The sequence below is a fragment of the Accipiter gentilis genome, chromosome 5 (genome assembly GCF_929443795.1).
Source record: "Accipiter gentilis chromosome 5, bAccGen1.1, whole genome shotgun sequence".
Taxonomy (NCBI): Eukaryota; Metazoa; Chordata; class Aves; order Accipitriformes; family Accipitridae; genus Astur; species Astur gentilis.
This window is the reverse complement of record NC_064884.1, coordinates 44,534,473-44,603,530: the sequence shown is the minus strand read 5'-3', so window position 1 is coordinate 44,603,530 and position 69,058 is coordinate 44,534,473. Positions and strand designations below refer to the sequence as shown.

The following is a 69,058-nucleotide window of genomic DNA, read 5'->3' as shown; positions in this document are numbered from 1 at the left end:
CGGGCAGGATCTGCGCTGGGTGTTTCATCATGCTCCAAGTTTCACTTTGTGAGCGGTAACATTTAACCACAAACTCTTTGCCTGCAACTTTTGAGTGCGAGGATTTAGAGACATTTAAAAAAAAAAAAAAATCAGGGGAAGGTGCGAGAGGGAAAGGGCTGTGGGGAGGAGGATGCTCGGGAAAAAAAATCAGGCACTCGGGGGAAAAAGATAAAAGAAATCTAAGGCAGAGGTATTCTCCTGTAAAGCCATCCCCTCCATGTTGGAAATCCTAAATTCACAACCTGACTGTGTTTATGAAGAAGAGCAGCGCCTTTCCCCTCCCCCCGCCCCCTCCTAAGGTATATTTCCCAGAGCCAGCGAAAACAGGCATAGCCCCGCTTTTAATTTAAATTATTATTAATAATAAATATTCTAAACATGCCCTTAACAATAGGTCGGCTGCTCAGAAAGAGCTCAAATCCCAGCGACTGCCTTGCCGTGGATATGCCTGGAAAATAGAGACACATTCCTAAAATTTCCCTCTTCCCTCCCCCCACAACCGAGCTTCACCCCAACCAGAACTCCCCAGTTGTAAAGCAGGGGGGAAAAAAAGGGCCCTGGATGAGGGCTGCAAAAGAGTCTCTGCGTGGAAGGAAGCTTAAAGCTTGTGAACTCTTCTTGAACCGAGATTGGAGTCATATGGTCATAAATCATTGGGACATATACTCCGCCATTCACAAAGTGATAGCCTATTTGAGTCCGGCTTACCTTAGTCTCTGACGAGCAAAGCACAGGCAGACATAATATATTTTCACATCCAGCATCCACGCAATCAATAAGCAAGGAATGACCCCCTTCCTTTAAAAACGTTAAAGGAATATACGAGAGAGAGGAAAAAAATCCAGCATATGCATGTATATATGTATAAAAAAAAAGCCAAAACAGAGGGGGAGGGGGCTCAGCCAGTGGAGCTTTCGGTTACGGCAGCTCAAATTGTCTCTCTGTCTCCGTTTGGGAAGAGGAAAAAAAAAAAAAAAAATCAAGATGCTTTCCAGCTTCCAAGATGTGCAGAAAAGCTGAGGGCTTTGAATGGACAAACCCTGAGATTCTAGTTGCCCTATAGACTGGTACGCGCTGCTCACTGATAACAATGGCCTCTGCTTTACCACAGCAAAGGGGAAGAAGGGAAAGGAGAAGGGAAAAAAAAAAAAGAAAGAAAGAAAAGCTGAACACAACACCCCCCCCCCCCCTTTTAACTATGCAATGCTTGGCTGGGATTAAAATAATAACGAAAAGAATCCAGGCTACGGGGGGGTGGGGGGGTAGGCGAGAGGGGGAATAAAGCGGAGGGGATATTTAAAAATAAAGATTTGGTTTGGATTGCCGGGCAAAGCCAACGAGCCTCCCAAACAGCGTCACTAGTGAAAAATTATGCTAATTGCAGACGTGGTGGACAGAGGCCTAGGCAGAAAGATAGCAAAGCTTGCCTTTGATTCACGTGTTTAACAATTAGGTGTCAATTTATGCTAATAAACCGTTTCAACATAGTCATAGTCTCCCCCCCTCCCCTTCCGCGGCGGCAATCACGGCTCTTTCAATAGCTGATGCTTTTCCTTCCCCCGGCCCTTCGGCTGCGTTTGGCTCCTCGCAGACCCCCCCCTCATAGGAAACCCACTTTTCTGGGGCCCGGGGGGGGTACGGGAGCCGCCGACCCCCGTGTTTGCAAGGCTGGAGGGGAGGAGGTGGGGGGGAGGAATCTCTTGTGTTGGTGGAACTCCGCAGCCCCGCGTAACTTCGGCGTTAAGTTTGTGCGTCCCAACGTCTGGGGGCTCCTCTGGCTCCTCGGCCTCCGCCGGGGAGTAGGTGAGGGGTTTTTTTTGGGGGGGGGGGATCCAGGGAGCAAATCACCCCCGGGGGAGGCCAAGGCAGCGAGGTGTTGAACAATAAAGATGATTATTATTGCTATTATTAATAACGCCGTTATTGCTATGCAAGGCGCTGCTGCTGTCGCCACGGGAGATTTATGCCTTTCCCCGCTCCCACACGGCTGCCGAAAGCAGAAACTCGCCAAGATGCGTTTTAGGGAAAGTCCGTGACGAGGAGGGGCTGGCGAGTGGGAGGAAGGCAGGGCAAGGAATTTAGGTGTCTGCACTTTTTTTTTTTTTTTTAAAGTGCTACTTTTGTTTCACATCGCAATTATCTTCCCTCCTTTAATTCTGGCGCTCTCTCCTTTGGGTTAAGTGCTGACGGGGGGGAATTTACGTTTAGCAAAGCAAGGAAAAGAGGGACCACAAAGGCTCTTTGGACTTCGCTGGGAAGGTATGACCCGTCGGGGGGTTTGCATCGCCCTTTTTTTTTTTTTTTTTTCCTGTGTGCACCTTTAGGCTGATAACTCTGGAAAGAAAAAGAAGGGTTTCCGAGTAAACATTTGACTTTTGAGAGGACTTACTCTGGGTTGGACAGCCAAGGTTTTCTAGGTGATGGATAAACTCTTATCCCAAGGACTACGGTGTTTCCAGCTATTGTTCTGGCTGCAGCGTTCAGATCCCAGACGTGAGGGTTTCGACCAGGGGATACCATTATTGCCATTATTTCCCCCCCCCCCCCCCATCTGACTTTTTATGAACTGCTCCAACATAAATCTTCTGCTACAAGATAGTTCCTATTTTGGAGCCCCGGCGTTGAAATTCCAGGGAAGGAAAGAGGAAAACCAGTCGTGGACTATTTAAAGACTTCTCTGTAGGTGAAGTACTCTATAGGTTTCTCAATGTGGATCTCCACTGACTTATTTGGAGTACCTAGGCAATCAGAAGTACCTCGGATTCTGCAAGTAACTCCTCTGAAGTACAAAATTTTGTTTTAACCTTAACTGGCAGCCGAAAAAAACCCTGTTAAGAAGGTCATTGCACGTTTATGTTGAGCTCCTGTAAGTAGTTTTTTTAGGCTCCCTGTCTATTGCCATCTTTGCTTTGGTTGCAGCTTATTTTTCTTTAAAATATAACTCCCGCGCACTCGTCACGAAATCAGCAGCAAATGTTGCAATCTGACTGGATTTCCCTTCAAAGGGAGTACAGGAAATATCTTCCATTTAAAACACTCCCTCAAAGTTACGGCCATAAATCACAAAGTTTAAAGACAAGCCAGTAGCAAAATGAAAATACTCAGCTGAAATCTAGGGCAGCCGTGCTTATTCTGGGGTTGGGGGGGGCTGGGGGGAAGTCACGTTGGGTGACTTTAGAGAAGGAATGGCTTCCAAGCCTGATGCAGAGGGAGATACGGAGACACAGACAGACAGGGGACCAGGTAGGATATTCAGCAAAACTCACCAATTCTCGGATGTCTGGTCCAGCAAATACGAGGCAGCAGTGGACTTTGAGAAAGGAGAAGAACTGGGGGGGGAAAAAAGGGGGGGAAAAGTATGAAACTTCGGTTAGAAAAGCGTGGGCAAGGGGATTCATCATAGGGAGAAACCTTTGGGTGGAAACGGGGAGAAGACAGGCTCTAATGAACAAAAGCCCCAGCATTTCCTCTGAGATTATCTCCCACCCAAGCGACCACAGCATTTCCAGGGATTGCACTGGTCTCCATCCATTGATAACCCAATATTCTCATCAGAGACGGTGGACACCAGGTTTATTTCTGTAACTCTGATGCGATCCCCTGTCTCCCCAGTGTTTCTTTCCACTTTCCCCCGTGGAAACCCCACGGAGAGGGAAATGCTTCGCCCATTCTGGGGTTCTCGTTAGTGATGGCAACGGTTTGGCGTGGACCGGGGGCGGTTTGTCCACGGCTGCTAGTGAACTCGGAATGTAATTTAAAATATATATACATATCGGGAAGGGTTTTGGCTAAATTCTGGCCGTAATTTCGAGATAAATGAGTTTAAGTTGTTAAATATATGTAGATAATTAGCTCTGGGTTCAACGACAGGATAACAGTAGGGAAAATACGAGGCCGTTTTCCTGCAAGGCAGAAAAGCCTTAAGGGTTCAGAATATGTTTTTTTCGTGTTTCTCCAATGTGGTCGGAAGATCGCCACGAAGAGGGGGAGGACGGAGATGCTTTACACCGTTCACACAGGAGTGATTTGGTATCAGAATTAACGGTTTCGAGCCGTAAACATTTTTAAAGCCACGCCGAGATTTATCACCGCAACTTTGGCACGAAGGACTCAGAAAGGGAGAAAGAAGGGGAGAAAGAAAAAGCAATCTCATTTAAAAATATTTTCGTTTTGGGAAACATTCAGTCGCTTTAATAATCCTGTTTCCGTTCTGTATGTTGATGTTATTAATCTCAAATAAAAATGTTCCCCTCACACCCCTACTCTGCTTGTGACAACATCCCCGAGTCCATAAATCACCCGCGGATGCTTCGTGACCTTCTCTAGTCGGCGGCCTATAGCTGTATTTTTTATTAGTATTATTATTACATGCGTGCACACTTTAATACACAGCTTTGGCAATATTCCACTTACATCACAGCCTTCCTCGGTTAACTAGGGCTTTTCAGTTCCCTCTGTAGAGTACACACAGAGACTTGTAAAGAGGGAAAGAGAAGAAAAAAAAAAAAAAGAAAAAAAAAGAAACCACCCTTTCTGCGCTGTGAGCTCAGCAAACGCAGGCTGAGTCTCGGCAAGTTCCTCCCACGCCGGGCCCGGGGAGGAAGGGGAGAAGTGGGCAGCCCGAGAGGTGGTGGAGAAAAGAGGGAAAATCGCATTTATTTGGAGTGGATGCAGGAGGGAGGAGGAGAAAAAAAAAAAAGAAACAAACAAACAAGCAAAAAGAAGCTGGCATAAATAACTGCTCCAGCAAGGAGGGTGAGGGGGGGTGGTGTTTGTTTTTCTTTGTTTTTAATTTATTCCCTCGCAGTACAGGCAGAAGAGGGATGAAGCAAGGTTTTCCCCCCCCTCGCCCCCCTCCCCGTTCTTTGTTTTGATTTGGGGTTGTGGGTTTTTTTGCTGTATTTGACTTGTATTAATTTTTCTCCTAGAGGCGGTGCGGGGCCAGCCCGGCCCCTGCTCGTCCCGCACCCTCCAGTGGGCTCATGCCCCCCCCGGGGCAGGGCAGGGAGCCGCGCAGCACCCACGGCGTCTTCCCGCGGGGCTGCTCACCCTCCCTTGGCTCAGTTTTGGGGTTTTTTTTTGTCTAAAGGGAAGGAGTTTAGGTTTTCCCACTCCGCAAACAGAGAGCTCGAGGGAGGGGAGAGCTCGGAGGAGGAGGGGAGAGTTATGGAGGGTCCAGGACCTCCTGAAACCCCAAACAGAAGCCAGCTCGGATAAGAAATCAAAATGAAACTGAGTGAGCAGTGGGTTTGCCTTGACAGATTAGACCTTTTTCTCCCCCTGACCTTTGCTTAGAAGAGCAATAACTCACCAGGTTAATGATCAATCAGCGGAAGTGCTTTGGAATTGTCTCCAAAAAAAAAAAAAAAAAAAAAAAACCCAAAAAAAAAAAAACCACCGGGTGGACACACAACTCCCAGGCTACTGCCGGGTCTGGGTCCTCCCGACCCCCGCAGAACCCCTCTCCCATGGGTCCCACTGTCGCCAAAATCTTCTCCTCGCCCCAGTGGGGGGTGAGGTGCGACTGGGGGGGGGAGGAGGATGGGGGGGGCATGGGGGGTGCGTGGCTGTGAGAGGAGACGGAGGTTTGCGATATCAGCGTGCTACAAATAGCTATTTTGGGAGCAGCTCACCAGAGACGGGCTGGGAATCACCATTCCCACTTTTCTTCTCTCCCCCCCCGCCCCCCCTTCCAAATGCCAAAATAATAGCTTGAATTATGCGCTCACGTGACTGGGACACGTCAACCTTTTGCCCATTTTATACAGAATTGGTAAATGACCGCCCCCCCCCCCTCCCGCCCCGCTCCAGTCCCACTAATTCCCCCATCAGCAAATTCCCCAAACTTCGCGGGCAGCCGGGCAGGCGATGCCCCTCACTCCCTCCTACTGCAGCTGCGGCTGCCCTGGCCTTTTGGGCGTTGTGGGCTGCTTTTTTTTTTTTTTTTTCTTTTTTTTCTTTTTTTTAATTTTCCTTTTTTTATCTTTTAACCTGAACGCGAAGGAAGCGAACAAACACTAACGAGGAAAGCGACCGCAGCAACCACCGTTCCCAAAGCCTCAGCATCCAGCCAAACGACGGAAACGGAGGGAAATAATAACGGGTTTGGGGGACGGGAAAAAAAAGGAGAGGGGCTTCTCTGCCTCCCCGGCGGTGGGGCAGCGCCCGGAGGCCCTGGGGACGGGCTCCTCGCCCCCCCCCGGAGCCGCACCGGGGCTGCCACCGCTGGCCCCGACACCGAGGACACGGCTCCTACGCTCACGTCCAGGCTCCCCGTTTCTTCCCATTTTAACCCCCACCCTCCTCCTCCTAAAAAAAAAAAAAAAGAGAGAGAGGGAGGGAGAAAATGAGGATTCAGAGCTTTTTTCCCACTGCCCTTCCTTCGCCTCCCGGGAGGACCAGGCACCCACGCTACCGCCGTGGCCGTTTCTGTGAGAAAAAGAAGGAATTCGGTTATTTTTTGCAGTGATACTCGCCTGAATCCGGGACCTGGCTGGCGCTGGAGAACGAGCTGGGCATGGGGGAGAAGGGACCTGGGAGAAGAAATGAGTTCCATTTTACCTGCTTCCTTCTGATAATTCATAAAGACTAACAATTTCTGAGGAGGGAGTCTCAGGAGAGGGAGAAAGAAGTGGTGTCAAGGAATTCTATTTCTCTGGTTTGGGATGTTTACACTGAATATTTTATCGTCTCTAGGGAACCGTGCGGTTACCACTGAGTCCTGCATCCTCCCCGCACAGTGCATCTCTGCAACACCCCACAAACATAGGCACACACCCGAGCCACTGCCCTTTGCTAAAATCCTCTATTACTGTCAGAGTATTCGGTCTGGCATCCTCATCACCATATCAAAGGGCTCTCATCCATCCCGGGCTCTTAGTTAATTTTTAATTAGGAGGGAAAACTTTGGGAACGGCAATGTTTAACGCAGCAGAGGACACGTAGATGGAAGCGGGAGTTTTAAATCCTATTTGGATTTTTAACACGGATGGAGCAAGGCGGGTGCTGGCGCTGGCCGAGCCGGGACGCACTTCGCTGCAACACGCGTGTTTTTGACAGAAATATCCCATCCCTACGCCCACCAGACCCCTGGACAGGGAGGATAACCTACCTAGGGGAATAACCCGAAGAAACTCAACTGTTCGGTGCTTATCCCTCACCCCCCCCGCAAAAAAAAGCCTCATCTTGGTGCTCCTGGATTTATCCACTGCTGCGGTGCCACAAAGGGGAGCCGAGCTCTCAGATCCCCACCACCACCCGGGATCAGACTCCCCACGCTGGAAAAAAAAAAAAAAAAAGTACTTTTTTTAGAGAGGGTGGGAGAAGCGAAAACTAGAAGAGTGGAAATATACCTCCCTCCCCCCTAAAATCTCCTGTCCCAAAAGAGCAGAAGACTGGGAGCACCAACATCATATAGATCTATACGGTTAAATTTCAGAAAGTGTCCATTAATATCAATTTACTTCAATGAAAACTTTGGTTCTTCATGAAGTTGATGATTTATGATAAAATCAATTAAATTACGGCCACTTAGGGCCTGCGGTTTCTTCTCAGATTTCATTCGCCAACAGATCAAGCGCTTGGTAAAAAATTTCAAGTTTAGCTGGAGGCGAGTAAAGATAATTCTGAAGCTGAGGAAATTTAATGCAAAGCAATTTTCAGGAAAAAAAAAATCCCAAACCCAGACGCTTGTGTATCCAAGCTCCTGCTCTCTGCCAATATACCAGTTCGCCTCGGGAAATATTAGACACTGAGTCAAAACTTTTCCAGTTTCACAATGTATGAGGACGTTTTTAGAACTGGCAACTTGTCCCGGGGACTGAGTTATTATCTCTCTCTAAAGGGCAAGGAACCAAAGGAGGATAGAGAGCACAAATATATGTATCTTTAGAAAAACTTTCCAGGTTTAATTCGATTTCTAGGAGGGTTTTTTCCTCCATACAAACGATTTTCCTGTCTCGCTCTTAAAATACACATCGGGCATTCACGGGGGAGGATGGGGGGGTGGGGGGGTGGATTTTTTGAGCCAGAAATGAATAGCACAAGTCCATAAAAAATAACGCATCCAATATTCCCACGCGAAATCTTGCCCTCCCGGCCGTTTCCCTTTCAATCCCAGAAACTCTATTTGAGCGAAATGACCCATTTTCGAGGACATATCCCTGCCCCCTCCCCAAACCAAACAAACCTTGAACCTTTTTAAAAGGCTGATATTTTCAGGCTCGGACTCCCCCAATAGCCACCGCTTTTATGCCAAATGTTTAAGAGTCCCAGTCTTACCCATTTCGGTCAAATGCACTGGCCGGCTAAAAGGAAAAGCAGCTCAACTAACCAGATGTTTGTTAGTCACATCTGGCCACTACACCCAGACCTGGGGAGGGAAAACCCGCTATGGACGTACACAAAGCTTGGGAATTTTTTTTTTTTTTTTTAAAGAAGCCCTTGTAATTAGGGTCTGCTTCAAGTAAACAAAAAACTTTGTAGGGCCATAAATCACCATCACATACATTCTTCAGTTTAACACCCCGCTTTTCCAATGGGCTTTTGTAGTTTCTTTTTCAAACAAGAGAGAGGTGCTAAACCTTTAACAAATGTGTCCCAGACAAACTTCGCGGGGAAACACGCACTTGGAAAGAAGCGGTTTGCGGCCGGTCTCGGTTATGGACCCTGCGAGATAATTTTTGCTCATCTTCAACTTCCCCAATCCTGCTCCCGAGGCATCAGTCTTAATTTGTTACCAGGAGAAAGTCAGCTATAGCTCACGGTGACCGGTGGAGAAGCCTGTCAAAGCTTTCAGAGCAATTAATTATATCTCACAGAGTCGGAGCTGAGAAGGTAGGAAAGGCAGAGCTGCATCATTCTTTTATTTATTTTTTTTAACTTCTTACCTGTGATACTGTCCGACCCAGGACTTCGAGAAGAAGGAGCGAAGCCGGATCGGGGTGGTGCGAGTTCGCAACTGGAGCAGGCAAATTAAGGAGAAGAAACTACTTTATTGCACCCCGGTGGATCTTGCTGACAGCTTTCGCGGACGGTTTGGATATTTTTTTTCCCCCAAAGATGCTTTGATTTTTTTGGACTTGCTCGATTCAAACGGAACTGACTTGACGTGGAGAAAAATAGAAACTCTTCCAAAACGGCTTAAAGTATTGCAGGGATGCGGCCCCCTTTGCAGAGAGACACCGAGCGGAGGGGGACGAGATGGGGGTGTCGGGAGGGGGGGGGGTGTTGCGCACACGTTCCCCTTAAAAAAAAAAAAAAAAAAAAAAAGCAAGCCTCAAAAAACCTCCCCCACTCCCGAATCCTTGGTATCTATCTGGAAAGCTGTTTCTCTTTATAAAGACTTAAAATGTTGCAAGACGGTTATAATACTGAGTGACAAGGGGTGCTGGAGAGAAGGGAACCAAATGGATTCTGTTTTTTAGAGCCAGTAGGAATTGGCCAGCCTTCAATGTCAGGATTCAAAATTGATTCCATATGTCTCGTCCGGGGAAAGGGGAAAAAACGAAGGAAAGAAAGAAAGAAGGAAAGAGAGGGAAAGAAAAGGGGGGGGGGAGGAATAGAAGTTATGCAAAACCCACCCGGTTTCTTACTTTTCTTTCACACACACCCCCACCCTTCCCAGTAGCCCCGGATAAATACCCTGTCATTAAATCTTGCCCCCTTTCAGGGAATATTTTGGACTCTCGCGTTTGAAGCACAGAGAGGGAGAGGTACCAGTAGCAACAAACCAGATCCTGAAGGTTATTTTTAGACTCGGCTTTGCTGGAGCTGACCTCAGCGCGGGGAGAGGAAATATGGATCTGGATGCTGGTGAAAGGGTGAAGCGTGCCATGGCGCGGTGTCGGCTCCCAAAAACCGGGAGGGAAGGAAGGGGGGACACACGCAAACCCTTCCTACCAAAAAAAAAACCCCCACCCACCCACCCTGAGCTGGGCAGAGGCGAACGGCTGGAGCGCTGGACCCGGAGGCAGGTGATGGGCTGGGGGAGAGGGGCTTGGGGGGGACGGTCGGTCCCTTTCCCTGTCCCCCCCAGTTTCCCCCCAGCCCAGAGGCTGCGGATTGCCATTCCCTATTGATTTCACCGCGACATGCTCGGAGAGAATTTGACCCGAAGTTTTTCAGGCTTCTCTCCTGACCTCTAGATACCGCTGCCAATAAAGCACTGATATATTTCGCATTGAGTCCGACATCAAAAGGAGACGAAATAGCAACGAGTGGGGATTTCTCCTTAACCCCTCCCCTCATATCTACGCTTAAAAAAAAAAAAAAAAATTAAGGAGTCAAATCTCCACCATCGCCTCTGATTTATAGCCTTCCTTTTCAACTGGGACGGTTACGCGCAGGGAAGTGTTGAAATGTGGTTGTTGCCTTTTATTTCTTTCGTCTCCCCCCTCCTCCCCACCAACAAAAAAAAAAAAAAAAAAAGGAGAAAACTTCAAAGAAAACCGTCACCGTTTCCAAACTTTTGCCTATTTCACTGAAAAGCGACCGAGCTCTTCCCTTTTGTCTTGTCTGCCTGTGACTCGTGTTCGCCTCCCTTTTTAAATATGAAAATGAGGAGGCATAATTGGCATCGGCTCCCGGCCCTCCCCTGCGGCTCCTCGGGCCTGCAGCGGGGCGGATTTGGGGTGATGCCGGGTTTGCTCCGGCCTGAGCCCCTTGGCTTAAACAGCAGAAGCGGCCCGGGGGAGGGATGCTGGGGGCCAAGCAGGCAAAGACTGCCTGAAACCCCCTTCCAGAGGGAAAAAAAAAGAGGTGTGTGGGAGGGAAGATGCCACCGCGTCCTTTCCGCGCCTCTCCGCGCCTAAGCCACAGGTTTCCGCGTTATCCTCCTTTATTGCTCCGCTCCGCTCCGCTCCCTGGTCTCCACGCCTTGCAGCTCTCGCTCTCCGCGATGCTTTGATCTTAAATAACTCTCTCCTACCGCCTGCAATAAATTATGAATTAAGGTGCTGTTGACTCATATTTACAACGTTAATAGCTTCCTCTTTGGGAAAAGATAGGGTATGTCTGGCCGAGAGGGGAAGGGAGGGAGATTTCTTTGAGGATGAGATGCGATAAACACGGATTCGCAGCGCTGATAGACCAGGAACTTCTGAGGAAGATGACAGGCAAGGAGAAAGGCTTATTGCACAGAAATTAATGAAATAGCACTTGCTCGAGCTACTTGAAATAGCTTATTATCTCCTCCCGCCTCTTGAACGCTCCTTCTGCCATCTGTAACTAGAAGGCACAATAGCTGGTTTCTCGAAAAACTCGGTTTCAACGAGTTAATAAAGAAATACAGCTTAAACGTGGTAAGGAACTATCTGCTCGTTACTTTTAGCGGGTCTGAGAGAGCAGCGAAGCTGTCGGGCGGCTGAGCTGCGAGAGCCGGTGGTGAGCGGCGGCAGCGGGGCTGCGCGGAGGATGCGCGGGGGATGCGCGGGGGATGCGCGGGGCAAGGGGCTTCTGCTCCGCATTTCCCTTCCCAGCTCTGGCCGAAAACCAAGCTCCTTTCCCTCGGGTCACCGCTAACCGCAGAGGGGAGAAACTTGGTTTTTGGGGAGGATGGAGCTGACACGGATTGGGGAGGGGAGCAGAGCCCTGAGGATCTGGGGCAGAAACAAGGACCCAGGCGGTGCTCCGAGGGTACCAGCCCGGATCCTGCACGAAGGGAAGTTTTGCATCACCCAAGAGCCTCTTTGCCCCGGCTCCCTCCCACAGCCCCCGGCCAGGGACGGAGCGGGACGGGGAGAGCTCTGCCTTCCACCGCCCGGCCCGGCTCCCAGCCCGGGTCTAGGGTCCCCTCTCGGATCTGGGTCCCAGCCTGGGTCTGGGGTCCCCTCTCGGATCTGTGTCCCAGCCTGGGTCTGGGGTCCCCTCTCGGATCTGTGTCCCAGCCTGGGTCTGGGGTCCCCTCTCGGATCTGGGTCCCAGCCTGGGTCTGGGGTGCCCTCCAAGCTTTGAGGCCCTTCTCACGAGTTTTGGGGTCCTATCCTTGTTATGGGGTGCCCTCCTGGGTCTGGGTCTCCTAATGGGGGTGTGAGGCTCTTATCTAGGATCTGAGATCTTGTCCTGGCTCTGAGTCTCTTAATCGGGGTCTGAGGCTTTTATCCAGGGTCAGATTTCGGGTCCGGAGCCCCAGCTCGGGTCCGGGCTCCCCTCCCGGGCCGGCAAAGCAGTGTCCCGGGGTCGGGGCAGTGTCCCCAGCACGAAAGCTCGGCCAGAGCGACCCGGCAGCCTTCGGCCACCTCATCTCTTCCTGACATCTGATTATTAAAGGGCGACAGTCGCACAAAAGCGTCTGGACCGGGGATAAATAAAGCTCCGATATTGATTTAAAGGGGGCTGCCGCCCAGGGCGGGGGCTGCGGGGTGGCTTCCCCCGCACCGAGCCCGCAGCCGCCCCCCCGCCAAGGGCCAATTTCTCACGCTCAACATCCCAAGCCGACAGGGGAAAAAAAAAAAAAAAAAAAAGAATGCAACAAAATAAAACAAAATACCACCGAATAAAATAAGAGGGGGGGGAGTGGGGAGGGGGTCTGCATCCATTTGAAGCCGACAACTTAAATTAATACGGGGCTTGACAGAGAATGATGCTGTATTTCTGGCTCAGTCACCGTCCCTGGATCTCCCTTAATATTTAATGAAAGTCGCTGAGTTGCTCTAATTTTGCTACATAAAGGTTTACACTAGCAGACAGAGTTAAATATCCCCGCTCGGGCGGTGTGAGACTTGGCTGGCGAGCAGAGGGGAGGGAAGGGAAAGGAAGGGGGAAAAAGCGGTGAATTCTCATCCGAGAATCCGGTGCGAACATTTAATCTTTGCTCCTGTTGTCAGTTTTATTGACTCCTCGCATGTTGGAGCTTGTAAAATATTTAAAAACGCGATCTCCCACTTCCTCCTTCCCTTTCAACACTCCCGGTTAGGACCAATTTGGTCCAGTTTGGAGACGGGAGGGGAGGGCAGCGCCTGACCCCCCATTCTCCGCGGAGGATGCGCTCCCCGCGCTGACACTAAAGCAGGTAGCGGTGCCCCCCGTTTGGGCCACACACCCCTCGTCCCCAAAGCTTCAGCTTCGCTACCCTACCTCAGTGGCTTGGAAGAGATTTCCTAATACAGCTCAGCTATATCGTACATAGGAATCCCTAAAAAGGTTAACAGCTGCCGGCCAGGTTCTCCTACTATTTAAGCCTCTTTTCGGTGCTTTTTCTCCTCGGAGCTCTGCTTTTCCCAAGGTAAAGAACAGGCCCGGGCTCCTAAATAGAAAGACATTCCTTAGAGCACCTTCTCCAACTTTCATCCTAAGAACATTATCCTCTACCTCTCCATCCATCACCACAGCAGCCTTAGCGAGATCCGGGCGCTAGAAAGCCACGCAAAGTTCTCCTCCTGCTAGAAAAGCACAACGAATTACCCGCAACGAGGGTTTTTTAACCCCTTTCTGTTGTTGTCAGTGGTTATAAGGACAACACGCCTCTGCTGGGGTCCCTCGGCAGCGCCCCAGTTCCCGCAGATGCCCATTGTTCTGGTTTTGATGGGCAAACTCCCCTTCCTGCAAGGGACCAGATTCTTGCCTCTCTCAGAGGCAGCTACCTTGCAGCTCTCCTGTTGCAATCTCCTTTTTTCTTTTTTCTTTTTTTTTTTTTCCATTTTCATTTTAAGTCCGATTTCTGTGTCTGGTTTAAAATAGGACATCTCTAGAAATTGCTTTGCTAAAGCAACCTGTGCCTGTTCTCCAGCGAGGAGTCCTGCCGGGGGATGGGGAGAGGGAACTGGGGAGAAAATGAGTTATCGTCGATAAAGGGATGCTGCAACGCAGGACTCCGAGCTGTAATTTTTATATTAAGGTCGTGCTCTTTTACTAGGTTTATATGCCAATGAGGCGTTCCCGGTTTACCAAATTTATACAAATCTCTCCTTAATTGGTAATCACAGATGCTGTAATTTAAGACCCCCAGCTACAGAGCTTTCATATTAGCTGCTGATCTATTACTGTAAATCGTCTGAAATAATCAACTCCAGGGAGTGGGGTAGAGAGAGATCCTCGCTCTAAAATATCATCGCTTGCACATCATTTTCACTCGAGAAATGATTTATCTTGGACACCACTATAAACAACACAACTCTCTCACAAACACACACACAATGGCAGCCGCACTGCTGCTGACATGTTTATTGTAATAAATCAAGAAAGGGGGAAGAAAAAAAAAAAGGTTGCGAGGAGAGAGAGGGAGAGGGAGAGAGAGGAATATTCCTAAAAATATCAATGAAATGCCTCGATGGGTATAAACACACATACCACCATGTGAAGAGAAATGGGAGGAAATGAAGACGGCTATTTGTCACATTTTACGACAATAACATTAATAACAAACAATAAATTTACATGGACATATAGACACGCTAGGAATTGGGAAGCCCCTGCTACTTACAATAATCCAGCCCTCGGCGTGGCTTCGTGGTTCCTGAGAATTGTTTTATTGCAGACTCCTCTCCCTCTCCCTCTCTCCTCCTCTCCCCCTCTTTCTCTCTCTCCCTCTCGCTCTTTCTCTCTTTTTTTTCCTCAGCTATAGGCTTGTTTTTTAAAGGACAGTTGAATTTCACGTCAGACACAAGGAGACCATGTCTGCGATTTTCCTGACGAATACATATCTATTCTGCAACCTCTGCATTAATTATTTAATGAATCACGTGATGGGGAAGGGGGAAGGGGGTCTCTCAGTTTCATACTCAAAGGACCACTGTGACCTTCCACCGGAACAGTATTTTTTTAAAGAAGTTTCGAACTGAACGAAGCTTTTCTAGATGGACAGAGATCCCCCCCCCCCTCCCCAGGGCTGGGCTCACGGCTGCCTGGCACGGCCGTGCCAGCGTGGGATGAAGATGTGCAGAGGGCACCCACCTCTGATCCACTTCTCTCTTAAAGGGCAGGATTTTAGGTTTATTTCCCCATCCTCTCTCCTGCCGGGAGCTGAGAGCATTTAAACCCTTTTTCTAAACCTTTCCTGGAGGTTGGTTTTGCTGGATCTTAGTTCAGCTAAGCCACATCGTGCCTTTTTCTTTTCTTTTTTTTTTTTTTTTCTCTCCACACTGAGATTTTTATAACAGCCTTGTCCTGAATAGCACAACTGTTATAGAGTCTAAACCAGCTGAGGATATTTATACTCCTGGTTTGAAGGAGCTCAGCACTCCCTTCCAGGCCTTTTCTCCCCGCTGCTGTTATTGTTTGGCCAGCCTTTATTGCATTAAACAAAACAAAACAAAACAAAACAAAAAAAATCAAATTTTGACTCTGAAGAGAGCTGCCAAGTACAAGGATCCTGGGGGAGGGGGAAAAAAAAAAAAAAAAGAGGAAAAAAAAAAAAAAGAATCAGCAACAAAGGGAGCCGCTGGGAAAGGCCGCGGAGCAGCCGCTGGAACCGGGACCCGCCTGCACCGCGGCCCCCCCGGCTCCCCACCTCCACGGGGAGGGGGGGGGGAAGACTGTTACCCCAAAAAAGGCAGCAAGTAGTAGAGCCTGAAAGCCTCAGGACTGTGTCCCAACGCTCCCGGGTCTGCCAGAGCCGGGGGGGGGAACACCCCAGGGCAGAGCCTCTCCCTCCCCCCCCCCAGCACCCCAGTATCCCTACAACCCCAGCGGGGTGGCCACACTGGGAACCGAAATCCCCCCCTACTCTGTGAGTAAAGCCTGGAGGGAGCTTGTATTAAACGTCAAAATTCATCAAAAAATGCTAAAAGAGGGGTTTTCCCCCCCCTTTAAGCCGACGCTGGAGGGTGGGGCGGTCTGGGCTCCCCCCGGCTATTAAGGAGCGAGCGAGGGCTTCGTTTTCAAAGCCCTCGATTATTTCTGAATCGATTTTAGGAATCAAAGTGGTTGTCGGAAGAGAGACGTTTGGTCAAGGTGTGGGAGGAAGCGGGGGGGGGGGGGGAAATCCGATTAAAAGGGGCTCCCGTCGCTGGGTGGGGGGGTGTCCCACGAGGGAGGAAACTTCGGGGGGGGCTTTTATGGGAACTTCAGGTCAATTCAGAAGCCGCAACTTTCGCTTCCTACAACCACTTTTTTTTTTTTTTTTTTTCCTTAGTCATAAAACGAAGTGTCCCTGTGAATGGAGCCGGGTAAATAAATAGCAAAAAAAGAGAGAAGGGAATAAAAAAAGAAAAAAATAAGGAACAGAGTCATTCCAGGCAGCAAAAGGGGCAGACACCTCCCTCGCCACCTCTGCTGGCATTTTTGGGTTTGTTTCATGCAAAAGAAGCATCCATTTCGGGGTTTTTGGTTTTTTTTTTTCTTTTTTTTTTTTAAAGCCCCCAGTTCAAAGGGTCGGAAACGCGGCCATAAACAGCGGCTTCGCCCTCCGAGGTGCCGTGATCAAAGCCGTTTTCTTTCTAAAGATAAAATGAACGTTTATATAGTGAGAAAGCGAGATTGATTTACGGATTTAAACACGCCGTTCTTATTGCGGATCATAAATCTGTCACCGGGGCTGAGAAACTCCCAACCCGCTAACCGAGCCGAGCCGCCTTTAAAGCGACCCAGCGCTATACCGGGGCTGCAAGACCCCCCCAGACCCACCTATACGGGGCAGAAACACCCCCCCTCCGCCTCACAGCCATGCATATATACATAGATATACTTATATCTATTTATTTTTACCCCCTCTATACCCCTTCTCTCTAATAACTACATCTCAGTGGGGATGGGTTGCATGATTTTTCTCACACACACGCACAAAAAAAACCCATCTTTTGTCCAATTTTGGGACCAAGAGGTAACAAAGGGCTTCAGCATCCCAACCGGGACCGGTGTTTACGAGGGGGGGGGCTGTCCCGGGGAGAGACCGCCCGAACATCACTCGACCCGGTGGAATCCCCCCTCCGTGCCTCTCCGCGCCTCTCCGCGCAGCTCCGCGCAGCTCCGCGCCGGCAGCAGGCAGCTGGGCATAGAGAGGCTTTTGAGAGCGTCGTGGGCAGGGGAGAAGTGGGAGGGGGGGGGGGGGGGGAGAGGGAAAAAGGGGGGGGGGGAAGAGGATGGAGAGGGACTCTTGGAAACAAAGGAATTTCTGAAAATAAGAGGCGAGAAGAGACGCGGGCTGAGGGAAGCGGCGGCGGGTCGGGGGCTTTGCTCCTTTGGGTTGGTTTTGGGGTTTTTGGTTTGTTTTTTTTTTTTTTTCCCAAATTATTTTTGCTCTGCAAAGGCAAACCGCTGCGGATTCCCCCGCGCCTCTCTCTCTCTTCTTTTTTTTTTTAAATTTTCTTGCAAAGCAGCAAACAAACAAGCAAACACCGAGGGCTTTTGAAGTGAAATCAGAGGGACAAGCCTCTGCCGGGCCCGGGCTCGGCAACAGAACGCTTAAACCGTGCTAAACCAGAAATAAACCCACTCCTAAGCCCCTTCTCCACTTCTTTCTTCCCCACCTTTTCCTCCCGGTGCTGGTTCCCCGCTTCCACGGCCCCAAAACCCACGGTGAGGGCCGGGACCCCGCACACGGAAAGTTTTTGCTGAACTGCGGGCTGAGCTGCTGCCCAGCACAATGTCCAGCCTCGGAGAGGTCAAGGGGTTTGCGAGGTCAGTCCCGGGCTGGAATACACAGCTAATCGCCTAGAAAACGTGTCCTCTGCGTGAACTCTATCCCCCGATCGGGGTTTGCCAGTCCTGGATTTTGTCGTCCCTAAATTTCACCCCTTTCCTTCACCGCGGCTATTCCCGCACCGCTCCTGGGATGAGGCAGCAACATCCCCGGACAGCCAGCCCCCCCAAGGACACCGATATTCGTGGGACACAGACACCCCCGGGACACCCGCACCGCTCGGGACACCCGTACTGCGGGATACCCGCACCCCGGGACATCTTCATCCCGGGATATCTTCATCCCGGGACACCCGCACCTCCCGGGACACCCGCACCCCGGGATACCCGCACCCCCGGTGCTCTGTCCCCTTTGGGGACACTGCCAAACCCTTCCCAAACCGGCCCGTGACAAGAGCAGGGAGATCTTGCTCGGAAAAAAAAAAAAAAAAAAAAAAAAAAAAAAGAGAGAAAAAATAACAATAAAAAAGGAACCAAGAGGGGGGGAACCCCTCCAACCCTCCCCGTCGAGGGGCCCCGCCGCCTCCCCGCAGCCCTGCCCGGGGTCCCGCAGCAAAAACTCCGCAGGGCCAAGCCCCAAACCCGCACAGCCCCAAATCGAGGAGGGGGGAAAAAAAAAAAAAAAAAAAAAAAAAAAAAAAAAGAAACCCCCTCTCGCCACAAGTAACCCGCCTGCAAACTTTCTCTACCCGCTCCCCTCGGTCAAAATAAAACGAGAAAACAGAAGGAAAACCCCGCACAAGAATTCACGTGTTGTTTTTTCTTTCTGCCCCCCCTTTTTTTTTTCTTTTTAGCTCCTTTTTTCTCTTGCTTTCCCCCAGCTTTCTCGTGAAAGGAGGCAATAAACCGATCAGAAATGCATGCCAAGAGAGCAGCTCTGTTACCTGGTTCGCTCCCACATCCTTTTTCCAACGCCCCAGAGACGGCCCTCATGGTTTGGGTGGTTTCTTCCAAAGTGAGAGGTCTGGGGGAGGGGGTGGCTTGGGGGGGGGGGGTGTTGGTTTTGTTTTTCTCCCCCAAAAATAAAGCTTTCACCTTTACGATCCAGATTTTATTATTAATATTATTATTTCCCCTGAAGATTCTTGTAGGACTCCGGGTGCTTTTTTCCCAACAGACGGTCTGCGGAGATTTGCTGTTGAATAACAATGGGAAAAGGATAAGTATTTAAAGAAAAGAAGTGATTAATGATTTTCTGTATAATTCTCGCATTTTTCTTGGCTTCTGTCTGCTTATAATGGCTGTGAACTTTTAAGTCCTATAGAAATCTTCTTTTCTCCCCCTTCTATTCTATTCATACTTTCCAGCTTTGATTTGCTTCTATAGACCCCGCATTCCTGGAAGCATATGCTTTTTTTAAAAAAAAAAAAAAAAGAACGATTTTTTGCCATTCTTAGAAGCACTATCTTGAAAATAACACCCTCTTTACAACTCCAGCAGATCAAAGAGAGAAACAGTAAAATAAAATGCAACAACAACAACAAAACACCCCAACGTCAGGCATTACAATAAAATACAGCCCTTGCCACCCTCCCTGGGAAAAAAAAAAAAAAAAAAAAAAAAAAAAGAAACTTTAAAGGTTGGCAGTTGCTACCTCTACAAACGCGATAGTTAAGCAAAAATACATCCATAAATCCATTTCTTCTACATCAGAGCGTACCATGTGACTACATTAATATTATTTTAAAGTATTAAAATGTCAATAGAAAGACAAATCTAACGGCCCTTTGTTTGAGCTGGGGGGCAGGGAGACTTTTGGGGACACTTTATTTGCAAGGTGGTCGTGCAGTGACTTACTACGACTAAAGGAATAACCCATAAACACACTCTGGCTTGAAATATTCCAAGCCCTGCCTTTGTTTCTGAATAATGTGGCGGAATATTTCGGTCCTGATGGGGGGTCTCGGAGAATTCCGTGAACATGGAACAAATAAGCAAAAGCCATTTTATTTTAGAGGCAAGTATGAGAAAACGATTATTTTCTTCAGCTGATGTAGAGGCTTCCTCCCCCTGCGGACCCCCCTGCGCACAACAGTCTTTTTTTTTTTTTTTTTTTTTTTTTTTCTATTTGTAACTTAGAACTGGAATGTTATTTCGTCCTGAACAGTATTTTCGATACTTTCTATGAGAAAGAAAATGAAAATTAATACAAGAGCTGCGGCTCACAAAAGAAGCCATTTGTCTTCTTGATTATCTATTTGCTTGTCAGGCTATGAGCTATCGCAGGAGCCAGCTCCTTTGTAATATAAAAATACACAGAAAACCTGCAAACACCGAGAAACATCTGTGCAAAAATTAGACTCATTAATGCATTAACTACCTTGGAGAAGGAGATTTTTTTTTTTTTTTTTTTTTTTAAATCGAGAGGTCTCTCTAGAGAAATACAACGCTACATCCATTCCTTACAGCAAAGCAAAGCGCTAATGACTACCTCTGTTTTGTCTGAGACCAGTTTAGGAAGAGCATATTAATATATGCTTAGAACAAATAAATCATAATATGTAAGGCTTAGCAGTACTTAAGGCTGATATACCCTAGTCAAACATCTTTTGTTTTCATTAGGGACTTGAGGCTTTGCCATTGACAACAGAAAGCCCTGTAAAAAAAGAAACGTGCTGTTTAATTAATTTCTTTAAAATAGATATTTTTGTCTCACCAGAACAAAAAGACAACCACCCCACCCCCAAAAAAATAAAAAAACACACAGGGTCAGATTCACAATGAAAAAATTTATTTCCAATTGCTTTTTGTTGTTGTTGGTGGTGGGTTTGTTCCTTTTCTCTGCTATTTACAGGTAATCCTGGTCATCCCGAAGGACAAAGGGAGGGGATGGAGGTGGCCGGGCCGGGCGGGGTGTCGGGGGGAGCCTCGCCAAACCCCTGCCTCACCCCCTGCTCCCCCCCCGAGGGGCGAGCCCTCACCCCCCCGTCCGTAATTCACATTTTCAGTACAAAACTGGGCTAGACAGCGGGAGAAGAGCTCTCCCCCCCCCCCCCCCCAGGTGCCATTCTTTATCACCCAGTTTCTAACCTAAACCCCTGCTTTTCCCCTCTCCCCTCCCACCCCCCCTTTCCCAGATTCACAATTAACCTGCTGGACTCAAAAAAAAAAAAAAAAATGGCGCGGGGGGGGGTGTCCTACATCACTCTCCATCCTCTTGCTTTCTTTGTCCACCACCCACTTGACCTAATTTTCCTTTTTTTTATTTTTTTCCACGGGGTTCCCCCACTCCCACGCACGACCAGCGCAGTGTCCGACACCCCCCCGCTCCCCACGGTCCGTGCCCGGCGGAGATTTTGGTTGGGTTTTGGGGTTTTTTTTGTGTTGGGTTTTTTTTTTTTTCTCCATCACACGGCTGTGCTAGAACCTCCGCGTCTTTGGGATGGCGGGACAGAAACTTTCCGTTTGTGGCTGGTAGGCGAGAAAAGAAAAAGAGGAGGGGGGGGGAAAGGGGGGGGGGGGAGAAAATCCAGTTCGTCTTGAAGAAACTGAGCCTCATTTATTAAAGTGAGCGCTGGTTGTCGAGGTAATAGCAGACATAAGGTCCATCCTTTGTACGGGAGAGTAAACATGACAAATGGGGCAGAGCTTGGCGTGATTAAAGATGAAACAAGGATCCATCTTAGCCAAATCTGAAAACTACTATCTACAGCCTTCTTTTAATGGAAGAGAGGCACAACAGCACAGCTCTGCTTTGTTGCAGCTGAGTCTCCCTCTGTTCCCCCTATAAATAAAGAGTACCCCTCCTTCCCTCGCTTCTTGGAGCATTTAAAAAAAAAAAAAAAAATCATGTGTTCCCTACACACACACAAACTCACACCCACAACCACGCACACTCCATCCATCCAAGGAATAGTTATAGGCTGGCGGTTGGTCCATGGGATCGGTTTTGAGATCCTCCTTGTGGGATCTGCAGGCTGGCAGAGGAGCTGGAAGAATTAGACCTGATCTTGGTATTTGGTAACTTGTGATCTTTTTTCCATTTCATCCTCCTGTTCTGGAACCAGATTTTGATCTGGCGCTCGGAGAGGCAGAGGGAATGGGCGATCTCGACCCTGCGCCTCCGGGTGAGATAGCGGTTATAGTGAAATTCCTTCTCCAGCTCCAGGACTTGCTGCCTGGTGTAGGCTGTGCGGGAGCGTTTCGGTTCCCCTCCTGAGTAATTGGGGTTTACTGAACAAACACAAAGGAGGAAAAAGAAAAAGGGTGGGGAAAAAAAAGAAAGGGGGGGGGGAGGGAAAAAAAAAAAAAGAGCAGAAGAAGAATTACTGAGCTGTTCCTTTAATGGGTCCTTACCCCCCCCAAAAAAAAGCATCACACATTCTTTTGGTGGGGGGATATAGTAAAAAAAAATACACCGCAAACCTTCTAAAAATATACCCAGAACCTATCTCCAAATCTCCACCTCCATCCTCATTGCTTGACGTGTATTCCTGTCTAAACGCTTTTATAAGGTCCCCTAGACACATTTTCCATGCCCTCTATGTGTGTATATACACACATATATACACACCTCGCCTCGAGCATCACTCTATTATCCCCAAATCTTTAAAGTTCCCCCTACACACATGCAAACAGGCAAACACAGACACTCCTTTTTATTAAATATCACCCTAAGAAAAAAAGGGGGGGGGGGGAAATAGTAAAAGTTTACTCAACCCGCCACTTAAATACAAATTACGAAAACATAAAACTTAACTTATGAAGATTCAACAGCCATAAAAAAAGTAGCCTGCAAGAAATTGGAGGAGGATGGTAACAGAGACTTCAAAGGCACATGGCCAAGCAGAGCAATAAAAATTTATGGAGGATGTAATTATACCGCTCTGCAAACAGGCGATCGTAAATCTCCACGAATGGTTATTTTACAACTGGTGCAATAAGATTTCTACAAGACTTTGAGGTGCTACTTAGTATAAAGCAAAGCCACTTTAGTTCACTTACCCGTGCTTACATGGACTTTTTTCATCCAGGGGTAAACTACCGGCTCTTTGCAAGAGGAATTGGAAGGGCTTTGGTTCAGAGAGTTTTGGCTGCAGGAGGGTGGTGGGCTGGGGGTGACCGGCTCGCAGGGATGGTTTGGCTCAGAGAGGTGGCTCTGCAGTCCGGCCGGAGGATGGACATGACCCCGGGGGGATAACACCGCTGCTTGGTGGCCGGAGCTCGGACAGGACGAGTAGAGCTGCTCCTTGCAGGCTGACCGCGGCTGGTACATCGCTTCATGTTGGAAAGTGCTCTCTCGCCTCTGGCTGCTGTAATATTCCGGCGAGTGATTGGGAAGGTAATCGCTGTGGGAATACTCTTCACAGGGTGGGAACTTGGGGTCCACATAGTTGGAGTTGATCAAAAACGAGCTCATGGCCATTAATTTCTTAGGATTGCACACACGGAAAAAAAATATATATATATCTCTCTCCTAAAATTTATTCCTGTCCCCCCCCCCCCCCTTTACTCGGTTTTCCTGTTTCGTGAAACCCTCCTACTTACTGTCAAGTGAACAAAGTTGGAATCCATGTGACAGCGCGGGCCAATGGCGAGGTGCCCTGCGATCCCCGGATAAGGAAATCTGCCCAGCCCGGGTTCTCCCGGGGCCCCCCGAGCATCCCCGGGGAGGCGGCCGGGGGCGCCCGCTCCCCTCCGGCCGCCCTCGGGGCCGGCGCCTCCGGGTTCCGCCGGTCCCGGGCTCCGCAGCGCCCCGTGGGTGAGAACCGGCCCCCACCCCAGTCACCCCCACACCCCCCCCCCTCCCCCCAACAAGGCACCCCCCCCCACACACACCCCGGCCCACACCCCTCGGGGGTGTGTCCTGGGGCGGGGGGGGGGCGTCGGGGGGAAAGGGGTGGGGGGGGAATAAAAATCCCACACACCCCTCCCGAAGCAAAAAAATAAAATAAAATAGAGGGTCAAAGTGATTTTTTCGGGGGGGGGGGGGGGGTTGCGGCTCACAGCCGCTGCCCCAGCACATGATCCATGGCGGTCCCTGCGGGTGGTGGTCGCATCTCATTCCGTGCTAAGGTGATACGGGAAGGGACATTGCGCCCCGAGCCTGGCAGAGATGAATAGGGCTTGTTTGGGATCGATAAGAAATTCATCAGCTAATTCGGGGTACCCGGTCTCCTAAATCACATTTAGCTGGGCTCTGAGATTGACTGTTTTCCCACGCACCGATGGAAAAAAAAAAGGAGCCCGTCCTCCAAGCAAGAAATCAAGGACTTGATGAACAATTACAAAAGCGAATTTGCCCAAGTCCTAATGCATCTTCGCCTCGCCCTTCTCCTCATAAAGGCGTTTTAAAAGCCCGAGCGGAGCAGCAGCCTCGCAAAAAGCCACCCCCAATTCCTCAAATTCGTGTTTAAACCTGAAACGCGCAATAAGCTCCTCGCAAGCGGCAGGAAAGCAAGCAATATTTTTTTCCGGTGTCAGTGCTGAGAATACACGAACTAAAGCACTAGTGGGATCCTGGCTCGCAAATCGCGGTAATAACGCCCCTGACCTTCCCCCCCCCCGCCTTCGCAGCTCAGATTTTATCTCGAAGTGATGATAAAGTTTATCGCAGGAGCGCTGGAGTTGAGCTAAGGTCAAATCCAAAGTATTTCTTTTCAGTTATCAAACGGTTTTCTGGTTAAGATCTTGATTTCACCCTTTTCTTTAGGGTTTTGGGGGTGTGGGTGGCTTTTTTTTTTTTTTTTTTTTTTTTTAAAATGCCTTCTGGGTTTGTGACCTGTAGTGTTTGTGTCAACTACATATTCCCCTAGATACGAATTTGTGACCCAACTTCCTTTACACAAATTCGGATCTACAGGGTACATATAGAAGACAGATGCATCCTCCTTGGTCAGAGATCTTCGCCTACCGCCATAATTCTCTTCTGGGGAAGGGGGGCAGGGGGTAAAGTTTTGTAACTCGAGAGATCAAGAATGAATCTATAGGTAAAGACGGTAAAAACATTCACTCTTCAGAGGAAAGACGATTAATTCAAGCATCAACTCAGTATCCGACTAGCTGATGCTAGATCAGAAAAACTAGAACTTTTCTGCCTTCTCCCTCATACCTTATACATTAGTTTACCGCTGTGCTGAAAAAAAAAATAAAAATCAGCTCCTGGACTGAATATATAAGTATAGACGCACAACGAGACTCGAATCCAAATAATCGTCGTTTAAAAGCAAAATGCCATAGCTCCGTCCCCCTCCACCCTGAAACCCTCCTAATTATTCACTGGTACGCAGCGCAAAGATTTCATCCATTTTTTCGTTCTCGGAGGTCAACCAGGGTTTGGGTTTATACGTGCGTGTGCGGATAAATTATAAAAAAAAAAAAAAAAAAAAAAAAAAGGAAAGAAAGAAACAGATGAAAAGAAATACAGAATGTAAAGGCAGATGGGACGACAGGTTTTTTTTTTAATGACAGGCAATTCTTTTTACAACCCGAGAAAAAGATCAAAGGCGTTTCATTTCCGAAAAAGGGATATAAAGCAATAAAATATTCATACTGTCTAGGTAATGAACCTTCATTCGGAACTAATGAGGGTAGCATCATGTTGAGATTTCGTTTAAAATTACAGTTGCCCAAGAGATTAAAAGTATAGCATCCTCTCCCCCCCCCCCCTTCTTTTTTTTCTTTGTATTTCAAAAGGCAGAACATTTTTTGGTCAAGTATCTCCCGAATTAATTGCATTTAAATGCCACTGCAGAGACGCTATCAGAGAAAAGCTGCGTTTCCCCTACATTAAAATTCCTGAGGAATATCTTAAATATATTTCACGAACTCCTGCATTTTTCCTAACAAAAAATAGTTACGGCCAAGAAGGAACGTCCCGCAGTTTTCCCGGACACACGATGCCCCGAGATTTTTCAGGTACTTTAAGGTGACTGGTCGGTTTTTCTGAGAAAACGTATAATTCCCAGATAAACAGAAAAACGAAGGCATATCTTAAGAAATAAGCCCAAATGCACCTAGGACAACCCCAAAACCATTTTACACGCCTAAACAAAACCCAGGTTTCCAGCAAAAGAAGCAGAGGGAAGCGAAGACGCCCCTTGCACAGAGCAGAGATTTTTTCCCACCTCCACAAACCAGCACCTACACTTTGCTGGGGAGCAGGCAGCAACTCTAAAATTTACCTTCCCCTCTAAAACCTGCCATAAAAGTAAGAAGCCAAGTCAAATCTGCTTGTACAACGTGTAGATGGATGCCATAAAATAATTCTACAGAACCAATCCCATTAGAGCTTTTTTTTTTTTCCCCCTCCTTAAATTTTATTCCTCTTTTCCATTCCCTTCTCTGATTTATTTTATTGTATTTCCTCGCAGCCGGTACCGTAGCGATCTCCTAACGGAGGAGAGAAGCCTGAATAGAAATAACTAGGCCTATTCCGTATTTTTAACCCCCTCCCACATCCTTAAAAAAAAAAAAAAAAAAAAAAATCGGTTTTAATTTTCCTCCCCAATGACACAAGGGGTTTGGTGCCAGCAAACCAGCACCCCTAGCGTTTACCAGAAATCTTCCCCCCACCACACCTCCAAGAAATCTCCCCCTCGCTCCTTCTGATCCCAAATTAAAGGCAGCCCCTCGCTGCCCCCCCCCCCGACCCCCCCCTCTCCGCACACCTTTCTCCCTTTCGCTGGGAAACCGCCCCACGTCGCGGAAGTTTCTCACAGCAAATTTCACCCGGGCTTTTTTCCCCATTTCAAAGCAACCTCAGTTTGGACGGGGGGGGGGGGGGTCTTCCCTCGGGCCCCCCGGCTTTTTCCCACCCCCCCCCCCAAAAGGAGAGGACAGGGGGAGCCCCAAATCCTCCCCAAAACCTTCCTCAAAGCACCTGCCAGCGCAGGGGGGGGGGGGTATTAAACCGCTCCTGCTGCTGAGCGTCTCTTTGGTCTCCCCAAAAGAGAGGGCACCAAGCAGGGGGGGCCCCCCCCGGCTCCCCCCACCGCCCAGGTGTAACTCCGACAGCGGTACCTACCTTGACAAAACGTGGGTCCTTTCCTCCGAGTAACCCCCCGGGGGGGGGGGGGCGTTAGGACGCTCCCTTAAAACTTGGGAAGGTTTTGCAGGCGGAATCCTATAGAACCTCCCTGCGCACCCCCCCCGCCCCCCCCAAATCCAGCCTGGGCTATTCTGCTCTCTCTCCCCCGTGTTGCTTTTTCAAGGAGATTATTTCTCGAGAAGAACACTAATTTCTCTCTCTCCTTCTTCTTCTTCTTCCTTTTTTTTTTTTTTTTTTTTTTTTTGTGGTGGGGTTTGTTGGTGCCCCCTCCCCCCTCTCCCCCCAGTATAAACCACTATTGTCCTTAAAGGCGAGCGGAACTGCTCCTGGCAGAGCCAGGAGGCCCTCTGAGCATTTTGGGGTGGGAAACCCGCAAGTTTTGGTATTAATCTCATAGTTTGTCAGTCTTTGTTAAACAGCGAGGCGTGTCCGCAGCGCGGCGGCCGCCGAGAGCCGCGCTGACCCGCGGTTCACCCCGCGCCGCGCTCCCTGCGCGCCGCTCCGCGCTGTCACTTTTAGGGCTTTTTTTTTTTTTTTTTTTCCCTTAATTTTCCCCGCGTATATTCCTCCCCCCCCCCCTCTTCCCCCGGAGATCTCGCTCTCGAGTCTGGCAGCAATGAGAATGGGGATTATTTATCTATTTATTATTTTTCTTTTTGTTTTCTTTTAATGTTTTCTTTTAATTTTTTTAAAATTATTTTAAATTTTTTTTTTCCGCCCCTTTCGGAAGCTCAAACCTTTCGGGTTTGGGTATTAAACTGGGATTTTCCTCCCTCCCCGCCCAGCAAACGGAGGTCTGAGGTGCTTCTTTAGGGCAGAACTTTTAATAAGGAGCAACCGGCGCCTCGACCGCATCTGAGCTGTATAAATGGGCTGCAGGATTAGGTGGAAATGAGCCCACACCTGCTTTGCAACGGGGAAACGAAGATTTAAGCCTTGAGTGGTTTCCCAGCCAGCCTGGTGTATCCTTTTCATTTCTAATGAAAAAAAAAAAAAAAAAATTTAAATCATATTTTCACCTAAAGCCCGGGAAGCAGCATTGAGGAGCGCTGGCAGGGACGGGGGGAGCGGAGCATCCCTGCGAGGATTCACCATTTATCTCCGCGTTTACACCACCAGCTCCAACCCCGCGTTTCTTCCCGCGATAAAGAGGTCATTTGGAAAGTAAATCGGGATTAAAAAGCGCATTCAATTGATTGTCCGGTAGGGAAAAAAAAAAAAAAAAAAAAAAAAGAAAAAAAATAGAAGGAAAACCCACCCTGAATTGTGTTTGCAGCGCTGGCCGGTGCTCAGAGACCCTCACCCCCGGGCCAAGCCAGTCCGTCCCGAGCAAGGGAGATAAATTAGAAATATCCTTGAAAATGCTACCTTTAATTTCCTCCCTCTCTCCTCGCCCCCCCCCCCTTGCATCTCTCCAAATGAACCCACTTCCAACGAACACGCAGCCTCGCGTCCCTAAATTGAAAGTTAAACGTTATGATGGAGGAGTGAATATTATAAGGAAAGTTGGGAGGTGGTTTTTTTTTTTTTTTTTTATTGCCGTGAAATTATACCTGCTTGTTTTAATATCCCGAAAACAAATGGCCTTTATTATCCATTACCTGTTCTATAAACCTGGAGTAGAAATGACTGTTCTAGAGAGATAAGTACAGTAATTACAAGGGCGAAGAGATGGATCACCCAAGTTACAACTAAACGGTAGCCCTTATATAGTGATATTTTATAAATACCAAGCAAATTCATGGCAATTAATTAAACCCGAGCCTTATCACGCGAAACAAAACGCTTTACGTTCTCTTGAATTTCACCTACTCCATGAATATATCCGCATCGGGAAAGCAAATGGATTTTCCAGAATGCCTTTCCCAGGGCTCTAATATTCTCTCTTTCTCTTCCAAGAAAAATGACCCCTGTTATAAGTATTTAGTCACTGAAAATATTTAAAAGCCGAGGGGGGAAAAAAAGCAAATTTGCAGGGCGCTTTTTTTTTTTTTCTTTTTTTTTTTTTTTTTTCCAGGAGAGTTTGCCTTGCTACGACTGTTTGCTTAAGAAGCTATTGAAAAGATCTTCCCCAGTCCCAGTGCAAATAATATTTAGAGTTTGGAGGGTTCAAAGTCTGGCAGTGTAGAAATAACTTTGAAATGCCAAGGGAAATATTTATTATATCAGTTCATTAAACTGTTGCAATGACCAGAGTGGAGTCACATTTCAAGCAAGAAATATAAAACATTTCATTCAAATTCCGACGGAAAACGTGCTGCAAAACAAAATTAGCTACTTTAACCGGACCGAGCGACAAAACGGGCACTTAAAAGCGCCTTTAAATACCTACATTGAATTTTGTAAAGCCACCAGTCCATTGATTTTGCCTATATATCATTATTCTCGATTTCTTACGATTAAGGCAGAAAAAAATGCAAGTAGTAAATCAGGGGCGTTATTTCGTGTAATTCTTTTATTATTTTGGATGAGTATTTGCTCCGGCACCCGGGGGAGGCGGGAGACAGGCACCTCTCCAAGGCTTTGGGAAGTGTTTCCAAGTAAAGATGTTAGAACACATTTTCACCAACCGTGTCAGACTTTTTTTTTTTTTTTCTTTTTTTTCTTTCGGTATAATTTAAGCCCTATCCAAACAAAATCGACGCTGGAATGAAAATTATTTTTTAACAGCTCGCGTTAATATCCTAGAGGGACCTCCACGTAATTGGATTTAATAAATGCATTTCCCCCCTATATTCTGTTAATTCGACTCCAAATAGCGTTTCAGGGGTTATCTTGGAAAAATACTAAGAAGTCGCTCAGCGTTTCCTCACGAGAGACCCAAATCAATCTACCTTATTTTCTACCGACATCCCACCCCAAATCCTGCAGCCCTCTTTCCCCCCCCCGCATCTCTCCAGCTTGCGGCTGAAGGTCGCTCCCACCTCGCTATCATCCTCTCCCATCTCTGCCCATAAGCAGAGACTCTTCCTCCCACCTCGCCCCCCTCCCCGCTTTCTTTTTTCTCCCTTTTTTTTTTTTTTTTCTCACCCTGACATCAGTCTATCAGGGTTATACACAAGACTGAGTCACGCACAGCGTAAACTTTTGACCCTCAACTTTTTGACCCCTCGAGCTATAATGCTGTACTAACAAGCCCCCCAAGACCAGAGTTACCGTCTACGTCTCTAGAAACTAATGCGGCGCTGATTTCCCTATTTTATTTATTTTACTTTTAAAAAGAAAGGGGAAAAAAAAAAACAAAAACAAAAAACCAACCAAACCCTGGACATTCCTTCTTGAATTCCCCCCCCCCCCCCCAGGGGAGAACAACAACAACAAAAAATCAGAGCTTTGCAAACTTTAGGTGTTTATCTCCAGCTTGCCCATCGCTAAGACCGCTGTATTTTTTTTTCCCCCCTTTTGCTCCCCCCCTTTTATATTGAAAAGAACAGGAGGGATGGGGGGAAAAAATCCTTTAGACCACAGCTGCATTGCATTATTTCTCTTTTATTTGGCATTTCACCTAGGTGAGCTGTTGACTGCGGTAATTAGCCTGCTCTGATTTTTTTATTATTATTATTTATTTTACACCACCACCCCCCCCCTCTTTTTGGAGGGAGGGATAACGAGGAAGCAATTCCTATCATTATTTTTGGACAACCAGAGTTCGACGAGCAGCAGCTCCGTACCCGTCCGGATGGAACCGGAGCCCCGGGGGGGGGCGGCGGGGCGGGGGGCCGGTCCCGTTCCAGCCCGGCCCGGCTCGGCTCGGCCCGTCCCGTCCCCGCTGGCAGTGAACTTGGTCTGAAGCGAGCTCTGCTGGCTGCTCGGGGATGTTACAGCCGAGGAAAATGCACCGAATCCCCCTGCCCGGGGTCGTCTGATCCTCCCCCCCCCCCCCCCCCCCATCCCAAATCCTTCCCCTTGTCCCGGTTTTGCAAAGTCTCCCTATATAAACAGAGCCCTGATTTGCCACCTTGACGCAAAATCCCAACGCTGTAATTTGTTTTGACTTGAAGGGTATACATATATATGTGTATATACACATGCACATACATACACATGTTAAAAAGAGATAAATCAAAGAGGGGGAAAAAAAAACACACCCCACCTCGTACTAGTCTTATTCTTTCAACGCTCGCTGTCAAAATAGTTTCTTTTTAAAGCTATTTAGGGTAACAGAACACGGGAAAACTACGCCGGGTGGACACCTCTCGAGTTAAGTTATCAACCTCCTTCCAGATACCATTTATTTAACATTAGGAGAGGGAAGAATGGGAAAAAATCAGCTCAGGCACCGAAATAGCCACGCTCTGAAAGAAAATTTCATTCTTAAATCCATTCTAGGGCTGGAAAGAGACCCCCAGAGGAGGAGCCAAACCCCATAAAAGTCCTTTTCGGGTTCCCTAATTGAGGAGAGACCTTTATCAAGAGGATTTTAAATAATCCCGTCAGGTCCTTCCCTTCAGGTCGGACGTGTAATAAAAAAAAAAAAAAAAAAAAAAAAAAAAAAAGAAATAGTTTGGGGGGGGGGGGAAGAAAGAGCAATTTCTCAGCCTGAAATTCAGCTGTGGGGGAGGGCGAGGGGCTTGGGGAGGGGAGCTGGAGGGAAGGGGCTGGTTTCCTTCGAAAGCTTTCCCTTCTTGGGGAGGTCACGGTGTGCGTGTGGAGGCTGGAGTAATTTACAGGACTATTGCAAATAAATAGGTGAATAATCGGAGCCCTCTTCTAAATAGAATGAAAGGCGAATAATTACAGCCCGAGCAGTGCAATTTCTAGTCCCTGCTGCCAGCCCATCCCCGCCAAGGCAGATAAGGACCCACAGCCTCCCAACCTTCATTTTTGTGGCCAGAAAAAAACCCCAACAACAACAAAAAAAGGAGATCCCTTTGGCTTCTCAAAAAACATAATTACCACATTGTTGGTATGTGTCTGTACTGGAGCAATATGAACCACATCCAGACCTTCTCCAGCCCTCCCCCTCTCTTACTACCAGTCACCAACACAGCCGGGCAGTGGGAGTTGGTAAATTTAAAAAAAAAAAAAAAAAAAAAAAAAAAAGGAAAAAAAAAAAAAACCCCAACCCTGGAGCTTATGTTTTCCTTAAAAAGGTGACCCGGCAGCCCCCGGGGTCCGTGTTGGGTTGTGATACGATGCTCACCCTCTCCTCCGAGAGAGGAGCCGGGGCTGTACAAGTCTGCTGACCTCGGAATGATCCCTCTTGCCTATGAATTATTGATGAGATATGAGCTCTGATTTCTCTTTTCAGTATGCAAACCCCATTATACTGTTAAAATGGCGATTTAATCGTTTAGAATAGCTTCGCTTTTTTCCAACTCATTTGTGCCCCTTCCTTTTCATTTAATTCTCTTAATTAAATCCTTTAACAGATTTTAATCACTTTTTGTTGAATAAAATAAGACATCATACACATCTGTAACTAGGTTACCTTGGCGAAGTTTGTTTTTGGTGGGGTTTCTTTGTTTTGCTTTTGTTTTTAGTTTGGTCTGCTTGCTTGCTTGGTTGAATTTTTTAAACCTGGGTGGAAGGAAATTTTATTTTGCGTTACGCCATACCCGGTGAGCAGAGGTGGTCTAAAATGCACAAACGCTTTCAAAAAAAAAAAAATAAAAAAAAAATCCTAAAAAACCGAAATAAATACAGCCGTGACATTCAAGATGGCCTGACAACTGCATTGCAACACCGCGCTGCCTTTCGCATGGAAGCACTCCCCAAACCTCTCTGTGCCACTCACAAACCCATTCACCCCCCCATTTATTGCTGACCAAACCTGGGAACCAAATGGATATTTTAGGGGTGAAATCTCTTTTTTTTTCACCCTTCAGCAGCAGCCTGGGCATGGGGGGTCCTGCACCCACCCTGGCACAGGGCCCTGGGGAGATGCCCCAAAAAAGCAGCTTGAAGGGGGCTCTAATTAATACAGATGCTCAGCTCCGCTCTTCCAGGCTGTGGAGCCTGGGCTGGCTCTTGGGTAAGAAATAACTGCTTTTGGGCTCAGGTTTTTTTCCCTTCAAAGTGCCAGGGGAGGTTTCTATACTGTTTACTAAATGAAATAAGAAACCTTCAGGCATGGGAAGAGGCTAAAGAGACAGGACAGGGGGGCAAAAAAAGGCAAAAGTGGATATGGTTGCACCCATTTTTAGTAAGTGAGAGATGCCGTGAGCCAGGTGAGCGCACGGGGAGGCTCCTCTAGGCTGTGGGAGACTTTGCACATTTGGGACAAACAGCCCCCGTCTACCCAGGTCACCACCGGACTCCGTTTTGGAGAGTCCTTAAATAAGAGTTTTTTCCCCGTCTGTATCCAGAGTCATGGCATAAAGGTCTGCACAACTACAGGTTTTAAAAAAGTGATTTTCCTTCCTAGGCAGTAATCACTTCCTAGAGATTCTCCATATTCTTAGACTTGATATTAAAGCATTTTGTATTTATTCTGTCTTCTACAGCTACAGAAGAACTAATTGGCCCATGTCTGATGTATGCCATTAAAGTGAGAGAAACGATGAAAAATGCAAAGGAAAATCCCCGCCTACCTGCACGGTCAGAGCTCCGTTTTCCTGTTTACTCTCCTTATACTTCCTTTTCACCAGCAACAGGGAGATTTTTTTTTTTTTTCTTTAAAGGATGGGGGGCGGGGGGGAAGCCTGTGCTAAGCCTGTGACCCCTTCCAGGCTGTAAAATGGGAGCCAGTTATACCTCCTCATGCCTCACAGGAAGCTGGACATTAACACCACGTAGGGGAAAAAAAAAAAAAAAAAAAATCCAACATGGAAATAAACCCCCTAAAATCCAGCTTGTTAAAAAAAAAGGAAAAAAAAAGAATCATGTTACACACTGCAGGTAGAAAGATCTTGTGGATGGAGAGGACAGGGGGGGTTGTGATCGATGGGAAGGATGATATTATTATGCCAGCAATAAAATCCAGTCCCTGGTCCTTCGCTGTGGCGCAGGCCCGGTGCCATCCCTGTGCAGAGGATGCTCGAATCAAGGGTTGTTACCTGTTGTGACCCATACAGGCATCTCCTCCTCGCTGGAATGTCCTGTACCTAAACTGCGTTGCAAATTCCCCTTGCTCTGGCTATCCTGGTCTGCTTTTTCCCCCTTGAAATAACATATTGTGGACACCAAGGGATTAGAAATGGTGGTACTTAAGAAAAAAAACCAACCACCTTGTGCCTCCTGTGACTGGAGTGGATTTGGAAGGAAAGTTTGCCTGGGACTATAGAAAAGACGAATCCCTTTTGGTGGGGATGTGGGGATGAGACAGTGATGCAGATGATGGATAGGGAAGAGGTGGATGGATGGATAGATCTATGGCTACATGGATGGATGAATATCTTTTGGAAACACGGTGTTCGTGGGTACATGCGTGCGTTGACCGTACGGTTACATTTTTCAGACATACATTAAGGGGAAGGGCTGTCACTTTTCTTGCCTAAATCCCTCGTTATCATTGGAATCAGCAGAAATTATTTCTAGTCCCCAGCACAGAAGGGTAAAGCGTTCACAGGCCATCCCTTGGTCTAACCCCGACACACTCGCACACCTCTCCCCACATCCCCTCTCCTCCAAGGGCTTCTAACCCCGGGTAGACAAACCGCCCGTCGTGTTTGTGCGGTCGAATTCACCTTTAAAGACCATGCCAGCGAAGCCCTTTAGGATCCCGTAAAATATCTTTATTATCAACCGAAAAGCAGTCGTCCAGCTTGCACAGAGATTAAGGAGAGGCTGTTCAGCGTAAAACCAGTCTGCTGACTGGGAAAGGCTCCCTTCACCCTGCTCCCCTTCCTTGAATTTCCAGCTTTTGCGCTTGTGTTTACAGGTTTTCAGAGCAGAGGTTTTGCAGGATTGCACTGGCCACCCTCTGCCTGCTCAGGGAGAAGCCAGAAGTTCAAATGATGATAGCAAAGATATTAGGAGACACATGGAGCAGGACAGGAAAAACAGCCCAAGGAAGGAAAAGCAATCTCCAAAGTGTGCTAAAGGGGGACATTCTGCTTTGTGTAAAAGAGACGGACATGTGTCCACCAAATGTTGTCTTACCGTAAAAAGGAGGGGGGGGGGGGAGAAGAAGCTTCTGACTGCTCCAAATTCTAGAAACCCCCCACCCCACCCCCAGTACCTCCGCTTTGAACCAAATTCTAGAAACACCCCACCCCACCCCCAGTAGCTCCGCTTTGAACTTTTTTTTTTTTTTTTTTTTTAATTTTTTAAAGAAGCGAGCAGGAGTATGGGGGGGGGGAATAGATGCGAGTTGGTTCAGGTGCGGACGAATTGTCCCCCCACCTCCGCTACAGATGTGGCGACTCGGCTTTCAAAAAAACAAAAACAAAACCCCAACCTCTCCTGGCTTGTTTCGGGGAGGGTGTCGTCGTCCCCCCCCCCCCCCCCCCGCCCTTCTATTTTTGCTCTATCTGCCTTATTTTGCTCTATTTTGCTTTATTTGCGCGGCCGCGGAGCCGGAGCCTCCGGCCGGGACCACCTGCCCGGCGCAGCCCCTCGCCCCCCTTCCCATGGCAGGCTCTGCTCTCCTGCCCTTCCCCGTTAACTTGTTTATTTTCCCCAAGAAAAAGGTAGCTGCCTGCCTTTTCCAGACCGATGTCACCCTTAGAGGGAGAGAAGGAAATCTGGGAGAGATATCGGTGGGTTCCATAAGGTTTGGAGGGTCCGTATGCAAACTGCAGCCTCTCTGATTATTTTTCTGTAGCACTTCAAGACAGGCTGGAGACATAACAGCGGTCATTCAGTGTCTCCATATGGTAGAAACGAACTACGGAAATAGGAGGACACTCGTTCGTATTGGAAAAAAACCCGAAACCCAAGGGAAACAAAAAAAAAAAAAAAAAAGGGGGGGGGGGGGGAACCCGGGGCAAAACCCCCGGCGTCTACACAGGCCGAAAGTACCAAAAAAGTGCACGCATTTCTCTGGCAAGCAGGTGAAAAGAATGAAAAGCAAAAGGTGTTAACAACCTGAAGAGCACAGACAGAATACAGCTAGTTGCAATGCAAAGGCGCGGGCCAGATTTGTGGCTATTTGCGAGCAGGATAAACCACACCGAATCCCCTCCACTAAACGAGCAAGAGCCTTTTTACATGGCGAAGGACAAACCCAAACTTTGTCTGAAGTACACACGTCCCCCGGCAAAGACGGGATGGAGTTTGCCTTGCAATGATAATGAATCTTTTACAGATTTTCTATTTCTCCCGCTTCTCCAAAGTTTACTTGCGGGCCTGGAAGCTGTGATGGAAATGTAATGCAATTCCGGCTCTCGGGAGGATACGAATTAGGACCTTCTAAAAGTGAGAAATAAAGCTCTGAAAGAGAGACAGACCCTCTTTCCTCCCCGCTCAGCCTTTAGCCATATCAACCCTTTAAAATAGTTTAAGCAGATAATATTTCAGAAGAACTTACTTTCAGGACTCCAGTCTATTGGCTCTCTGGACTGAAAACTGGACCCGCAAAACATGTTCCCTGCAATTGCAACGTTTATCTCATCTGGAAAAGTGCTCACCCATTGCTGCCCCTTACAAGCCAAACCAAGCAGTTAAAGTGTCACTTAACATTCTAGAGAATGTGAAATATATTGTACATTGTCAACTCCCCAAAACCATAAAACTAACTTTATGGACCTCACGTGACTTTTGAGAGCCAGTGAGGGGTATCTGTCTGAGGTCTGGGCGATTTTTACGATCTAACTTCTAGATAAAACCCTATCCATTTGACATCTAAATGTCATACCCACTTTTGGTATAGTTTGCTATTGGTAAAAAAAAAAAAAAAAAAAAAAAAAAGGAAAAAAAATATCAAGGGAAGGCGAGCAAATGGTTTGGGATCTGACAGTCCACTTCACATCCCTCTCAAAATCACTTAAGAAGTACCTAAACAGTGGGAGATTAAGTTTGGTAAGTTTTAAGCTCCAACTTTACTTGCTACGAACAAAAAGCCTAAGCTGTATTGTAGAGATGTCAGTGGCGTTTTGCCAAATCGAGCGACTTTAAACCGGAGTATCTCGTGCCTTGTTAGATTCCCTAGGTAGCGAAATGGCAACATTTGCCATCTTTGATGATGTTAAATTATCTGCAGCCGGAATGACTCGTTGTAGTAAGTGTCAGGAGTTACAGAGCTGTGAGCTGTTATTTACATGTTGAGCCAGAGACTAGGAGGTAAAAGCAGTTAAGCACAATAAACCGAGGACGAGAGGTAGCGGAGAGAGTACAGCTTAGCACGGAAATGTATTATGTATATACATGTGGTTTAGATAGATAGATAGATGTGTAATAAATATATCTCTACATACACACAGGTCTGTAATTCTATAGAACACAGGTTTACGTGGACATATATGCGGATATAAATACCTCTCGCTTTTCAAATGTGCGTGTGCGTGTGTATATCTGTGTCTGACAAATCCTGAAATGCACGTAAATCTGCCGGGGAAGCGTTTATACCGTGTTATTGCAACTTGAAGTACTTGAAACCAGTTTGTCTGATACGCTGGGGGGGGGGTAGGGGGGTGTGGGGGGGTCGGTGCTCTTTTGGGGGAGACGGCGGTTTGGAGGGCAGCGTGGAGGGTCGCGGTTTATTCCCGTGCGGTGCCTGAAGGGGATTTGATGTGAATATTTGGTGTTTCGGAGCTCGCAAGGAGCTGCCCAGGAGAGGCTGGAGCTCTTGCTGAGAGCCCCCAGCACAGGCTCAGCTCCATGCCAGGCATCGCTCCGGCTTTCGCATGGGCTGCAAGTCTCGGAGGTTGTGTATAAAGTGCAACTGGGAGGCTTTGTGAATAGGAGAAACGTTTATTTGACTTCAAGTAAAGCTACAAACAAATACAAAAAGCTTATTGGCAAAGTACTAACAGGCAGCTAGACATGACAGATGCCATTTTTACACATAACATTGCATTCACTCTGCCCACTACAAACCGTTTATTAGTCACATCAGAAATATTTCTAGTATTTACAAACATTAGAGCACTCTATTGTTGGTCCGATTTTATACATTTTTTTTAATAGTGAAGTTTACCCACGTCTAAGAGTACGTCTCGGAATTAGCCTGGGACTAGAAATCCTGGCCTGAAGTTTGAACTAAAACACAGACTGGACAATTTTAAGACAGAAAGATACAAGAGCTTTTTATTTTTTTTTTCCTTTTTTATTTTTTTTTACATTTTTGTTTGGTTTTTTTAGATTTTTTTTTTCTGCGACTGTAGTGCAGGAACCCCCGATTTTAGCTTGGGCAGAGAAGAACTCACCCAAAAGCAGTAAACTCAGGAAAGGGGAAAAAAAAAAAGCCAACAAATAAACAAACAATCGTATCTGTTCTCGATTTATAAATAAGTTATAACATTTAAAGGGCTCACATAAAACATGCTAGCTTTCCAGAAAGCATCAAGAGAGCACGGACACATACATTTATAAGAACAACAAGAGCATGAGGAGCATCTGGAAATAAAATTTAATTAAGAAAAATTAAAAAAAAAAACAAACAAAACCAAAAACCAAACCAAACCAAACCCAAACAGAACACGACATGAACTCAGTCCTGGGATAACGGTACCATACGCGTTGTTTTCGAATATCAACAACATGCCGAAAAGAAGGTGCCTCACTGTACAGTACTCCGAAACTAAGATCTGCGGCGCTTTATTTATTTATTTACGTATTTCTTTCTCGCCTCCTCTTCTTTCCTCGATATTCCTCCTCTAGAATCTATGGCTGAAAGGCGCTGCCCGCCGAGGCTAAGCTCATGCTTTTCAGTTTATTATCCTTCTTCCATTTCATCCTCCTGTTCTGGAACCAGATTTTGATCTGGCGCTCGGAGAGGCAGAGAGCGTGAGCGATCTCTATTCTCCTCCTGCGGGTGAGATATCTATTGAAGTGGAATTCCTTTTCCAACTCCAGGGTCTGGTAGCGAGTGTACGCTGTCCTCGCCCTCTTACCGTCTGGTCCAGTCATGTCTGAATAACACGGACAACAGCGGGGTTTGGGATTTTGCTTTCTGCTAGGATTTTTATTAGCCTTAAGGCTGTTTTTGAAATTTTTTTTAATACCGAGGTAAAATATTCACCTTCTTCAGGCAGCTAGGAAAGCTGCTTAGTCCCCAAATAACAGCCCCCCCCGCCTTCTTTCTCGCACACCCCCAGACACGTGTAAAACCCCCCACCCTTGGCCCCTCCAGAACCGACATTCGCGACTCAATATTCATAATTTAAATGGAGAAGCGAGGGCTTGAAATCTCCCTTTTTCGCCTCTGCCTGCGTGTTTCTGGGTCTGTTCGCAGGGGCATCAGGTTTAACGCTGCTTTCTTTTCTCTAGGAGAAAACCGGGGGGGGGGGGGGGGGGGGGGGGGCTCGCTATTCCCCGTGTATCTCCTCGCAATTTGGGGTTTGTCAAGAGCAGATTGTCAAGAAGGCACCCAGCAAAATAAGAGTAGGAAAGGACTGAGAGACCCATCTGTGCATATAATGCCATTTTAATGGTCAATTCTTTCCTTTCCTCTCTCCTCCCCCCCCCCCCCAAGGAACTCCCCCCTTCCCTCAATTTTTAAATTACCTTCTCCCACCATCCACATAGAGCTAAGAGCTTGAAATAAGCGCACATTTCGCCGCAAGAATAGCGAAACTAAAATAAAATCGCCCCCCCTCCAGGCGCCAGAGGCAGCTTTAAAGCAGCGCTCAGAGCAAGAAATACAAAAGCAAGAAATAGCTGCGTTTCTGATCAAAGCGCCTCCACGGAATAAAAGGAAGGAGAGAAAAAAAAGGGAGTGGGGTGGGGTGGGGAGGGAAAAGAGGGGCGGGGGGGGGGGGGGAAACAACCCCAAACAACCCACCACCAAAGCAAAAAAACACGAGAGGGGAGGAAAAAAAAAAAAAAAAAAGAAAAAAAAAAAGAGAGAGGGCTGTGCGGGAAGGAAAAAAACCAAACCCAACAACAACCCCCCCCCCCCCAAAAAAAAATAATCAACCAACCCAAACCCCAACGCCACCGACAAGGACGGAAAAAAGAAGTAGCCGTACCATGGCTAATGTGAAGTTTCCTCATCCAAGGGAATATCTGAGGTGCCTGCCCTTCTGTCGCTGCCGTGGAGGTCGCGATGGGCTCTGCCTGCGCTCGGGGGATGCTGCTGCTTATTGGAGTGCCCTCGTCGGCTCCCGAGGACGCGCTGGTCTCGTCTAGTTCTGTGAAATTGGTGGTGGTGGTGGTGCTGGCAGAAGTAGCTTGGTCGGAGGGGGACGGGGCGGGTTTGCTTCCATGGCTCTCGCTGTTGGAGCAGGGAAGGGAGTCGGGAGAAGATAAGGAGCAGCTAGACGCCTGTCTAAACCTGCTCTCCTGAGCTGGAGAAGGGAAACCGCGGGAGCTCTCCCCCACAGCCCCAAAGTGACTAGAGGAGGCTGAGCGGTTGATGCTAAGGTCCATCCCATTGTAGTTGTAGCCATAAGAGCTGGAATGCATGGTGCTTGAATCTCTGTAAGAACCGTTCATGGAACTGCTGGTCCCATAATTTAGTAACTGATAGTCGGGGCCATTTGGGTAGCGCCCTGAGAACGAGTTTACAAAGTAAGAGCTCATTTGGGTTATTTTGGAGGGCTTGATTTGTGGCTCGTGGTCGTTATAACCCTGTGCTTGACGATTTATGATGTATTAATGAATTATAGCGATGCACTGTACTTCGTTTTTGCTATGTATGCGGCCAAATATGGGGGGAGGGTGGGGGGTGCGTTTGGGCATCACGTGCTTTTGTTGACCAGTCGTAAATTCTCACTGATGACCTCAAGAGGTAATTCATGCTCTATGGTTACAAATAATGACGATCGCGGAGCCGGTTTTAGGCCCGAAGTCGGCGCGCGGGCGCCCCAAATCTCCCTCCCCCCCCTCCTTCCCCCCCCCCCCACCTCTTTTTTTCCTTCCCCCTCCCCTCCCCCCCCCTCCCCCCCCCTTTTTTTTTTTTTTTTTTCCTCTTTTTTTTTTTCCCGCGCCCGCGCGTGCGGGCGCGCGCGCGCGCCGGCGCTTCGCCCCCCCACCTTGGCGGAGTGCGCCACCTACCGGCCGCGCGGGGAGCGCGCACCGCGCCCGCCGCGGGGGGGGGGACGACACACGGACACAAGGTGGGGGGGGAGACCCCCCCTGTACCCCCCCCCCAAAAAAAGAATAAACCCGACCCGCCTGCCTCTGAGACCCGAAGATGTCACCCTTTTCCTTCTTTTCTTTTTCCTTCCTGAAAAATCAACGTTGAGATGAAAGGGGAAGTGGGGGGGGGAAGGTTGGAAGTTGATGGGGGGGGGGGGTTGTCTTCTCGCCCAGCTCTTTTGCTTTATTAAATTCTGAATTTCTTCCTTTGTAACACCGACCGGGAAGTTTGAGAGGCAGCGAGGGATGAGGTGTCGGGTCGTTGGGAGGCCGGGCAGTCTTCTCTTTTAATATTTGGAAGAGCCGGGGGGGGGTGGAGAGAAAAGGATGGGGGGGGCAAAGCGAAGCTGGTAGGAAGAGGAGGAGGAGGGGGGGAGCGTGGCTGGTCGGGTTTATTTCGCGTGGTTATTGTCAGAAAAGTCGAGGTTTCTTGCACGCTGAGCGTGGAGCCAGCGATGCGGTCGCACCTTAATTCTGGGGGGGGGAGAAAAAAGGGGGGGGGGACGGGGAGGGAGAAATAAAGGCAAAGGAGGGAAAGTCCAGCCGGTGGAAGTGGTTGACAACGTTGCTTTTAGGATATTCTTGTTCCCGAGCAGTTCACGTCTTCTTTGAACACAGCATTGTGCTACGTGGTTTTTCCTCTCCATTTGCTAACCTGCAAGGAATATTGGGGAGCAAAAGCACTCTGAAATTGGTAAAAACGTTGTGAAAGAGCTGGGCTTTGTTAAGCATTACTTTCCTTTTTTTTCTTCTTCTTCTTCTCTTCTCTCTCTCTCTCTCTTTTTTTTTTTCCAAGGCAGTTTAGGAATTTCATATGCTTGTCTGCAACTCATTGGAAATTATGCGCCATATTGAAAGTGACATATAATTATAATAATTACGGGCAATGAAAAGCGTGGCAATAATAGTAAATGTCCTACAGCTGTGAAGCTTCTGCATGAATTGATTTTAAAAGTGACTGACATTAAACCAGCTTGTGGCATGGGGGAATGCATTCATACATAGGTATTTCTTGTGGGTAGTGGGGAAAGGGGATGGGAGGCAGGAGATAAGTCTTTCATCGCGTTTTCCCCCCGTGAAGCTGCAGAAAACGGTATCCGAAATAGGTCGGGCTGGTCGCTTGCTTCCAGTCCTAAAGCCCCAGCAGAAAAAAGCACTTCCTTTCGTTTAATTCCCCAAAACCCAGGAAAAGTTTGCCATTTGCATGCACGACATTCCTCTTTGGTACGGAGCAGAAATTTCCCCATCCCATCCCGAGCAAAGTCAGCCTCTCAAAACGCTTGCGAGTAAAAATCAAAATCTACTCTTTCTAAAGAGCTCGGTAGACTTAGGTTAGATTTTTTTCCACCCTTCCCCCAACCCCCCCCTTAAATGGAGGCAATATTCCTGGAGCTGGGAAGCTCCTCGTTTCGCAGGGCAAATTCCCTTGAAATCTGGACTTTTTTGCAATACACTTCACTTTGATTTGGGGGGATGAAGTAAGGGACCAGATGTTTGAAAGATGCTAGGCAAATGTTAGGTATCTTTGGTAGATAAATGAGAGCATATTTTTGCCTGTTTCCTTGATTTATTATGTATATGGCGAGCGTTTCGTCATAACTCTTTGTACTGTAACAATAAAAAAGAGCGATACTAAAGCAGAATGTCAGCGAGGAAATACTATTGGTGAAAGGTCTTCCATTTAAGATTAGACAAAAAGAGGGAAAACCAGATTTATCTCTCCACTGTAACTTCCGTGTGCTTGGAGTTGCTTGTCCTTGCAGATTAGAAGACATTGTCATACAGAGAGAAGCAAGGCTTTCTTTACAACTCTCTGCTCCTTAAGAATGGCAAGTTCCCCTGGAAAAGGGAAAGATAATAATAATAATAATGATAATAATGACAGGGTGGTGTGCGTGAGATCGAAGACTTTGTTTTTATTAGAGAATTCCATGTTCATACCTAAGACAAACTTCAAACACAACACGTACAAAAATTAATAAAATATAACTTTTGCTGTTGTTGCTTTTGCATCCTTTTAGGTAGTACTCGTTCTTTCAGTAGATTTTCCTTTAAAAAAAAAAAAAAAAAAAAAACAACAACAAAAAACCAAACCCAAAAAACTAATTACAAAGACCCCAGGGCTTGATTAATTTACCAAAGGAGAAAAAAAAATAAGAAAAAATGAAAAAAACCAACCCTATGTCAACCGTGCATGAAACATTTTTACAAAATTAAGACAATAAACACCCCAAATGACATATATTGCAGCACTTCCATTAAATACAAGAGTTAGCAGATTACTAACAGTGACACCAAGGGTAGAAACACGGGTAGGAGTCCTTTTTTTTTTTTTTTTTCCTTTTCTCTTTCCCTTTCTTTTCCCCCTTCTCTCTCTATCTCTTTACTTTTTATTGTTATTACTTTACCTCGGGGGGTGGAGTGGGAGGGGAGGAAGGTCTAGGAAGGGAAAAAAAAAAAAAATTAAAAAACGCAACTAGAAGCCTGATTTTTTTTTTTTTTTTTTTTTTCCTGGACACGACAGATCACTGGGAACACGAGTCCATGGCATTGGTGGCCCAAACTTTCTAGCTGTTGCCGCTGCTGCAGAGGGCTTGTCCCACCAATGTGCAGGTTTTCCCTGTCCTCGCAGCCAGCTCACACCCCCCTCATCCTCTCAGCTCTCACACACACTCACTCACTCCCTCTCTATTTTTCTTATTCTTTTTTTTTTTTTTTTTTTTGCCTTGTGTGTGTTTTAAATAATACTTTCACTCCGCCGTTTTCTCCTCCTCCTCCTCCGCGCTCAGTTGCGAGGAGTTGAGCAATTTATTCTCTTTTTTCCACTTCATCCTGCGGTTCTGGAACCAGATTTTGATCTGCCGCTCCGTCAGGCAGAGGGAATGGGCGATCTCGATCCGCCGGCGCCGGGTCAGGTAGCGGTTGAAGTGAAATTCCTTCTCCAGCTCCAGCGTCTGGTAACGGGTGTAGGTCTGGCGGCCTCGGCGGCCGCTGGGCCCGAAGGAAGAACCTGTGACACCCGCAAAAAAAAAAAAAAAAAAAAAAAAAAAAGGAAACAAATAGGAAACAAATAGGGGGAAAAAAAAAAAGGAGGAGGGGGGGGGGGAAGGAGGAAAAAAAAAAAAAAAGAAGAAAGGAAAAAGAAGGGAAAGCCCCGAGGTTTAGTGGAGCCGCGGAGATGCCGGATAATCCGCGGGGATGCTACGCCCCGCACCGCGGCTGGGTGCGGAGGGGTGTCTGCCCGCTCCCTGCCCTCCGAAGGCTTTGGCCAACCCTAAAATGAAGCCCCGTGGCCGTGAGCCCCTCCGTGCGCGCAGGGCCCGCACCCGCGGAGGATCCGCAGCCGCGCTGCAGGCAGCCGGCTAGAAGGGTTAATGCTGAAGTTGCCAGACTGCAGCAGGGCTGGGGAGACAGGGCAAGATCTATCTTATTCCGGGATGAAAAATCGCAAGGTGTTCTTCCCCCCCCCTCGCCCGCCCTCGCTATTTTCCACCCTACCGGCAACTGTAATAGATCTGAGCATTTAAGCAATAATGAAGTGAATCGATCTGCCCAAACTCTACATTAAAGAGGACACAACACTTTATGTCCCTGCGCTAATGGACATCAATTTGGAACTTAAAAGGCAACAAATGCATCTAAACATGGGAAGGAGGGTGGTGAGCCTCTATTATTTTTCTCTCCCCCCCCCCTTTTTTTTTTCTGATTGAGGAAACAGCACTTAAAGAAGTCATATATCACCGGGGGGGGGGGGGAAATTCTCCCCAGGCAGACTTTTCATTATGTGCGAGTTTCATTAAAAATGTAGCCCTCTCCTTTCAAATATTTAAACACTTTTATATTATTTAACTCCAGATCGGGTAGCCAGCGAGAGAGGGAGCTGCGTGGGGGTGTGGGTCCGTCCGTGTGTAAAGTCATCCAGATCTGATTTAGAAAAGATATCTCCCTGTGCGTGTGGGGGAAAGACAGAGACAAATCGTTGTAGCTGAGTGACACGCAAACTGGAATGTGCAAGGGGAGGAAGGGGAAAGGAAAAAAAAAAAAAAAAAAAAAAAAAAAGGCAGGGAAATGGAGAAATACTGTACGGGGGGGGGGGGGGGGGGTAAATACGGGGCAAACTTTTTAGCCGGGGGGGGTGTGCTGGGAGAAAAGCCTTCAGCGGCGTGAAGTTTTGGTGCAAGTTGGAGCCTCTCGTGTCGCCTAAGTTCCCCGCTGGAAGTTTGGGCTCTAAAGTGAACCTTAGTCCTGCTTCCCTCGCTCGCTCGCTCTCTCTCTCTCTGGCGGTAACAAATAAGAAAGGGGGGGAGGAGATTGATGTATTTATTTCTGTAAAAGAGTAAACTCACTATTGCAAGAGTTCATCCGCTGCATCCAGGGGTAAACCGGGGCGGAACACTTTTGCTCCTCGCTCTCTCCGAACCCAGTTTTGCTCTGCGCGCAGTCCGACTTGCGCGGCTCGGGGGCGAAGGGCACCTCGTCCAGGTTGGGGGGGGCACACGCAGGGTCCTTCTCCCTGAAAAACCCGCCGGCCCCATAGTCACAGGCGGAGCTGCGGCTGTAGGCTCCGTTGCTTTGCTGGTAGTAGGGAGAGGAGGGATAACCCTTCTCCTGGACGCCCGTGGCTCCATAGGTGGTGGGGTAGTGCCTCAAAGGATCCGCATAGCCCGAGGGATATAGCGGGATCTGTCCCAGGAAGGGCTCCTGCCCCGCCGCCAGACTCACCGGGAAGGTCGAGTTGACAAAATAAGAACTCATTGGAAGGAGCCTGCCGTCCTTTCCCGGCTTTATGATTTGTTGTGTTTTATAGTCCAAGTGGTTTAGCTATTAGTAGTATATCGGAGATTGGGTTTTAGCTGAAGGGAGATGGCGTGGTGCCAGCGAGGGACACAAGGAAATACAACCATCTGATCATGGGCTGACCAATAGCAGGCGCCTGAGGTTGCAAAATAGCACCCATGAGGAGCTGAGATTGCACCAGGGACCCCAAGAACAAACCATCCACCCCCTTTTCCCTCCCTTTTAAACAACAGAAATGCACCCCCTTAACCAAATATATAATATCTGCCGAAAGAAACATTCCCGGCGCGCTACGGAGCTTCATAAATAAATAAACGTGCGTCGTCCCCGGCCCCCCCCCCCCCCTTCCCCTCCTCCAGCGCGGGGGTGTGCGAGAGCCCGTCCGCACGGCTGGCGGTGTGCGCGCCTATATATATATATTTACACGCATAGAACGTATACAAATACCGGCTGTAAGCGAGGGAAAAAAAGTTAATTGTTCGCGTTCAGAAAACTTTAACCCCTAGCGTTTGCAAATCGTCCTGAAATGCCTGGGTACTTCGCTACAGTTAAAGAAAACAAACCAGAAAAAAAAAAAAAAAAAAAAGTTTGTGTGTGTGTGTGTGTGTGTGTGAACTTTGCAAGGAGGAGATCCCGCCGGATTGATTCACTTAGATTTGCTATAGGAGAAGAAATCGCTTTCGACAACTTATTTTGCTTCACGTTTGTCTAATTACCATAGATTAGCAGTCCCAGTTCGGGAAAGCTGCGCTCGCTTGAACCAAACCTTCGCTTTTCATGTATTGCACCTTTTCCCTTTCTTTTCCTGCAAAAGCTCCGCATTCGGGAGATAAATGGAAAATCGAAGTCTTTCCTTTATCCCTTGCTAAATCCCGATCTCCTCCGGAGTCCGATACCGCATTGTGCCCTCTTGCGTTTTTTTGTTAATACCAAATCTATGCCCGACCTTTTATGGCTAAAAGGAAGCCTTGGGTTACGGTCAGAAGCTGAGTTTATTGATTGTTACCGATCGAGATGGGTTGGTTTTGAAGGAGAGGAAAGCTGGCGGTGTGATGGGGCTGCTGCCTTGGAGGTGCGCAGAGACCCCGCGGGTTTGCATCCCCCCCCTTCGAGCCCGTCCGCACTGCAAAATACCCATTTTTGCAAAGTTAAAAGGCTGGAAGGAATAATTCCGAAAGTCTCGAGCAATTCCCGGTCACCCTAAAAGCGGCACTTTGCTCTGGGCTTTGCCTCTCTCGGTTTTGCCAGAGCCGTGTTCTGCTCTACCTGGTGCATCCCCCCTTCAGATCCCTGTTTGCTCAGGGTAGAGTTGGATCTCTGACCGCCGCCTTCCCTTTTTTCAAATGGGAAAATCAGAGCCATCTCACAGGGAACAGAAAAAAAACCACACACACACACACACAAAACCCCCCCCCAGCAACTAAATCAAACCCAGGACTGTCCCCCGATCATTCGCATTTTATCAAGGATTTGTTTCCTGTCCGAATTTGTAGCCATCTGTCTGTCGGGTCTTATATGCAATGAAATGACACGCCTTATAATACACACTCCCCTGTACTTGAATCTGTGAATGTGTGTGCTACAAATCTAGAATTACATATATTACATGGTGTCTGTAGAGCTGCCAATGCGGCGCTCTCTGACGGAGCTCTAAGTATCTACGAAACTGATATCTTATTACGAGCTAATTTATTTTAAACCTCATGTTTACCGCAGCAAAGCCAAGATTGTTTCATGCCACGGCTGCAATGAACATTTCGACTGAAACGTAATCCTTATAATTCAAGGAAATAACATGCAAAGGAAGTAGTTTTCATCCTCCACCCCCTCTCTGACTGATATCTCTTATATTTGTTCTTGCAGAGTTTCCCTTTGTGTATGGAATGGACCCAAACTTACGTAGATCTGCTTTATTGGTATGCAAGGAAAAAAAAAAAAAAAGTGAGATTGAAAGGGAACGATGACTAGAGAAGAAAAAAAAAAAAAAAAAAAAAAAAAAAGATGGGAGACTGAAGTTTACTGCTTTGCAGGAGCCGAACAGCTCATACATTTGATTAGAGAGTTACGCAATATTTGTTGCTCTGCAAAACCAGCGATTATCTGGCATGATCAGCTCCGCATGCAAATTTTGGGCTAAGAAATGGGATATCCTGATAATTCAATGCGTGAGTACATCTGCTGAAAATGTTTGATCTAATATTTTCTCTCACTTCTCGTGATTGCTCTGCAAATAAATCCCTCGAAATAGTTTGGGAAAAAAATCCCCCTAACCCCAAGTCTTCCCGTAATAAAATACTCCTCCTCCTAGTACCTTTGTGGCTGGAACAGGCTTTTAACGTAGTTTGACAGGCGATATTTTGAAAGAAAATTAAAATGCACTAATTGAAGCTGGCCGCTTGCTAATTGCTTATTGCTGCCATCTTAGATGCGCTATAGATAAAAAAATAATACGTCTTGCCTCTTAGAGGAAGGATGACCCTATAGATGGCTATTTGGGGGAGAAAAAGACCAGAAGACAACTTGGCTCCCAACGTGACAAAAAACCCCAGAGCCTGTCATAGTTTTCACCTTCCGGAGGGTCAGGCCCGCGGTCTAATTGATTTGCCACCTATAATACATGTAAATACGAGCAGAGGTCTTAAACCGCACTAAATCTCAGAGAACTGAACCTTTAGCACAGAGGTGGTTTCTAGTCCCAGTTCAACAGCTTAAAAAAAAATAAAAAAATTAAAAAAAAAAAAAAATGACAACGTTGGGTTATTAGCGTAGCCGTTTAACAGGCGCTCTCCTGCCTTCCTCGCTAAAGTCCGAAGGTAAATCCAAAGCGATTTTGCGAATATATTTTCTTTGGACGCCTCTAAGCGCCAGCCCAGCCGGGAGGGACAGAGACCCACAGCAACAGCGGTTGCAGAAGCCAGCTTACGCAGGAGCCCTTAAGTTAGACCCGTCTTTGAGGGCACCGACGGGCACATCTTTATTCCGTCTTTGGCCTCTTCGCCTCAAAACCAGGCGCAGGGTTTGCTAAGAAGGAGCAATAAAGCAGGGAAGTTGCGAGAGACACCAGAAGGTGGTATATAACACATTTCACTGCGCTGGGAAGCCGGCTTTCCCCTCCTGACAGACATCACTCAGCTGGCAGGGTATAAATACAGATAAAGAGAAGTATTTACAGTATGTACAATCCCAGCTCTCTGCCCAGGAAGGTCCCACTTTCTGTCGCTTTGCTTTTCTGGCCAGCAAATGCCAACCCCACCAAGCAGAGCCAGGCAGATAGATGAGGGGATTAAAACAACACCCAAATATTTCGAAATGCAAACAGAACAGAGCGTTGCTTGTGCGAAAGCTAAACCCGCTAAGAAGTCGGTAGAAAGTTCAGTGCAGTTGGTTCCAATAAAAAATGAAACTCTCTTTTTTTTTCATGTGGAGCTGGAATTCCCGATCCTTCTGAAGTGAGAACACAGCGGGGGTTTCCCTACCGAGGGACTTATTGCAGCCATAAAGTCAAGCCAACACCACGAAAACACTTGAAAAAACCCCTTGTTCCTGGAGCCAGACATAGAAAGCCATTGGCAGCAGAGAAGCCTCCCCGTAACGCTCATGCACATCCAAAATCACATCGGAAAAAAAAACCCCGACAGAGCCATGTAGAGCTCCAGGCTTGGAGAATTTAAAACAATGACCCCGAAGGTGTAAAAAAATACCCGCTCTCCCCGCGCAGAACCGCTTGAAACTTAATTTCCAGCAATTTAAGTTTAATTTACCTGACTTCCCGTGCAGTGCATAATAACCTTGTTAATGGGATCTTTGAAAAGGAGCAATAATAATCTACCATTGTTCCATTAAAGAGTGCGGCTAATTATTAACAAAAAAAAAAGGGGCGGAGGGGGGAGGAGGGGAGGGCAGAGAGGGAGAGGGACATTGGGGGGGTCAAAATGCATCCAGGACCAAATATTTCCGCGAAAGCAAGCCCTGGGAAGGGGAAAGGGGGGCTGCTGGTCAAATAATATTGGGGAAAGCAGGGAGAAGGAGAGGCAAAGGCGAGACGGATCATGTAATGCGGAAAGCGAGTGCTGGGGGGTGTTGGGAATTACAGCATGGAACAAGTTAATCATGGCTGTTGCTGGTCAAAAGACAGAAACTTTTCCCCCCTCCCCACCCCCCCACCCCCTTTTTTTTTTTTTTTAACATAGTCCCTGGGCATCTCACTTTCTTCGAGAAAATGTCCCTAGTCTAGACGTAAACAGTTGCCAGGAAACTGTGTGGTAGAAGGAGAAAACGAGAGGGAGAAAGCGAGAGGGAGGGAGGGAGAGAGCGAAACCTTTTAAAATAACAGACACGCATTGTCCCTTCAAAGCCTACAGTAACTTAAAAGTGATTCGTCGTCTGCCTTTACTCCCCGCTCCTTCCCCAGCAACCCCCTCCATTCTGTGGACACGACTTGACATATCTTTTCCAGACCCCACCGAAATGACCACTCCAAGCAATAAATAAATACAAGCCCCTCTGCTTTTTCTGATGAGCTGAAATCCCCTTCGCCTCGTCCGTCATTAGGGCATTTTACAACACCTCCGCTTGTGTTCGCGACCGCTCCTCTTCCCTGGGTGTGCGTAGAGATAGATGTGAGGTTTTGAGATGGACACGCGTGGCACCGAGCAGCATCGCTTATGGGGGGGGATGTATAGATCACCACCAGCCAGGACGGCCCTGGCTCCCATATGGGTGCGCATGTATGTGCGACTGCATCCTCCATACACCTCCCCAGACTCTTTCAGGCTATACATCCAGCTAAACCCCACATCTCCCCTTTACCATTCCCAGCAGGGCACCAGGCCTGAAGGCTGAAGCCCACCCGAGAGCGGGACCGCGGGTGGGAGCCGGTCGGGGTGGGGGGGGGGGGGGACGGACGACACTGCGATCCCTGGCACCGTCGCCCGGCTGGGAAAAGAAGAAAAGCAGCCGGGGCAGGGTGTCCGTGTGTGTGTCCCCCCCACGCACACGTTGTGTGTGTCCCCCCCAAGGGGGACACCGGCTGCGGGGAGCCCCCCGGGAGCCGCCGGCCGCCGTCGCTGACGGTAGATGGCAGCAGACGGCGGGGAATGGGCGAGTCCCGCAGCGCGGCGGCGGCACCGGGGGGGGGGGGGGGGGGGGGGGAGACCGGCTCGGCGGGGGGTTTACCCTGGCTTTACGCCGTTTTATTTTATTTTCTTAAATCAACAAGCAGGGAAGGATGCCAGGAAGGGAGTCCAGGCGGGAGAAAGGCGGATCGTGTGTGTGTGTGTGTGTCCCCTCCCCGCTAATACACACCCCGGGGGTGGCCGGAGGTTTTCTCGGGCATCCCACGCCGGACCGGGCTGAAATGGTTAAAAAAGAGCTAATCCGCACCGAGGTGCGTGGTTTCCACAAGTGGTTGCCTACGTAGGATGTGGAAGAATCGGCGGAAAGGCGTTTTGGAGCAAGGTTTCTAAATTAAATTAGATTTTTAATAGATATTTTTTTTCTTACGAAGAGGAAAAAAAATAATACGAGCGCGGAGACACTTAGGCAAAAGGGAGAACAGGCGTTTGAACCGGCATTAATTTTTTTCTTTCCCCATGATTTATGAAAAATGTAACAGGTTCAGGAAGAAATAGCTTTCTAAAATGACTTTCTGTTTATTATTTCCACGGCTTGCGATCATTTACTCTTGTCCACACAATATTCAGGCACAGTCAGTTTAGGTGAGATAAATCGTCACGTCATAAAATGGTTTATGCTTAAGTAATGAATCTCTTCTTACTCAATCTCGCTTCACATACACAGACTCTTACATTATCTTATTTAAAAAACACCTCGTAACAGTAGCAATTAGTACTATATTTCAAACACCCCACCCCAACCCCCTTGAAATCTTGAAAAAAAACACATTTAAAATGACGGGCATCTCCGGATAAATATTTTCCTAAACCCGAAGGCAAGCGTTAGGGTATCAGACAGGGAAAGGAGAGGAAGATTTGCACATAACCTGGTGTGGAAAAGCACCGACACACCGTGGGGCTGAAACCCAAGCCGGTATTCCGGTCGGGAAAGCCGTAAAGCCCCGTTAACACTGCAGAACGCAATTAAATACAAGGAGGTTTATTGCATCGCAACGTCAGCTTCATTTGGGAGTTTCAGGAGGGGGGAAAAAAAAAATACAATGAGAGCTCTGCGCTCTGGTTTGGCTTCATTCTTCTTATTATTTTTTTTGCCTCTCTTTTCTTTTTTTGTTCCCCCCCCCCCTTTTTTTTTTTTTAACTGATTTCCAGAACCTTATTTCCGAGGACTGCCGCGAACTGCCCTCTCCGAAGAAACCACCCACATAATAATGACCCTGGAGAGCAACGCAAAACCCAACTGGCTTCCACACAAACTTCGCCAAATTACTGGGCTCGCCTCAAGACAGACAAACTGGCAAGAGATTCTGCGGGGGGGGGGGGGGGGGGAATAAAACACGACAACTACCCACAAAGGGGTTGGTATTTTTTTAAAGGCAGTATCTAAAAGCCTCCGTCACCGAGCTACTGCAAAATCCTTCATTCCAAGTCTACTATATCCAGGTGACCTCACAGGCTTTATTTTTCCTTCTTATTCCGTTACGTTATTTCTCTTTCTTATTTTCTTCCCTGTTTCTCTCTCACTCTCCTTCTTCTATTTGGTCTATTTTCTTCCTCGATTTCTTTCTTTCCTTCTTTCAATTTCTTTCTCTACCTTGCTTCCATTCTTCTTTCTCTCTCCCTTTCGCTCCTTTTCTCACCTTTACGCTACACTTTTTCGGGGAAATTGTCACTTAAACAGATTTCCACCACCCCCGATTTCTTCCAGTGCCCCCCTTCTTCATCACCCCACCCTTTCCTTTCTATTTCCCCCACCCCCGGGTACAGGGGAGAGGGAGATGGGGAATGGAATAGAAAAGGCAGCTTGACAAATGCATTTTCTCAAAGAAAAAATTAAATGAAGAGAAACAGATATTATTCCCTTACCTTTTGACGTCCATTTCTGTGGTATAAGTAAAATATATAGGGAGAGAGAGACAGCGTTTGCTTATCTGTTAGCTGACAAATATTGTCCCAACCTGATAGCCGTCGATTGCCTCTCTGACTTGTGAGAGCTTCTTGCATTTCTGTCATTTGCATAGAAAATGGAGTAACTTCCCTCTTTGAAAAATGATAGCCTCCACTCGGTCCAGAATCTCCTCTGCCCCTCCATTACTACTGAGATTCCAAATCAGCAGGCAAATTAACAGAGGAATTAAAAAAAAAAAATTAATAATAAAAAAAAAAGAGCATATAACTCTTTTCCTATGTGTGTGTGCGGAGGTGGGTGTCTATGTGTGCGTGTGGATGTGTGGATAGGCGTCCCCCCCTCCCCTCTCCCCTGTTTTAGCCCTATCGAGCTTATACACAAAAGTAAAAAAATGTAAAGAGGCGAGAGCCCTATAGAGGACACTGATCCGACCCAAGGTGCAGCGGACAGAAGAATGGTGCAATATAACCACATGGGAAATAATAAAAAGTTCATGTTCACGGTTAGCAGTCCACATGACCGGCTCTGGCCAATCCCAGAACCCAGCCACTCATAAAGTTCTATCACAAAGTTGTAAATTTTCATAAAACAACAAGGAATTTATTGCATTTCTTCATGACCGGTTTAACAGCAGTCTTTTTCTTAGCCGCCATCTTTTTTTTAAACAAAAATAAAAGAATATGAAAGGGGGTTCAGGAATTTTTCCCCCCCCCCTCCTTGCTTGCATGTGGGGGGGTGTTGGAGAGAAATAATCGAATAACGCCTCACACGTTAGGCTATGAACAATAACAGCCCCCCCAGAATAAAGAGCTTGGGGTTGGGGTTGGCTTTTAAATGGGGAAAGGCACAGTAAAACAGTGGGGTTCGGGTGGGATTTTTTATGTCTTTTTTTTTTTTAACGCAATTGGGATCCTTTCTGCTGAAAAGGGCAATTAGATTTTGGGGGCGGGGGGGGGGAGGGAGAAAAAAAAAGAGGCAAATAAAGGCAATAAAAGCGTGGCCGGGGTGCCCATGCCCTGGGCAGAGCTGAGCCGGCGGGGTTCGTGCCTGCCGGGCTCCCCACGGCCAAAAACCCCCCAAGAACCGCCGGGTCCCCCCGCGACCCCCGCTACAGCGCGGGGAGAAGGGGGGGGGGGGTGATCCGGCAAGGTGGGTCACCCCACCGGTAAAACCGCTGCCCTGGCTTTAGCGTATTAAAGCGTCGGTGTGACTCGCTTTGCCTTTTTTTTTTTTTTCTTGGAATTCTCCTCAATTCCTACTTGCCCCCAGACCGCAGAGGTCCGTGCCGGGGGGGGGGGGGGCAGCCAGCCCGGCCACTGCGGTCCAGGAACAGGGGGGGGGAAATTTCTGGAACCGCTGCTTTTTTTTTTTTTTTTTTTTTCCTTCCCATCCCTGCTATGCACAGAGGGCTCCTGCAAAGAGATTGCACCAAGGGATTTGAAGGAAAAAGGAAGATTTTCCTCTCTTTTCCTTTCCCTTCAAGGGAGAATTTCAGTGTGCAAAAGCCATAATAGCTGCTGCCTTTAATAATGGGCTTCCCGTAATTGGTATATACAGCATATACTGCAAATCTGTATGATAGACGTGGGCGCGCAGCTGCTTGACGTGGCATCTTATTTTCGCGAAAACCTGCTAAAGGATGCCCTGCGCGCCTTCACTTAGGACATGAAGTCATCTGTGGTGGTGGGTGGTGAAAAAGCAGAGAGACAGAGAGGGAAGGAAGGGGAGAAGGTGGAAAGCTGCCATCGCCAAGTCCTTCCAAAGCTGGCTGCATTTTTTTTAATTTTTTTTTTTTTTTTTTCCCTGTGCATCTTGCGCAACGCATTTGTGGAGTAAATTACGTGGAGCCTCCGCGGGAGGAATCCGCGTCTTTTACTGCGCAGCTTGGCAATGTAAATAAACAGGCAGGGGCGGGAGGGGGAAGAAGGCGGCGGAGGATGCTCCCCCGCGCAAGTGCTTAAATTTACTCGCCTTTTGTTTTGCATTGTTGATTTTTTTTTCCCTGCGTTTAATTGCTTTAATTTATTTTATGCGTGCTTTGATGCTAAACATTATTTGGTGCTAATGAAAGAGTTCCAGTCCGCAGTAAAGTAATTGAAGGGCGGAGGGAGACTCTAAAAAAAAAAATAAAACACTAAAGGCACGGCAAAATAGATCGCTTTTCTGCAAATTAGTTACCAGAAGAAGAGAATTAAAATAAGGGGCGGAAAGACTATTTGGGCTGATTCTGGCTTCTTTACATTCCTCCTTTATGCTCTTGCCTACTTCAGTAATAGCCCCAGCGCAATCACAGAGGGAGAGAGAGAAAAGAGACCAGCGCGCCTTTCGAGAGCCCCGAATATCATCTATATCTTAGTATATTCGCCGAATCTATTGAAAAGGTACTAAAATTTTGAAGGGAGTGGCTGCCCTAAAAAAAAGAGAGAAGTTTAGGATGATAGCTCGGGGCATGCATTAATCTAAAAGGATCTTTTAGTATATTTATTTTACAGGGGAAAAAGCAATTCCAAAATCCCGTCTGTTATTTTTAATAAGAAAAGGGGAAGGAACCCAACGCGATGGTAGATTATTGGAGATTTCCTTTTTATTTGGAAGAATAATAATCACAGACAAGGGGAAAAATAAAAAAAAAAAGCAACGCGTCGCCATTAAATAATTTGCTACTTTGCTATACAATGTTTTACGTAGCACAATATTAATTCCTCTTCTTTTTTTCCGTAGAGACTTGAACAAGGAAGAAGTCCAGGTAAAAATATACACAGACAAAAGAGCATAGCAAGGAGAAAAGAACCACGGAGGTTACAGGGAGAAGGCGTAATAATCATTCATATTATGTACAGGACTATATACGCTAAGTATAATTTGCATTCAGACTTTCAGGTCACATTTTCTAAATTAAAGGTGCTAAACACGACCACGTTACTTCATACCAAAAAGTACACAGCGAAGTACAAACGGAGATTTACAAATTACTTGTACTATAGGAAGACTCACATAGAAAAATGTGTCTATTCTGACTCTAAAGCCACATTTAATAGGTAGATAGTCATTCTATTGTACAAAAAAAAAAAAAAAAAAAAAAAAGACTTTAATATAGGTAGTATTTTTTTCAGTGTCAGGAAACACAATGTATCATTCCTAGGGTTTTTAATTATTTATGCACTTATCATGTATCTATTTTCATATATAGTCTTTTTTCTGTGTGTTTTTCCCCCCCTTTTCTTCTCGCGTGGGCTTCCACGTTTCCTGCATCCACCCCTCGCCCCTTTCATTCCTCTTCGTCGTCCTCCGCGTCTGGTTTCTCCTGACTGTTGGAGCCGGAGCAGGCAGTTTTATTCTCTTTTTTCCACTTCATGCGCCTGTTCTGGAACCAGATTTTGATCTGTCTCTCCGTGAGACACAGAGCGTGGGCGATCTCGATGCGTCTCCTCCTCGTCAGGTAGCGGTTGTAGTGGAACTCCTTCTCCAGCTCCAGGGTCTGGTACCTGGTGTAGGTCTGGCGGCCGCGTTTTCTGTCGGTGCCTGGGAAATAAATGCAGATTTAGATCAGTTGGGGGCTTTGGGGGGAGATGGTTTGGGGGGCTGCTGATTCGGTTTGCGCTCTTGCTTTGGTTTTTGGGTGCAGTCTAGCAAGCACCCATCCACTGCGGTCCCACGGGGGACACAAAGTCCTCGGAGGACCTGTGCAACCTGGGACAGCCCTTCTTTTTATTTGCAGGATCAACTCCTTCTGCCTGAGGATTTCCCTGCCTCACCCTCCCTGTTCTCAGCCCCCAAACCGCACCGGCTTTAATTTCCCTTCACCTAGGGAAAGCGTGCAGCGCTTTTTTGGTGGGGGGGTGTGTGTGCCTGTGCGTGTCTCCGAGGAAACAACAAACTTCAGAAAGTTTCCTGCCCTCGTAGTACCGCTCAGACTCTGAGCTCCTGCTTTAATTTTCATTTAGATACCAGAAATTTCGGATGGTTGGCGAACAAATACAGAAAATACAGTCGAGCGGAGCGAGAGAGGCATCTGCTACCTACACAAATCCAACTATTTGTCCTCTCTTAAAGCTGTCATCAGGGTGCCTGCTTGGAAGGTGTGTGATGGTCTTCATTATTTCAGGGGATCTTTCCGGCTCAGTAGTGACTTCTGGGGCTGACAGTGGGGCTGTTACCCCCGGGATGCTCTTGCGCCTCATCACTTACCCCAGCTCCCCCCCGACCCTCCAGCTGCCTGCAAGTGGGGTTTGGAAAGGGCCCAGCTCCTAATTGTCCCCTCCACCCGACATTTCCTGGAATCTGATTGGAAATAATTCTACAATATGCTGTTTGTGATCCCGACTCTATTTTCTATGTAAATGCCATGTGTATCTATGGTATAATGTATTCTTTCCCAGAGCAGTGGGGATGGCGAACAGCAGCCCTCAGCCTCTCCTCCACACATTCCACCGGACTCCTCTTCTTCCCTTTCCCCCCCCCCCCCCTCTTTCTTTTTAAAAGAAGAAAAGATCCAGTCATTAAAAGGAGAAAAAAAGCAAAATAGCCAGGCTAGCTGTAAAGTAAAAATGTGCAGGTCGTGGAATGTGGGTTGTAAAATCCGCTGAGGGGAGAGCCATAAACTGCTGCTGAATAGGGATGACAACTCTATCTCTGCTCGCTGATGAAATTCCACAAGCACGATCGCACAGTGGGCAGGAGAGACGGGGAGGGGTGTGGGCAGGAGGGGGGGACCCCACTTTTACGACCGAGGTCGAGTTTCTCGGGTTTTAGGCTCAGCAGATCCCAGAGCATCCAGGGTTTTTTGAGCGCAGGACCCGGCGCGTTTGCCCCACTTCCAAACCCTCTCTAATGTGGATCCTCGCAGCATCACAGGCTTAAAGGGGGGGCAAAAGGGGGGCTTCTTAAATCTAAAGTCAGATAAAAGCGGAGGTGAAGTGTTTACGACCCCAAATATTTGGTCTTTGATAAATCAACTGTAAAAGTGAATGAATTATGGAGCAGGTAATAGAAAGAACTGACCACCAAATAAGTGTGAGGGTAACTCCTGCCTTTATAAGCCGCTATACATTGGCTACTTGGCTGTTTTTCTTTTTCCTCTGCTTCCCAGGGAGGCTGGCCCGCACTCCGCTCACCCCTGAGGTTTACTAATAAGACCCTCGCCGAATATTTGGCCGCGGAGGGAGGCTCGCCCGCAGGGATGCTCTCAAGTTGCAATCTGGCAAGGCAGGAGCGAAACCGGGGGCTGCTGGAAAATGAACTCACGCCTTCTCCTCCTCTCCCAGCCGGGACAGCAGCCCTTTCCCCCCCCCCCCCCCCCCCCCCCCTTCTCAGGATTACACGAGTGTAAACACCACCACGCCTGCCCACGGACACCGGTCGGGATGCTCCGAGCTGGGAGGGGACGGGGACAACCCCAGCCCGGAGCTCCCAGCCCGGCCCCGGTGAGCTCCATCGAGGGAAATGAATATTTATTCAATGTTAATTGACATTAATACCCTGAGAGGGAACGCCTTGGGGACCGAAAGCAGCGTGGCCGCCCGTCGGTCGGTCGGTTCGGGGGTTGAGACACATGTGCGGGGGGCTGCGTGTCCCGGCGGGGGGCTGCCCCCGCTCCGCTCCTGCGGACAACTGCGCGGCCTTCCGCGGAGCTGAGCTGCCCCGCGGAGCGGCGATGGCCCGAGTGGGACCCCCCCAGACCCCCAGCAAGGCCACTCTGGGCAACCCCAAAAAGCTTTGCCCAAGGTGCGGAGCGCACCGCACCCCTCGGCGGTGATGCTTGTAGGGAGGTGACACAGATAAACGTCCTCCCCCCTCTATCCATGCATCCATCCGTCCGTCCGTCCGTCCGTCCATCCATCCATCCATCCGGATTCCGGCCGGAGTGTGACCGTTTTGAGAGCGGGGCTTTTAATTGCCCCGGGAATGATGCGTTGCTGTTTCTGATGGCAACACGCTACGCTTAATTGCAGTGTCTGGGACATTGTGGTGAGGGGCTGGCAAATGAAGGTTTTGCAATTTAACAGAAAACAAACCAAGCTTGCAAGCACCTCCCATAAATAGTTTCTTTCAGAATCTATATCTACACCTACATGGGGGTAGCACAATCTCCATCCTGTAAATATAGGAGAAGAAGGGGCTGGCCATTATTTCTGCAGCTCTGTCTGTCCCCACTAAGACAAACTGCCTTTTGCATGGCACATACACAGCCCCAGCAACACCAATAAATATTTAAAGCTAAAAGGATGGCTTTATGGCGGGGGGGGGGGTGGTGGTGGTGGTGATGATGGTGTTCGCTCTCTCCCTCTCTCTGTTGAAGATGCGTTTTCGGTGAAACGTCATGAAAGGAGTTGGGGACAATTCCCCCCTCCCCTCCCCCTCCGCCACCCCCCGCGCACGCCAGCAAATAATTTACACTCCCCTTAGCCCCCCCCCCCCCCCCCCACCCCCGACCCCAGGCTCTTTTCTTTAGGGAGGCTGGGGCTTACCTGTGCTCCTCATCCAGGGGTAGATACGAAAGTTACTGTCGCTTTGCAAATCTGAATCCCTCTGGTCCGTTTTGTTGCAATTCTGCTTGGAGGCATCACCCGGGCACATCATGGAGAGATTTTGTTCGAAAGGGGAACAGTGCATGTTGAAAGAACCCGGCTCCAGGCCGTAACCGGAGGAATACATGCTGGGGGGCTGGGGGTGCACGGCGCTGCCACTGGAGTAAAGCCCGGGCATGGAGGCGGCGAAGGGAGGCGTGGATCCGGCCCCATACCCCGCTCGCTGGGTGTTGGAGGCGAAAGCGCAAGAAGTTTGCTCGGGAAAGACTCCGGATGGGAAAACCGAACTTGCGGCTTGATATTTAGAAAATAAAGCATTCGCATAATACAATGAACTCATAATTTGGCCGGGTGATTTGTAGGTCGGGACGTTTTAGTGTCGGTTTTACGAGGTACCGTGATATATTACGGAATTAGAGTCCAGATTTACACCAAAAAGGAGCCCTTTTTCCTCCCGGCCCATGTGACGCGCTGGCACGTGGCTCCGGCGGCGCCAATCGCCGGCCGCTCCCTCCTCGGGGGCAAAAAAAAAAAAAAAAAAGGAAAAAAAAAAAAAAAATTGTGGTGCTGCTGGATTTATAAAATATGATAAATAATTGATGCGATATAAAACCCTCCAAGATCTATGCTGGAAGGGGTGAAATTGGTGCTGGAGTCGATAAGCAACCTGTAATCAGTTTTCGGCTCGGAGCGAGGGAGAAAGAGGGAAAAGAAAAAAAAAAGAGGGGGGGGGGTGTAAAGCACGTTGCTGATAAACCAGCGTCTCCCTCTCGGTCTCTCTCTGCTGGAGGAAAAGGAAGGGAGCTCTATTTATCCCTTTATTGATCCCCTCTAAAATTCCCTCCTTCGTACCATTTCCTCGGCTCCGAGGTACTTTTTCACAAGACTGTACATAATTCCTTCCCTTCCCCCCTTGACCCTCTCCCCCTCCCCGGCCACCCCCCCCCCCCAAAAAAAAAAAAAAAAAAAGACAAATGTCTCATTGATACCTAATAGTTTCAGGGTTCTTTTTTCCCAAATGCCATTCAGCTCTATATCTAATTTATTCCAGTGCCACGGGCTTTGAGCTTCGTATTGAGCTGGCATTTGCTTTTCTTGTTGCGAAAAATAAAGAGTGTACAGATCCCTTGTTTAGCGTGTCAGCGGTTCTGCAGGACTCAATTACAGTTAGAAGTAAAACCTTACCAGCTGGCTGATTTGCTTTCTGCTGGAGAAGCAGAGAAACCTTCCAAAATGTGATCTGCCTCAATTTTTTTTTAGGGGGGTCGGGGGGGGGGGGGGAGTTAGAAAGAAAGAAAGTCTTACAGGCAGGAAAAGCAGCCCAGACAATGGTGGATGTGCATCTAGGGTTTGTGCTGTGTCTCCTTTCCCAAGGTTATGTTGCAAGGGGATGGGTGTGCATCCCCGCACTCCTCTATTGCCATGGCAGGGCAGCTTGAGAGGCGAAGGAGCAGAAAAGCAGCTCAGCTGCGCGACTGCCTGCCAAGATTTTTTTTTTTTTTTTTTTTTTTTTTTTTTGCAGCGAGATAAGTGGGAGGAAAGGAGAGGGAGACCCAGAGCTGGGCTTCATCTTGCGGGGACAGTGGGGTGGGCGAGGAAAGAGGGAGAAAGGAGGAAGGAGAAAGGGGGAAAAAGAAAGGAAAACAACAACAATAAAAAAAAAAAAAAAGCCACAAAAAAGCCAAAACAACACACGTTACCTTCAGGAAGGATTTCCACCGAGCCTCCCAACCTGTCACCACCCAGGAACTGTTAGAAACAACAACAAGAGCAGAAGCCATCGCAGTTGCCCCGGGTCCCCCCCCCTTCCCCACGGCTCCCAGGCAGCAGCTCCCCGGCCCCAGTCCCTGCCTCCGCCCGTCCCAGCAGCGCTCCAGCCCGCCAGCATCTCTCCAGGCAAAGAAGTCTTTGATGGCCAGGGCTGCAGCTCCGACACAATTGACTTTTATTTCCTTTCTATCAAAGTGGTCCTGGAGGAAATGGAGCAGGGTAAAAGAATGATGTCACGGAATTCTCGCTTGTAAACTTTATTGTAACTTTCTTCCGCCGCTTCCAGGTTTAGACAATAGAACAAAGTGATGAAAGAACAACAAAATATATCATTAGTTCCCCCAATAAAGTAATTCACGTATACAGTATACATTCTTTTTCACAGTTAACCTAAAGATCACTTTACAACTTGCTTCACTGTGCGCATGCTAACTAAAGGAGAGAAAAACGCTTTTTTTCTTGTCTTTTTTTTCTTTTTTTTCCCTTTTTTTTGGAAGAGACATTTAAAAATTGTAAACAAAAAAAAAAAAAAGAAAAGAAAGAAAATCCCGAACCAAAGGAAAGAACAGAAGTAAGGAAAGTGAAGAGAGAAAGAGAGAGAAAGAGAGAGATAACTATAGCATAAATAGGCAGTTTCATGTTGTTGGGATGTTTGTTTCAATAGCTACCTCCAGTACATACAGATAAACCACAACAAAAAGAGGTGGAAAATCAAAAAAAAAAGTGCACAAATGTAATTTCACGTAACTCCTATAGCATTGAAAGCTATGTTAACCAACCCACCCCCCAGGAAAGAAGAGAGAGACAGAGAAAGACAGAGAGAGAGAGAAAATTTCACAGTCATGTTTTACATAAGCTATTGCGTTACACTACCACTAGTTAATAACTGGCAAAAGGCAGGAGAGACCTCCCGATCACTTTTGCATACTGTTCATTGTATCAAAGGATAATCAGGAAAGTGGTGCTTACAGCTATATTGTTTTACAGCAATAAAAGGTTGTTTTTTTTTTTCCTTTCTCTTTTCTATGCATTGTTGGTTTTTTTCCCACCCCTCCCTTACATTAACTGCCATTAACGTGGGGCTCAGGGGCTCTTCCACCCCAGCAGCGCTTGCCTTTCAGTCCTTAAAAATCCTTTTATTTCTTGTCCGCCTTCTGTGCTTCCCCTTCCTCGTCCACCTCCTGGGCTCTTTCCATTTTCTGTTTTTCCAGTTCTTCCTGCTCGCATTTGCTGCTGGGAAACTTGTCTTTGTTGTTTTCCTTTTTCCATTTCATCCTCCTGTTCTGGAACCAGATTTTGACCTGCCTTTCTGTCAATCCCAGGGCATGCGAGACCTCGATCCTCCGTTTGCGGGTCAGGTAGGGATTAAATAGAAATTCCTTCTCCAGTTCCAGCGTCTGGTAGCGGCTGTAGGTTTGCCTCCCCCTCCTCCGTCCAGCGGCTGCTGGGGAATTGCAAAGGTTGGGTGGAAGAGGGGAAGAAGAGAAGGAGGTTGAAAGATACATAAACCAGGCTCGGGAATAGGCACACACAGGCTCCCACCCGCTCCCACACACTCCCACACACTCACACACACACACACACACGGAGGCACGGGAGGGGGAGGAAGAAAGGACTCGCAGGAGCAAAGGCAGGAAGCAAACAGGGAGAGGGAAAGGCTCCTGGAGAATATTGTAAAAGGGAAGATGGTTATAAAGGAAAGGGGTGATGGTGACAGGGAAAAGGGGGGGGGAGGATCACCCACCAGCCCACTCCGAGCAGCCCAGCTAAAGCCTGCACTTGCACACTTATTATTACCCGAACCACCACCACCACCACCACAACAACAGACCTCCGGCTCTTTGGGATCCCGCAAAAAAAAAAAAAAAAAAAAAAAAAAAAAAAAGAAAAGAAAAGAAAAAAAGAGCTGCAGCCCGGGGAGAGCAAGCAGCACCACCGAAATCCCAAATCAAACGCAAAACAAAAATGAAGGGGCTTTTTAAGGCTATAAAAGTGCCATAAACTTTAAGGACGCTTCCTTCCACAGAAAGCCCGGCTCGCTCAGCCCCCCAGAAGAAAAGGTCTCCTTCAGGGTAATTAAACTATAAAGCAATTTACAAGTGCAAAAGTTTACCCCCATAAAGCAGTAAAATACAGTCACCGGGGAAGAAAAAGGGAGCGAAAGCAAGCAAGCAAGCGAGAGGGGCAGAAAGCAAGCGAGAGGGCTACTTTGGGGCTCAGGAACTGCCTCCTCGCTGTCCTTTCCATCTCGCCTCACCTTGCGGTCGCATCCAGGGGAAAAGCTGGGTCGGAGAAGGGCTCTGCTCCGAGCTCTCCGCCTCCTCTCCAAGGCCGCTGGCAGCAAGCTTGCAGTCCGTGTACTGCACCAAGTCCGACTCCTGGGCGCTGAAGAGGCTCTGCCTTTGCAAGGGGTCGTAGCCATAGAAGTTGCTGGGGTCCCCATGGCACGCCACGGCGCAGGGATTCTGTTGGTAAGGGGAGCTGGAGAGTGAGGATGCTCCGTGGTAAAACTCCTGGATTTGGGTCGGATGCTGGAAGGTGCCCCCCGTGCTGGGTCCGTACACCACCGTGGGTCTGCCCCCAAGATCCTGAGCGAACCCACAGTCATAGTAATTGGGACGCAAGGAGTCCCCGGTTTTGTATTTGGAGAAGAGTGAGTTGACAAAATAAGAGCTCATTTTAATTTAAATAAGAATATTTGTTTGGAGGAGGAAGAAAATAAAAAAATAAAAAAAATAAAAAAAAAATTTAAAAAAAAAAAAAAAAAGAAGCCAACCAAACCAGACCACGGGAATCTATTAGCAAAAAAAGAAAGCGCTAAGATGCTAAGCAACGACAGTTTGTGATTTCCAGGAATATAAAAGGAGGATATAATCAAAACTCTAAGCCTGCATGATATTGAATTCTTTCCTCCCCCCCACCCCTAAAAAAAAAAAAAAAAATCGCCACTTAAAGAGTTCTCGCTTTACATTTCCAAGAAGAGATGCCAGTTCATAAACAGTTTTCAGTGATTTACTTCAGCGCAAATGAGTTGTTTCATATTTTGCAGTGTCTTTTCATGATCATTTGCATCTATTACCAAAACCTCATCCTATTGGCTTCTCCTTACTCCACACGGACTCTGCACTGCATGATTGTGAAAGGAAGAGTGTGAGAGAATAAAGAAGGAAAAGCAAGCGAGGGGGAGCGAGAGAGGGAGAGGGAGCGAGCGAGCGAGAGAGAGAGGGAGCGAGAGGGGAAGGGAGAAGGAGGTGGGGTGAATATACGGATTAAATATGTTTAACTACCTACATTAATGAGATATCGCTCGCCTCACAACAAATCACATACCTAGACCACCCAAAAGATTGATTTTTGGGGAGTGTTGGAAAATTAAAGAGAAGCGCTCGCAGTCGTTAATTTCAAAATTTTAACGAGGCAGTTTTAGCCTTTTTAAATGTCAGGGTCGCTTTGGAAAACTGTAAAAGAACACGATTTAATTGCTACCAGTTTTAAAAGGTCCTATAAATGTAATTGGTATTTTAATACAAGTTATCAAATCATACAGCTTCTTACCCTAAACATATTTTAAAACAAACGAGGTAGTCATATTTAACATTTTAATGATCAATTTCCTTATTATTGATAAAGGTTTAACTATCACATGAAGGGAATTGCATTTGTAATAGCCCCAAAAAAGGCTGTAAACTGTTTAACAAACTATAAAACGCCATAAAGCCGGGGATGTTGTTGTTGTTTATACCGCACTACATAAAAGCCGTTAGGATTTTACGAGTTCGTTCCTCTACTGCTATAAACCAGAGGTTTCGATTGGACCCGTCCGCATTACAGCGAGATGTTGAGGTGTCAATATTGAATTAAAATGATTATAGTTTTTCATATATAACATTGACTTTTTGTGTCTCTCCCGCAGCCCCCCCCCCGCCTCCTCCCCCGCCGAGGACTTGTTCAAGATGTGGTCGGGGATGATTGCGAACTCAAAGTATTGTGTCGCTTATCACATCCAGAACAGAACCTTTATGGTCAGTAACTGATGGCTGTTCCCTACCTCACCCCCTCCTCAATAACTTCCATTTTTTTCCCTTTTTATTTTTTTTTTTTTTTTTTAATTTTTGCATGATACTTCTAATGAAAACTGGGGAGAAGAGGGGGATGGGGTACGGGAGAGAGGAGACAGGCTTTCTGTTTTATTGGCATTTGGTAACAACGGAGCAAACTTACCCCTAAGATGCCAACGCTGCGATTTTCCACCATCTAAACACACAGGGGGTAGATTTTGAAATTCATTTCTCGCAGTCAGCAAATATTACCGAGACGTATTTCAGCTAATAACGACACCAAACCCTCCCAGCCCAAACGCTGCCCCAGCCTGCCTAAACACCCACGACGCCCCTCCAAGCTCCTCGCAATGCCAGCTATATTTCCCAATCCTTCAACCTTCAATAGGAGTTAAAGGCACTCTTTTAAACCTCCTTTTTTTTTTTTTTCCTCCCCTTTGCCCTGGGTAGATTTCTGCTGCTTCTCGTTGCATCCCTCTGCGCGGTTTTGACACGAGAAAGGTGAATTAAAGGCGGTTTCTCTCATGCCTGCCTTCAACTGAGGGACAATTTTCAACCTCCACAACATGGAAAACAGGAAAAAGTTGAAATGTTTCGGTTAGTCTGTCTTGCCAGGGCTTTGGTAAAAAAAAAAATAAAAAAAAATACTTGCATTAAAATTGGCAGTGGGAATAGGCAGGGAATTAAGAAAGACAGAAAGAAAGAGAGAGAGAAAGAAAGAAAGAAAACAAAGATAGTAACGGAATAAAACTTTAAAACCATCCTTAGAGAAATAATTTAAGTAAATACGTTTCCTTTATTTTGTGTAGGGATAATTTCAGTCGAGTCTAAGAGCCTTTTCAAGTAATTATTGTTGTTGGAGTACTTGCAGTGGTATAATTAAGGCTTTTCCCCCCCTAAAAGACAAGTTAACATTTTATTTTTCTCAACACTTTTATTGTCGATTGAGCAGATTTTGGTTTCATCTTTGAACATAAAACCCCAGAAATGGTGCACACAAGTAAATAGAGCTTTGCAGCCTGGCATGGGGATGCTCGATACTAGAATTTTCAAGAAAGGAAAAAAAAAAAAAAAAAAAAGGAATCGACTAAAGTATTTTTAGAAGAGAAGCTATCTTCTTCTACGTGTATTTACAGGCGTACTCCCATCTATCGAAGTTTGTAAAGTAAAAAATAAAGGAATTCCCGTTCGTATGTGGACCCCAAGAAGGCGGGAGTGAAGTTGTTCTTGGAAGTTAACATTTTTATCAAGTGCCGTAGAATTTTATGGTCATGATGTGATGGTAACTCACCAATGCACCAGAAATCAATGGCTGATCTTAAATCATTCCTATACTGTACTCAGATTCCTGATGAAAGGAAAATGTTTCTATTATAAGAAAAAACAAGTGGGGATGTGTGTGTGTGTGTGCGTGTGTGTGTCTGTGAGAGAGAAGATAATTTATAAATACCCAGTGGAGGAAAGATTTATTAGGAATTCACAAGGAAAAAAAAAAGAACCCCAAACCCTTTCCTAGGTAAACCTTAACTTTTCACTGCCCTGCATTTTACTGAATGCACAAGGGCAGGGTTTTCCTTTATTTTCCCCACATATTTCTGTTTACATTTGTATGCCATTTTCTAGCATTTAAACAGAGTCTTGAGATGCTTAAACTTTGCCTCTTAAAACAACATATCGCATCCTGGTCTATTGTGCGTATCGGTTTAATTTGTTACATTCTCCCCCAGAATACTGCTTATCGAGGAAGGGGTGTATTTTCTGGTGTAACTTCGGAGAAACATTTATTCAGAAAATACCTGTTTATAACAATCTGAAAGAAAACCTATACTGAAATTATTGCCACCGTTCCTTTCTATGTTATTTGTAGCTGAATTTGTCGCTGAAGGACTGGAACATCTGAATAATTTCGGTCTTGTAATTTGGAAGAAACAAAGGCCAAAATAAAAGTGAACTAATGGAGTTAGAAGTTTACATTTTTGCTGCTACCGCACCGGTGGAGTATTTATACCTGTCACAAAACGTGGTAAGTTAATAGCCTTTTGGATTAATTTACTATTTTTTAGCACTGAAAAATATTTGCAAGCATATTAAGTGAAGACCTTCGGCCAAGAGCAGCAGCAGTACCAAAAGATGGAGCAACTATACCAAAACCGACCGGTTCAACTCCTAAAAAGCTTATGCTGGCTTTTTTTTCCGCGATGCCTGTGAATCTAAAACATATAAAATAAAGAGCCGAGAAAGCGCAGATCATCCTAACGGCTAAGGTGAAGAGCCAGGGAAAAAAATGTCCTGATTCTGTGCGCGCCTTTTCTCCCCGAATTCTTGGAGCCACTCTCTTTTCCAGTCCTGCAAGCGTAAATCTTCGGTTTGGAGATAATTAAGCTGTCCTCCCACCTCCACCCGAACTAGCAGAAGACAAAACCCGATGGTTTTGGTTTTTTTCTCCCCTTTAAATGAACGTTTAAAATAGATGCGTGTCCCACCTCTCACCGCATCCCAGCATCAGATGAACTCTTTTTTTTCTTCTTTTTTTTTTTTTTTTTTTTTTTGTTAGCCTCACATAATTTACCCTCGCGGGGAAACAAAAAAAAGAGATGTAACCTATAAAATCGGCAAAATAGCTATAATTAACCCTATATTTTATGCCTCGGGATTATTCATGCTCGCCAGCAAACAGCCCGGTGGCTGCCGCTAATGAAATCAAGGTGTTTACGCGGAGCCCCGCGGCCGAGCGCGGGAGACGCGCGTCTAGCGTGGAGCAACGGCGCCACCTAGCGGCGCGCCGCGGCGCCGCAGCCTGCGCAGAGGGGCGCGGGGAGCGGAGGGGAGAGGGGGGAGATGCTGGGGAGGGGGGGAGCAGAAAAAAAGGGGGGGGGGGGGGGGATGAAGGACCTGGGGAAATCAAACTAGCCAAAAGAGAGGGGAGGGAGGAAAAAGGGGGAGGAAAAAAAGGAAAATGGAGTTTTTCCTCCTCGCCCCAAGTTTTACGCGCGGAAAGCTCCACCATCCAGTCGCTCTACCCGGCAATAAAAAAAAAAAAAAAAAGAGGGAAAACGGGTTTGCTTTTGAAAACCGCTATTGTTTCAAATTCCGAGACTAAACAATTGGTCATTCTGCTCTGGAGGGGGAAGGCCAGAGCTGTAAACCGATAAAGAGCTTCCCAAGCCCAGACGTCTCGCCAGAACTTCGAGTGTGTGAGCGTGGGGGTGCCTCCGTGTGTGTGTGTGTGTGTGTGTGTGTTGTTGTTGTTGTGTGCATGGCTCAGCATTCTGGCAGCCTGGAATTGCTTTAAAGGAAAAAGAAAAAAAAAAAAAGGGAAAGGAGAAAAAAAAAAAAAAAAAAAAAAAAAAAGAACAAAGGGAATCATCCAGAGCGCTGGATTTTCACGGCATCTGCAAGAGAAGAATAAATTAGCAAAAGTCCCTCCCCACCTTTTCTCTCCCTCTCTTCTCCCCCCTCCCCCTTATTTTTTAACTACCCCCTCCCTTAGGAAAAAAAAAAAAAAAAAAAAAGAGGGGGACTTTGTATGTGACTGAAGCAGAAACAAGAGCATTTACACGTTGGGTTTCCCCACATTCCCAAGTCGTTGTAGTAATTTAGGAGTTCCTGAAAGTTTTCTTGCACTGTTTGCTTTACAGCCGTTTAGTTCCTTAACCTTCAGAAATTTATACCCTATAAAGTTTTATAGCGGTCATATTCTTTTATTGCAGCACACTGCACTGAATTTTCCTTTTTTTTATGACAAGTTACTTCCCTTTCTCTCTCTTCCCTCAGTAAGCTCCAAATATCTTTCTTCTTCTTTTGTTTTCTTTTCAGAGCTGCCCCAAAGAAAGGATTTTTTTAAGAAGTGAAATATTGCCCTTTAGAGCGCCCATTATGTTAAAAATTAGTGGAAAGAGATTCTCGGTTATATTTCTCACTACCTGCTTCCTGCAGGGCTGAGCAGGTCTTAGGGTTTGTTTGTTTTTTAAATATAGAGATAGAAACACTTTCCAAGCGCCTGTATTTCTTCATGAGCAATAAAATGTCAAACGAATTTAGAGAAGGAATTATAGGAACCGCTCATTGAGCCCTTGGAAAAAGGAACCGCGTGTCAAATCCGAGGTGATGCCAAGCAGGGAAAGCGGGGTGGGGTT

At 47.2% G+C, this 69,058-nt stretch overlaps 5 protein-coding genes across 6 annotated transcripts; all 5 read right to left on the bottom strand.

Annotated features, from left to right (window-relative positions):
• Window positions 1-21,422: 21,422 nt before the first annotated feature.
• Window positions 21,423-23,042, bottom strand: HOXB4 (homeobox B4). The gene is made up of 2 exons (XM_049799990.1): window positions 22,561-23,042; window positions 21,423-21,789 (listed from the first exon to the last, which is right to left on the bottom strand). Exons 1-2 carry the CDS (start codon window positions 22,979-22,981, stop codon window positions 21,473-21,475), a joined length of 738 nt encoding a protein of 245 aa, XP_049655947.1. The 5' UTR covers window positions 22,982-23,042; the 3' UTR covers window positions 21,423-21,472.
• A 15,269-nt stretch (window positions 23,043-38,311) lies between these two features.
• HOXB5 (homeobox B5) lies at window positions 38,312-40,171 on the bottom strand. Its single transcript, XM_049799987.1, has 2 exons — window positions 39,619-40,171; window positions 38,312-38,559 (listed from the first exon to the last, which is right to left on the bottom strand). The coding sequence occupies exons 1-2, from the start codon at window positions 40,169-40,171 to the stop codon at window positions 38,312-38,314; spliced, it is 801 nt and encodes a 266-aa protein (XP_049655944.1).
• Window positions 40,172-43,479: 3,308 nt separating this feature from the next.
• Window positions 43,480-45,484, bottom strand: HOXB6 (homeobox B6). Its single transcript, XM_049799997.1, has 2 exons — window positions 45,076-45,484; window positions 43,480-43,739 (listed from the first exon to the last, which is right to left on the bottom strand). Exons 1-2 carry the CDS (start codon window positions 45,482-45,484, stop codon window positions 43,480-43,482), a joined length of 669 nt encoding a protein of 222 aa, XP_049655954.1.
• Window positions 45,485-55,835: 10,351 nt separating this feature from the next.
• Window positions 55,836-59,434, bottom strand: HOXB7 (homeobox B7). Its single transcript, XM_049799996.1, has 2 exons — window positions 59,035-59,434; window positions 55,836-56,089 (listed from the first exon to the last, which is right to left on the bottom strand). Exons 1-2 carry the CDS (start codon window positions 59,432-59,434, stop codon window positions 55,836-55,838), a joined length of 654 nt encoding a protein of 217 aa, XP_049655953.1.
• Window positions 59,435-62,000: 2,566 nt separating this feature from the next.
• On the bottom strand, window positions 62,001-63,542 carry HOXB8 (homeobox B8). 2 transcript variants are annotated; one of them, XM_049799992.1, is made up of 2 exons: window positions 63,122-63,542; window positions 62,001-62,308 (listed from the first exon to the last, which is right to left on the bottom strand). In XM_049799992.1, exons 1-2 carry the CDS (start codon window positions 63,540-63,542, stop codon window positions 62,001-62,003), a joined length of 729 nt encoding a protein of 242 aa, XP_049655949.1. The 2 variants fall into 2 exon arrangements, with proteins under 2 accessions (XP_049655949.1, XP_049655950.1); XM_049799993.1 differs by having other exon boundaries at window positions 62,001-62,305.
• Window positions 63,543-69,058: the final 5,516 nt, after the last annotated feature.

Bases quoted from the DNA above. Each gene is read 5' to 3' on its own strand.
- HOXB4 (XM_049799990.1), bottom strand. From the start codon at position 22,981: ATGGCCATGAGCTCGTTTTTGATCAACTCCAACTATGTGGACCCCAAG. The intron at 21,790-22,560 runs GTAAGTGAACTA...GTGTTTGTTCAG, and splicing joins AAAAGTCCATGTAAGCACGG to TAAACCCCAATTACTCAGGA.
- HOXB5 (XM_049799987.1), bottom strand. From the start codon at position 40,171: ATGAGCTCTTACTTTGTAAACTCGTTCTCAGGGCGCTACCCAAATGGC. The intron at 38,560-39,618 runs GTACGGCTACTT...CGTGTTATTCAG, and splicing joins GAAACTTCACATTAGCCATG to ACATGACTGGACCAGACGGT.
- HOXB6 (XM_049799997.1), bottom strand. From the start codon at position 45,484: ATGAGTTCTTATTTTGTCAACTCGACCTTCCCGGTGAGTCTGGCGGCG. The intron at 43,740-45,075 runs GTGAGTTTACTC...CGGGTGTCACAG, and splicing joins GCGGATGAACTCTTGCAATA to GTTCTTCCTTCGGGCCCAGC.
- HOXB7 (XM_049799996.1), bottom strand. From the start codon at position 59,434: ATGAGTTCATTGTATTATGCGAATGCTTTATTTTCTAAATATCAAGCC. The intron at 56,090-59,034 runs GTAAGCCCCAGC...TTTATTTCCCAG, and splicing joins CCCCTGGATGAGGAGCACAG to GCACCGACAGAAAACGCGGC.
- HOXB8 (XM_049799992.1), bottom strand. From the start codon at position 63,542: ATGAGCTCTTATTTTGTCAACTCACTCTTCTCCAAATACAAAACCGGG. The intron at 62,309-63,121 runs GTGAGGCGAGAT...GCAATTCCCCAG, and splicing joins CCCCTGGATGCGACCGCAAG to CAGCCGCTGGACGGAGGAGG.